The 72,089-nt window shown below is 42.0% G+C and overlaps 1 long non-coding RNA gene across 1 annotated transcript; it reads right to left on the minus strand.

The window, feature by feature from the left end:
* Window positions 1–26,884: 26,884 nt before the first annotated feature.
* Window positions 26,885–32,590, minus strand: LOC136285332 (uncharacterized). The gene is made up of 2 exons (XR_010719424.1): window positions 32,464–32,590; window positions 26,885–30,367 (listed from the first exon to the last, which is right to left on the minus strand). It is a non-coding gene; the product is annotated as an uncharacterized lncRNA (long non-coding RNA).
* Window positions 32,591–72,089: the final 39,499 nt, after the last annotated feature.

The raw sequence follows: 72,089 nt of genomic DNA on the forward strand, positions 1-72,089 counted from the left end.
AGCCTCTTTGCCCAGGGAGGGGTTTTTCTTTGTTTGGATTCATGCCAAAGAAAGAAAAGATTTCTCCCAACAGAGCCCAGGAGCTGTGGAGGCTTTGAGGACAAGCAGTTCTGTCTCACTGAGGACCAGTGATCTCTGTTACAGCACTTGATTTTATGCTGTTTTTTAAATGTTTGCAATGTTTTAGGAATTGTCTGTCTCTACTTAACCAGAATATAAAAGTGTGTAAATAGGAATGAAGAGGAAGAGAGAGTACATCAAAGGCCCTGTACAACTGATGCCAAAGGAGCATCTGTGTGGGGTAATGTGAATTGGTGTATGGGGAGTTGCCTTGTTTTCATCATGGTTTGGGTTTTTGTTGGTTTTGGTTTTTTGGGGATTTTTTTGGTTTTTCTTTTAATGGCTAATACATTTGTTGCTGAAGGTTTATTTTTAGCTAGAAGAGAAATCATTGTTATGCCATGGCAACCAGAATTGGGAGGTAAGCTCCCAAAGTGGTCTGACTAAAATATATCTGAAAGCATCCAAATTGATTAAATATCCTAAAAATAAAGAAGATAGCTGTTAAGATAACACAATGCTGATGTTTGTGATTTAGAAACACAAACAATTTCTGTTATGACTTTTTTTTTTTTTTTTTTCTCCTAGTTACTGGCTGTGAAGGGAGGCTGGAAAATCATTACTGATAGTCATAATTGACAAATACTGCCGAAGGATTTGCAAAATGGGTGGGATGCTCTGCTGCTTATGTGAGGAAATTAGTCTTTCTCTTTTGAGATGCAATAAAACCCTCCTGCAAACCGTGCTTGAGGATCCAGCTCCAGTGCTGAGCCTGATCAGCTGCTGGGAGGGAAAGGACTTTGTGGATAAGTTTTTCCCCTTCCTCGCGGGAGCTTGTTTAATGTGTGCTGAACCAAGTCCTGGCTGCAGACATCCTGGTGCTTTTTGGGATGTTGGGGGTCACCCCTCACATGTACAGCACAACACCTCTGGGTCCAGATGCCCATCATGCCTCGTGGTTTTCCAGCAGTGTCAAAGAGAAGAGCTGCACAGAGCCTGACCAGAGCCCCAGACAGCCCCATCCCTGGCAGCCGCCTTCGGATGCTGAGAAGATGGGAGAGGGCAGTGGTCCTCAAATATCCTCCCAGTGACTGGCTGTTTTAGGCACCACTGGACCATGGATGTGCATTGAGTTCACATGCCAGCATGTGAAGACATTGTCCTTTTGAGCTGAGAAAGATGGAGGGCCTGGAAGACCTGGGCATCATGGGTGACCCCAGCTGATGTCTGCCGTGTGGGCCCCTCCATGCCAATAGATCTTAGGGGGAACCCCAGCAGTGCATGTACTGGACCATGAGAACAAACCAAGGCAAAATGGGGCAGAGTCAGAACCAGAATGAGGGGCCCTGAGCCCAGGAACTGGGTCCTGCATCCAGGGGAGGTAGCTTCCAGAGAGGGGAAGATACCAACACAGCCCTGTCAGCCTCTCCTCTGCTTTTGTCTCTCTCTTGGAGGCTCTCCCTCATCACTGGTGGGAGGGAAATGGTTTCCATGAGCATTCGTTTAGGTTATGGGTCTGACCTAAATGGGTAAGGCCCATTTTAGCCAGGGGAACAGGAGCAATGGAGCACACAGGTCCTACAGATTGGCAGATCATGTTCCTATTTCCATGCACAGATCCTGGCTAGGTGAGGGATGAAGTTTCCTTGCCCTGGTCATGAGCTCTGGGTTGTTCTGAGACAGTCAGACTTGGCAAACTCCAAACAGGCATTGCCGGGTCTTTGGGACTGGAGGTTTTGCTATGAAGCCACTTCACTCTAGGCCATTCACTGTGAAGTGCCAAGTCACTCAGGCAAGAAGGGACATCAGATCTCACGTCCAGCTTATGGCTCAGAACTAAATCAGCACTGGCTTCAGACCATGTTACTTTGTCCTATTGGGTGCTGGAAGCCTCCATATACAGACACTGCACAACTTGTCAGGGCAACCTGTCCCATTGTTTAATCATCCTTGCATTACGTTTTTGTTTCCTACATCTAGTCAGTCCCAGCTCCAGGTTCTTTCATCCAAAACATTCTCCAGTGTCAAATGCATTTAAGCTCCTCCTCTTTATATCCTCTTTCAATCTGTTAATTGAATTCTGAAAGTCCTCTTTTCTTGCTGGCCATGATCCTAGAATGAGAATTCAACAAAAATTACAGTAGAGGCTCTGGAATAAAGACTTCTTTCCCAGCACCTCATAATTTAGTACTGCATAATTTTTGCCACTCAGATGCTACTTGTGTAAAGCAAAAACACTTGGGGAATATTGCCATGGTCCAGAAAACACTTTAGACCATAGTGGGTTTCTTCTACTTGTGGCAAAGTGTCTAGAAAAGTATGAAATTTTGACAATGTCAATTTTTGTGAATAATTTACTATTTTCAAAGAGCATTTGATGTGCTTGTAGTATGTTTTAAATTATTTGCACAACAGAATTCTTATATTTTGATCTGTGAAAATAATTTATCCTTAGTTCTAGTTATCACAGAAACAGTAAGGTCTGTGGGTTTTTTTAATTTAAAATACATACCCAAAATTACATATGAATCTTTTTAAAAAGATACTCCATAATTAGACTCCTCTTGACCTGTTCTTTGCAGATTTTTTTTTCACCTTTTATGCACGGTGGTTGGACTGACCCTCTGTTCTGGCATCTATTTAGAGTTGTTTGACACCATGGGCAATACTCTTAATGAATACACTAGTAATTATGCACACATTTAGAAAATCAAGCCTGAGCACAAAGGTGAACACCAAGTCTGAGCAAACAAAGTTTTCACATGAATGTTTCAGCAGGCTGGCATAATTTCCTCCGTTTGCAAAGGCTGCAGGGATGTGAAGAATTTTAGAAAAATAGACCATCTTTGGTCCAAAGAGGCTACAAAGAAAGGCCTTGATCTTGCAAGTGACTTTGAGCAGATTTCTGAACCTGTGTGCATCCGATCATGGCAGAATGAACTAAGGGCCCAGTCATGGCTCTGTGCCTCAAAATTTGCCTTTTCTGAGGGCTGCAAATGTAGATGTGAATCTTCGCATGTGTTTGAGAGGAGTCATGCTCTTCCTTGTTCCAGGTTGGTGTCCTTTCCCCTCTGATCCCCCCGGACACCCTGGTGTCTACACATTGCTCAGGACAGTCCATGAAATACTGGCAGGTACTGCAAGGGATGATGATGCCTCTCCCTGGCCCAGGCTTCCTCTTCTCACCCTGACCCAGGCTTAGTCATCACCCTGCCCCAAACCCCAGCCAGCAGAAAGGGAGTTTTCTGCCATTTTAGCTCCCTGAAGGGTACAAGGGCATTAGTGGGAGGTGGAGGGAGGAGTGTGAATGGGTTTTTTTGGGTAGAAGTCATTAACTGGGAGTTGCTGTGTGTTACCCCACACTTCTGTCGCACCCAGGATAGGAACCATAGCATGCACTGGACCCAGGCTGGATGTCTATGTGCTGAGAGCATAGGTGTGATTTTAAAAGGTAAATATAGACCCAGATAACAAATTGCCTGAGCTTACAATGAGCCATTGTCTTCAGGGTTTTGCTTGAAATCTCTCAGTCTTTTCATTTCCCCAGGGCTATGAAAAAACAGGATGTTTTTTCAGAGTGGCAAAACCAGGAAGGGAAGCATCTGTGGGGTCTCCTTCCCCCAGAGCTGCTGCTAGGAGGGCCCAGGTCAGCACCCACAACAGGGCAGACATCAAAACCCATAGATTTCAGCATCCCTATTCTACCAAGGTGTTCACCTTGTATTTCCTTCTACTATACATCCCCTCCTTTCCTTGGGATAAAGGTCAGGTATGGTCATGAAGGCACAATCCCTCCCTTGCCCAGGGCATGTTGATGTGGCTGGTTTTGCGCCCTGTTTGTAAAGCTCTCACCAACACCTGGATTCTCAGACACTGTGATAATGAAAATAAGATGAAATAGCACTTGGTTCATTTGGTGAAACTAAAATTGATTTTTAATTTTTAATAGGTTGACTCACCACTCGTGGGCATTGCAGACAGTAGTTAAAAACTACTTTGCACTGGAGTCAGAAAGTCAGAACTAATTAAAGAATATGTCCACAAAAGCACAGCTAATAGACTGAAAGGAAGACCTTAATTAGAAATTTGGGAGGTAGTAACCCTCCTGTTAATAATGCTTAAATGACATTTGGGAGCCACGCAAAATAAGTAAACAGCTTCTCTCTGCATAACTACAGTTGAAGACAGGAGACCAGAAGAACAATGTAAATAGGGTCAGGATGCTGCCACTCCAGAGCTGAAACAACCTCCTCCTCAAAGCAGTCTTCAGGCTTGCTCTCCACCTAGTAACAAGCAGCACTGCAGCACTTAAAAAAGTGTGTAGAGTAAGGCAGCAAGGTGACTCCAAGGACTGCAAGGCATGAGCAATAGTATGCAGAAGCTGGAACACCTCAGCCTACACAAGATGACTTACCTCCGCTCCTAAAGCAGAGCTCCAGGCGCACCCTCAGTTATCTGGCAGACACAGCCAGCCAGGGCTCGGGAGGAACGTAACTGAAACAAGATAAATCTTTCAGGCATGTTGACAGTGATGCAGTGATTTGGTAATGATCCATGCTGAAAAAATAACCAGGCTAGGGAAATAAAATGTTTTACCACATTTTGTTTCTATTCAGAAGAAAAAATAAAATAAGAATCTGATTGTAATGTGCCCCTCAACACAAGCCCGAGAGTCTATGTTAGAAACCTGGACAATATTGTAAATCAAAAGGCATGCTTTCATTTAACCTGCTGTGGCAGACCCCAGTGTAATCTGCTCCGGCAAACCATCCCAAACTCCATCCATCCCCCTACTTCAGCCAGTTCTTGTGGCAGGAGCACTGGGGCTGGCATAGCTTGGGGGGAGCCACAGGGATCTCTGGGTGACCTGAGACCAGCTGCCACAGCACCCTCACCTCCATCAGCACCAGCTCCTCTGGCACCTGGAGCCAGGGTAGGGAGCGTGGGTGCTGAGCATGCTGCAGGAGTTGTCCTTCAACAAGAGCTGTCTTGGAGCTGAGGTATTAAAAATAACAATTGACGAGTTCAGGCACGACAGCTCTCATACAAAAGAAGTTCCACAAATTTCACCATACGTTCTGTGTTGTGGCTGCCAGCCTAGAAATCTACCTAAACTACCACATTGTTTGGGGGTAAAAAATCACACAGATTTAAAGTGTGATAAAATAATGCAAAGGAAAGGTTTCCACTCATTTTTAGCACATTACTGGAGGATCGAGAGCTGTTGTCCCCTTTCTCTTCGGATCCATGAAACAAGAGCAGTCTCAAGTTTGAGGTGTTTCATGATCTCTGGATGTTGTGATCTACATAAGCCAGAAATATCAAAATGTTGAGTTATCTTTTTGTTGATGCCTAGCAGTTTCATAGCACCCTTTCCTAGGCATGCCTTGCAAAAAAGCATAAATATTCTGTACCAGAAATATTTAAAAATGGAAATTTTTATCAAGGTCACAGTTCTCGCATATTTCTGGTTTTCATTAGCGAGCCAATTTTATTTAAATTTTGGAGAACTTTCAACTTTAGTCATTTAAAAAATACTAAATATGGGTAATTACATGGGAGAACACACTAACAGCAGGCTTATCAGAAGCCTCAGCCAGGAGCACCCTTCAGTGCTCTGCATGTTCAGCAACTATTTCTTCCATTCCCACAAAGCAGCCACCACAGCAGGGGGAAGATGGGAGCCTAGTTATAGTCTGGAAGCTGCATCTGAAGGATTTAGGCTGTTCAAACTCTTTCACTTCCAGTCCTTTTTTGTGGAGTCTTGTCTTGGGGGCTGACAGGAGATTGGGTTATGTTCAAGTCATTTTTCTCATTAAACCCTTTATTACACATTTTGATGTCCCTATCTTTAAAGTTAAAAAAAAAAAAGGTAAGGTTAAAAACAGCACAAGCTATTACTGGCCTTGAACAGCCATCAAAAACCTGAAAGCCATGGTATTAAAATAACTTTTTATCGTCTTCCACCTTTATTTTGTAGTGGAGGGTCTCCTGTCACCCTACATTTTCCTACATCTTTTAAAGAATGAGAAACCTCACAGTAGAGCAGTACCTGCGGCATCCCTGTTCTTGAGGAGTGAATGGTCAAAATTTTGCCTAAATCACAGGTAGGAGAGACCATTTTGATCTGCTGCTTGATACAAGTACTTTCAATCTGCATTGTTGTAAAATAAAAGGTTGGTAGTTTCTGTTTAAAAAAGGTTGTTGTGCCCAAACATACCGTAGCAAAAATACAATAGACATCAATGGGGAAGCTGGCATCTCATCACCAAGGAAAACTGAGGATGATCTGTGCGTGTGCCCTCGCTTTGCTTCACAAAGGCCTTCAAGAGAAGAAATGAAAGGCACCGTAGCAGGCTGGTATTAAGCAGCCTCAGCCATTCAGATACTTAGCTGAATTATCAACTTCGTCTGAAAAGAATTCAAACCAGACCATTGATGGTAATTATCAACTGCACTTTGTGGGCTTTCAGTCTAATGAATGCACAAATGAAAAATCAATGGAGGAGGCTTCCAAAACTGAACATGGCAACAATCTTGATCCTAGATTTGGCTCAGAAGACAGCTCCTCCCAAACCAGCTCTAAGGCTATGTTCTTACTGTACATTTCTGTTATTTCATTGCAGGGCTTTCCCTCTGAGGAACTCATTAGTCCTTTTATTCATAAAATAAATGCAAGTTTAATTTTCAAATTAAAAAAGCATTAAAATAATTACATCTCCAAATCCCCAGTTAAAAATGATAAGAGATCAAATCTGTCAAAGGCTGTAAATGATTCCCCAGCTTCTGAGGGCCAATTGAAAAATTTGCTCAGAATGAAGCAGCCACACTGAATAAAACTTTAAATAAAGAGGATTAAGCTCTGCAAACCACCAAACTCGGCTGAACTTGCAATTCAACATTATAAATTGCCAAGTTCATCTCTTTTTAGCTGGAGAAATACAATATACATTTGTCTTTTTTACAAAGAGGTTCTGCAGCTTTGAGATGAATACACTGTAGGACTAACAATGGCTAATCATGTCCAAAGGCTGGGGGAAGGCACGAATCCTGTCCCTCTGGGGTCATTTTGCAGGCTCTATTACCTCTGTATGGCACAGTCAGGCAGACTTCTGCTACGTACCTGGTATCAATTCTGAATTATGTCTTGCCTGGAAAAAGACCTTGGCAGGGAAAAATTCTGTTTCAGTGAGACTTAATTATCTGTGAATTCTGAGGAATACTCGCTGCCTGAGAGAAAAATTGAGAAAATTCGTGCAACCACCAGTCTGAAAACCATGCAGGATGGGGAGGCACTTCCAGGAGTCAGGACATGCTTCTGAGATGTGACGTGACTTAGATTTCCTTCTTTCACCTCTCTTTTGCCCCAGGTCAGAACCTTGGTCTATCTGCATCCTCCTCCTATTTCCGCCATGCTGCTGAATAGAGCATGCCATCACGCCACTGCTGGTATGTGCAAGACCAACCCTTTGCCCAGATGAAAAGAAAGTATTTAAATAACATTAGGGGGTCAAGTAAAATATTTATATTGATTCAGGAAATCCTTTATATTTGTCCAGAATTCATAAATAGTTTGATTTGGGATGGATCCAAAATGAAATGTTGCATTTGCTGTAATCACAATATTGTAAAAGGAGTGATTCCCACAGCTTCTTCCTCCTGTCAGCAACTGAAGCTGATCTCACATGGCACATTTTGTGCTGCTGCTGCCTTCATTGATTAAATTTTTCTTCAACAAAGTAGTTACATCTATATGCAAGTAAGTAAAACTTGGCATGATCTTTTAAGGAACTTTGGGTCAAGTCATAATTTGGCTGCCAATAGCTCAGAGGCAAACACATCTGCTATTATCCACTCAGCAGTAGTTTGTCTGTATCAGCTTTCCAGCCATAGCAAAAAAATTGGTAATTCAGAGGCCTTGGGACAGAGACAAGTGGCTGGATATAGACTCAGACAGGCATTCTTAAAAATACTTGCTGTTAATTCCCAGTATGTAATACCTGCTTTCACCACGCTCAAAAGTGAGCGAAGAGCAGAAGCAGCAAACTTCTCACAGCTCCCTCACGGTGCAGAGCAGCTCCATTTGGACAATTACAGTTTCTTCCTCGTAATTTTAAACCTGCCTTGAGCTCCAGCTTCTAATTTTGTGTAATGTTATCGCTCCAGAAATGTCTTGTGTGGTTAGTTAATCACTGCAGCCAACAGAGGGCTTCTTACGCATTTCCTTGTGTTCTGTCTCTTCTGGTGCTCGCTGGGTTTGTTTCTTGAACCATGGCTTGATCAGCACTGAGACATGTTGAGGAAGCCAAGCTCACTATTTCCCTGGCTGCAGGCCATGAGAGCCTGGGGATGCTTCACCCACATGGGGTATGATGTCCAGATGACTGTGGTAAGACCATAGGGACTGGTTTTCTGCCACTCTGCCTGTCAGGGATGATTATTGGCACTGCTGACTTTTATTTCTGAAGACTGGACCACTTTTTCAGGAGGTCATTAAAAACTGGAAAATCTAGGCACATGGAAGAGCAGAAGCAAAAGAAAGCGAAGTTTCTACAGTCCCTATTTCATTTTGACTTCACTGGTCTGAAGAGTTTGCACCTTTGAAGAGGCAAGCCTGCTGAAAGAGATGCACCTTCTCCACATGGGAAGTAGCTTGTTGGATGCTTGTATTACTCTTAACCCTCACCTGGAGCAGGTAGCTCAGACCAGCCAAATGAGGAGCACATGAAAGCTGGTGAGCCCAGATGGGTGCCTCCCCAACTGGGAGAGCTTCTCAATTCCCTGCTCTATGAAGTGGAGCAGTTAAGTATAGCTTATCCAGATAAAAGGACTTTCCTTCTGAGAACATGAATTAACAAGCAAGTTGTAACTGGTGCCTGATTTTAAGCCTATGTCTCTAGCATATCATTAGCTGGGTTTCTCCTTCTTTTGGGATTTTAAAGCCATGAAACCCACCACCCTGGTGAGAGTTACATGCCAGTCCCAGCTGGAAAGAGTTGTGCCCCCACAGCACCCACCTGCGTCCCAGCATTCAAGCCTCTTTTCAAGCAAAATGTAGAAACAAAACCCACAGAAATGTAACCCTCATCTGTGGGAAAAGATGGGTGGAGAGATATTACAAAAAGTATAAAAGTTCATTATAATAAACCCTTGCTCTTGGAGACACATATAAAAGAAGTTTCATGGTGTCTTGGTCTGAGAAGTGGAGTTGCAGTAGTTAAAGCTTGTTAGACTCGGGAAGTTTCAGAGCAGTTGAAAGATGAGATCACTGTTCTTCAAACAGCCGTGTTTCAGCACGATAAGGTAGGAAGGTGCAACTATTTCGAGCCTTTGGTCAGCTGCCCCTGAGCTCACTAACCCCTCCATGGTGGTACATGCACCAGAGCTAGTTCTTCACTGTTGACAGTAAAGGAAATGTGTTTTTCTCTTTAAGCAGCTGCATGTAAAGTGTAGTAAAAAGTCTTACAGAGAGAAGCTGTAGTTAAGATCATGTCAGACCTAATATTTCTCCAGCAGTTGTACAGCACATTTTGAAACTAAGCTTGATCCTTGCTTGTGTCACAAAGATGCACAGAGTAACTCTAGAGGTGCAGAACTCTACTGCAGCAGCCTTTGTCTACCTTCCATATATCACTGCCAAGAATGCACAGTTCAAAAGTAAAGGGAACAAATCTCTGGGCGAAAGAATAATGCCAATTAAAGGGACCTCTTACAGGGTCACCACAGGGCAATTTGTCTTCTCATGTCTGGTCCCCTGAGCCAGATGAGGTCATCACCTTCTCTGGCATCTTAGAAGGCACCAACACAACTTTGAGGAGAAGACAACTAAGTCTAGAGTTAACATGAAAGTGCAACAAGAGTGACGTGGCAAAGTCCATTGTAAAGCCTGGAGCTGATCCTAGGTATTCGCAGACTGCCTTCAGTGTCTCTGTCATGGAATCAATAAGGATAAATGAGGTCTTTGATTTAGTTTATTTGAAATAATATTTGAGTATCATAAAACAGAATGGTGCACAGGTTATTTCAGCAGTATTCGTTTGAATTGACCCATTCAACTGCATAGAAATTTCCCTTGAAATAATTCACTCCTTGGGAGATTGGTTTTCAAAAAAATGTAGCTGTGGCATGAGTGTTTATGGTTCATATCTATATCTCCAAAAATAAGCTGATAACATCTCGGCCCAAATTCTGTGTGGCTGAACAATAGCCTGGGAAGGTTATGTTGAACACCAAGGTGGGCAGTGCTGAGCATCCAGACCAGCCCCAGCCAAGGTGAGCAGCAGGAAGGGTTGCAGCCATCTGCTGCACAGTTGGTTGACCCGCCTGGGATTAATCTGCTCTCAAGAGGACATGCCAGGAAAAGGTGTCAGTGTCCTCCAGCCTACCACCACTAATTAACTGGCATCATTGCTGATGTTAATTGATACTCTTGCTGCTGCAGGAGAGAAGCCAGAAACCAAGCAAGGATGTCTGCCTCCTCCTCCTGAAAGTGAGCTTCCTGCAACATGGGCTGAGATGTGTTAGCCAAAAGGTGAGAAGAAGCTGTGCCCAGCCACTGCCCAGATGGCACCTGCTGTATGGCAGCATGGAGGCTGCCAGTCCCACACGGGATGCCAGTCTCACGGAGGACACGAGCCACACAGAGAAGCCTTGCCCTCTGGCCACCAAAGCAAGGTAACTATGCCACAATGCCACAGAAAGTGTGCAATAGATGCATGGAAGACTCAGAAAGTTGGTACCTTTTGCAGACAACAGTTGTTATTTCAAAGCCATGTAAAATGAAGACATTTGATCCATCTGATTTTACTGCCACTGTTGAATATCGCTGCACTAGCTGCCTGTCCATCCAAGTACCCCATTTTGTACAAATCAGAGGATGGCTTTGGGACATATTTACTCTGACACTACTTTTCCGATTTTTCAAGAACATCTGAGTAAAAAGGATAGGTGTCTTATCACTTATTAACTTCAAAAGTGATGATGTTGCTAAGGAAGGCTTGGGACAAAAAACTGCTCCGCTTGGGACACTGTGATGGCCGATGCTACACTCTCCAAAACAATCAAGCAACTTTCTCTGTGATAAGATACTAGAGAATGGTGACATTGACTAATGTTTGTCCTGCAGATCTGAGCACCTTTTCTGTGCATGCTCCTGCCTCTTCCTTGGCTTAGGTGAGCTGGGTTGGTGCAACCAGCTGGAGCCAGGCAACCACAGAGCTCTCCTGAAGTCCCTGAAGGTGTGCTTGTCCCACCCCATTTGCCAACAGGAGTGTGAGGGGGAAGTGGTAACTTCCCTTGGAGAAGTCAAGGCACTTAGCTGGAGTCAGCATGGTTTTACATCAGCTGATCAGTTTGAGAAGGGAATGCTTGGCTACAAGCAAGCCACACAGACGGGCCAAAACCAGACGGGGAAATGAGAGACAGAGCTTGGTGGAGGAAGCCTTGCCCATCATGCTGCCTTCCTGGGGTCTGCCTTCCTGGAGACATTCTTTCCCCACAGCCTCCTCCTGTTCCCTGGCTCCGAGAGCCCGCAGAAGTCCAGCCTACATTTGCCACATGCCATGGGAAAATGAGTGAGTCATTAAGGCTTTTAACAATGACGCAAGCACAACTGACACACGTGTATCTAGTGCGTGGGATAGGAGCAGCAGAAAAACGTTGTACCAGTGACTGATGTGCCAAATTTCTTTTTACTTGCCACAAAGAGAAATTGAGTCCATAATCGGTGAGCAGTAGGCTATTTTTAATAGGGTTGGGTTTTTTTTTTCTAGCTACAATTTTATAGTAATCTGTTCCACAAATGAACCAGTCTGTGTTCTTACAGGAGAAAAAATATTATTTTTTAGAAAGACCAAGATAAATGAGGCATGTTTAGCTATTCTGGTTCATGGATTTGATTTTTCTGTCTTTCCTGAAAGATGGACATTTGATAGGAAACTTCTGTAATTGCTTCCCTCAGATTTGTAGGGGATGAATTTGCCTCTTATGTAATTACTCTGATGTGCCAAGGCTAGTGGCTGATGGTCTTGCAATTATAGAATTAAGATAGATGGTCTTAAGTGTGATTTGGGTGAGAAAAGAAAGGCCTGCTCATCTTCCAACCAACTTGATCTAGATGCTGAATTTTGCATGCTGTGGGGTTTGCCTGTATTTTGTTTGTTTTCAAGAAGTTTACAGTGCCCCTGTACCCTGTATTCTCAGTGAAAATCTGGGCCTTTTCTGGTATGTAAGCATTCATGGATTATTATGCTTCAAGGTATGAATAACTCTCATAAATGATAGCTAGACTATCTCAGCCTGAGAGAGACATCTTCTTCCACTCAGTTTGGAGACGCTCTGCTAAGTGCAGGACCCTCAGGCTGACCTTGCAGACCTACCTGCTGTTTCCACCTGTTCGTGTCATCTCCCATTGCTCATTTTAGCAGATAGAGATCCAGTCACAATATATATGGACTGAAAAGTGTGAGAACCAGAGGGAATTGTTTCATGCCAAGCATCTTTCCCCTTGTCCCTGGCTGTGGTTGTGGCTAACCCAGTGATGCATTGAAGGATCTCAACTGACAGCCCTAAAAACAACCACTATAGAGCTGCTTTCTCACTGTGCTGAGAAAGGAAGGCCTGGGGGGTACCCAGGGCATCACCTGCTGCCCTGGTCAGAGCCCTGACTAGAAACTTCTCCCCTTGCTCCTCCCTTACTGCTGATTTTCATAGAAGGAGGTAGCACTGTGAACTGTTCGTGCATAACCTCAAACCCAAGAGAGGCTTTGGGAAGTATATAGCATACAAACCTCTGTAATAGTTCTCTGCCATCTAGGAAAGGATGGTTTCTGGAGTGCTTCCTGGTTGCTTACGGAGAGCAGAGAATTTGTAGCTGGAATTGCTCAGGGTGTACAAAGGATCTGGCAGACTGAAAGCAAAACCTCTCTGCAGAAAGCATTTGGCATCTCTTCTCCCCAGAAGCCCATATACCAGTGCACAAACAGGGCTCTGCAAATATCCCCAGCACATTTACCAGGAGCAGTCTATAGTTGTGTGCATTACAGCTAACTAAGGCATTTTTTTGTCATTCTTCTTTGTCTTGTATCACAGGAAAGCACATAAAGAGTTAAGATATAATAATAGATTCCACAGCCTTTTTTTTTTTTTGGGGGGGGGGGGGGTGGAGAGGGGGATTTTTTTTTTTTTTTTTTTTTGCAAAGACTGGTTTAGATACTTAGATTTGTAACACCGAGCTGGGAACATTTTACGGGACCTCTGTCTTAAAACGTTGGCAACACATCACTGCAGAGGTCTGCCTTTCCTTTTCAAAAAACCTTGGAAATATCAAGCTGGAACAGCTTGATATGGTCAGCCAGCTGTCTGCTATTTGAATCCCATGAAAACTCAAATACAGCTGCAGGTTCAACTTTGTTCTGGTCAAATATGGCAGTCCTGGAATGTGCTCCTTTACATTGGGGCATGAATAGTGTCAAAATTAATGCTATTCTCTTAGCAGTATGGATTAAAAGCTGTTTGACAGTTCCCTAAAGGCATGAGTGAATGAGGAATTATTCAGGAGTGGATTTCTTTCTAAGGATATCCCACAAAGATTAATTACTGACTCTTTTTTTTTTCTGCTGAATATTTTAATCAGTGATTTGGTAAGAGAAACAAACAAAAAAAATCACAACAGAGAAACTTCAAGGTGGCAAAAAAATCATGCACTACTTTGAACAGAAGAAACCCAAGGGCATTTTAACACAGCCAAATATGAAATTGAAAACCTGTAACTGCAGGACATAGGTTGCATTTACGGAACTCTATCTTGCAGGTATATTGAGATATCCTGGAAAAGACCTGAACATCTAAAATATGCCCACTGCTATTCAACAGCCCACACTGCACCAGCAGGTCTGAACAAGCCTTGATCAGAGGCTGTAGAACCAGGACAGGCTCCAGGAGGAGGAGCAGAAGAAGGAGGAGGAGGATGCATCCATCATACTTGCATTAAATATGATTATTGCCACAGTGGACTATCCATTACCTGTACCCTGGTCAAGCAGAGCACTGAGAATATGAGGAGTGTTCAGGAAAAAAGTCAAAAGACAAGGAACGTAATATGAAAAATATGCTAAATTGTTAAATAATCTAGGAACCCCATCAGTTTTACTTAAGCAGAAGGAAGAAATATGATCACAGTCTACAACTACTAATGTAAGGAACAGAAGTTTGAAGGTTCTTTATTTTGCCAAGAAAAGTGTAAACAGGAGGCAGTGCCCAGCTGTTGAAAACAGAAAACTTCAACATGGCAAAAATTATTAAGTATGTGAGTTCTCTGGGTCTGCTCAGCTTGTTGGTTCCTACAGTACTGGAAATTTTAAAATTAATTGAATGTCTTCTGGAAAAGATGCTCTTGCTCCAATTAATTTGAAGAAAGCTTATCATCTGCCATATGCAGACAGTTAAAGAGGTGGTCACTCACAGTTCCCCCTGGACTTCTAATTTCTGAGATTAAACCCCAAATTACTACATATGCTTGATACTTACTTGATGCAGCACAGAGCTCTGTTGCCTATATGTGAGAGCTGATACAGCCATGCCCTTGTGCACGAAGGGCTGGCTTGCTTGTTTACTTGAGCTGAGACACCTGAATTCTGCTTACAGCCTATTTTGGGCACCGGTTACATGACAGTAGCATCCTCAGCAAGGGGACACAGGCCTCTTGTGCTCCCACTCCAGCTGCCTGGGAGCTAGAGCAGGGCAGGCTGGCTGTGGCTGCTCATGTCTGCTTGCCAGGGACCAGGGAGACATCCCACGCTTCATGTGATCCGACCAGGATTTGCGAATAATAAAGGCTCACTTTGTAGCGAATGGCCTCGATGTTCTCCCAAACGCGAGAATTAATTCTAGCACCATCCATGCAGCTTTTAGCAAAGAGAACAAAAGGTCTTGGAAAATCTCCTGAGCTAGTTCAGTGCAAAAAACAACATATAAAGGTACAGGAAAGGATGAGGCAGGAAGATTTTTGTGGTTAAATCAGTTGGTAACATTGACATCCTGCAAGAACAGCATTGTTGGGGGATTTTTTGTGCACCCTTTCTTTTTTGAGAATCCTGTGTCCTTGGTCAGAAGGAAATACCATCCTGGGGTGAGAATATTGGAAGCAGAAAATGGGTTTTAATCATACTGAGAATTCTAAACCATGCCAGTGCTGACAAACTGGGAAAAAAAAGAAATGAGGAAGCTGGTATATGTGTAAGGCACGCTGTGAATGACACACTGCTAATAAAACTAATTCCCTCTCTGAACAACAGCCGATCTCACAAAAGCCTCTCTCCTTTGAACAGGAAAGCCTGAATGAACTAAGAAATTGTGCCTCTCATATAACCTTTGTGTGTGAATGAATCATAGTTCTGGTACAGAAAGTTAAAAAGAGGTCTCTCAAAAAAACCCCTTATGATGAGTTAACCATAAAATTTCCACATAAATCATGCAATAAGTTCCTTTTATTAATCTTTATCTTGCAAATTCCTACTATTCCGTCCTATTTTGGTCTCATTTTATTTCCTGTGTCAAGCCAAAAAGCTGCAATTCGAGGGCTTCGTTAATGTATGCTGCTAGTGTGTTGATATTTGCATAACAGTAGCTTTCAGGGAAGCTCTTGTTTTCCACAAACTGCACAGCTTCCTCACACTATATGAAAATTTTGATTGCATTTATGTCCCCTTAAAAATTCTGTCCCTTAGGCATAAAACCCTGCAGATAGCTCAGCAAACCTTCATTTTGATTAACAGCCCCACTGAGGTAAACACAGCAACCAAAGGGTGTGGGGTGTAAGCACACACAAACCCAGGCTCTCGTGTGTGATTATCCATTCATAGCTCAGAGGAGGGATGGGGGATAGAGCAAGGGGGATGCCCCCTGACAGCTCTCTGCCACAGCCCTCAACTGTGAACCTAGGCTTTGTTTGAGAAATGAGGGGAACTCAATGCAGATAGTGACCTGCTCCATTATTTGACCCTGTGAATGGTCCAGCAATGCTCAAAAAGATCTCCAATGTCATATTTGACTTGCACAGCCTGCAAAACTTGTGTATATTCATTATGGACAAAACAGATGTTTTTCCAAACATTATTATTCTTCACTAGTTAGTTTTGCCAGTAAGTGATAACTAATAGATAGTGCTAATCTATTACTGAGAAATTCTTCTGCTTTTCATGTTGGTTAAATTATAGTACTTTCAGAAATAATTAATATATAAGTTATTAATAGATCCAACTGAGAAAAATCATTAAATCATCACGACACTCTTATCACAGGTCCAAAATACAGACTTCACTGAAATCTAAAAAGAAATTATTATCTACATAAGGAAAATACCAATGAAGGTAGAGCACGGTTCATTGCTTCTGTTAACTGAAGAGTTTAAGGCAGATAATTTATTTCACAATTGGCATATTAGGTTATTCAAGCTAAGACATTGCTCACTGTTGTACCATTTTTGTTCACAGACATCTGCAGAAGAAATGTTTAATCTCCTGAAATTAACAGCAAGACTCTTACTGAAGTACCTGCAAATGAGGTATGGACTTTTCAAACCTATCTGCATTTTGGAACTGGGAAATGGTTGTTTGCATCAAACCCTTTCCCAGTGCAGAGGCACCACCAGCAGTGCTCCAGGCTCATTTGTCACTTTTCCATGAATAAGAAAACTTGCTTTTGTCCCACCAGCAGCTTGTGACAATCAGCATCATCATCTCAAGTGTGGTGTGCAAGGCCCATTTCTCTTCCCCACACCACAGATCAAGTGTGCCGGCCATGCTCTGCAGAAGCCACAGATGCAAACTCTCTGGGAAGAAGGATACCCTGTCACCCTGCCAGCTCTGTGATGCACTAGGTATGTACCACAAACTCTTTGAAGTCTGCCTGCATGCCGACTTTGGCCATTTTCCCTTGGTCTTTTGGTTTGTAATATTCAGTGCAATATCTTGAATCTTCTTCTGTGCCCGTTCCTCATTAGGCAAACCACATATTATCATAGCAAGCAACCCTCCCAGCCATAATTATTCCAGCCATTAGGTCTTTTTCAGCCTTCATTACTCAGTCACACAGATTTGCATTATGACTACATTTGTTACTCTTATTTTGACACATAAAGACATGCAGTATGTGATGATGACTCAGTCGTCTTTATCCCCAAAATTATTGTCTTCAAATATATGGAGTCTTTCAGCATCCACATACAGTCCTCACTCTGCCATTCACTTCCTGCAATAATATTTGCATGCTTGTCTTTCCATTTCACATATATAAATTTCTTATATTAAATCTGAGCAAAGTTAATAATCCTGAAAATGTTCAAAATCAAAAAAGCATTATAGTTTTAAAGCAGTAAAAATGTTAAATAACCCTTTAGAAAGTGTGTATTAATCTCCATTTGCGTAGCCCCTGAACTTCAATATTTTCCTTTACTTTCATTAGAGGAAATTTGGCTCCTGACCATAAACCCAACAATAAGCTGAATACGTAATGTACCTAAAGACTCCTGGCATTCAAATGAGTTGGGCTACCATAGGTTTTTTTCTCACAATTTTTGCAGGTCTGCTTCTATGCCCGTGCCCATCTCATCTCACATTAATGCAGCAGCACCCAGAGGGAAGGAGGAGGTGGGACTGAAATGCAGGTGTCTATCATGTCCCACACCCTGCTCAAACACAGAATCCAGGGGGACCTGCCCCAAAACTTTTCAGGCCAAAAGGGCAGGAGAAGCAGAGTGAAGGAGCAGAGGCTCAGAGCAGCCCCAGCAGCTGCTCTGATATGCTGAGCAGCCCAGTGGTGTGGTCAGGTTTAAGATGCCTTGTTCACCTCTCCTCCAGTACAAACTAGGCTTGATTTCCCAAAGATTCATCCTGTGAAGCTCCTAGTTCAGGGCACAGTGGAAATTATAATATCTATGCCTTAGACTGCTGGGAGGTTTGCTTCTTCATGGTCTTGTCATTCTTGCTCCTCTTTTTCTGTTCTAATGAGAGTGACTGTTCCCCATGAGAGTGACTGTTCTCCCCTTTCCTTTCTCCTTGTTTGCTGTGCATTTCTTTCTCTCTCATTTAACACTGGGAAAAAAAAAAGAAAAAAAAAAAAGAAAAAAAAAGAAAAAAAAAAGACAAGAAGCCATTTTTATTTAAATTGCAAGAAAGGCTTCTGAGCAACAATTTGTACAAGGACGTCAGTCCTCATACTCATCTTCCCATGAGTTTCACCATGTTCCTGGACACCTGATGATGTCCTTTTTTTCATGGTGTTCATTGGCATCCCTCATGAGGCAACCTGCTGCCAGTCTGACTGCTGCTGTCCCTGCCCTTGCAATCATGAGTTTTCCTATCAGGTCTGTTTTCACCCTGTGCTGTTCCAGGACTCAGAAGTCCTTTTCATTTTTTTTTTTTTTTTTAACAGCTCTGACTTCAGTGAGCTACAGTTGGAAAGAGATGGCCCAGTGTCCAGGAGCAGTGTAACAGAGCATTTAAGCAGGAGCTTAGCAAAGGTCCTACTGAGTGAGGTTACTCTCATGTTCTTTCTCAGATGGAGTGCAGAAGGCTGAACATCTCCTGGGCTCATGCCTTCCCACCTACTCGCCTTTACTTAGGGCAGAGCTGCTACCAGGTGTCTCTGAGTTATCCAGAACGTTTTCACTCTGCCTCTGTGTGTGTCCACCTTTCAGAGGTCTGCAGTCTGCTTTTAAGAATCACAAAACTAATGTTTAAATTTGTGTTAACAATGTCTCTTATTACACTTCCAGTGCTAATCCTTCATACCTTACTCTCCCTTACCATCTTCTTTACCCACTGTCCCATACTGAGTAGGCACTGTTCTGATTTTTAGGAGAACAAACTTTTTAAGTATGTGGAGCGCTTTGTCTTTCCTTTATGACATTGCGAACTACCATGGCCACAGATATTCAGATATGAAAAGACTAAATTTATATTAAGCAGATGACACTACTGAACTGTCCTTGCTTTTATTCCTACTAATTTTAGTTCAAAGTATCTTCCAATACAGCACAGATACACCTCTGCGAAATGAAAGTGTTCCACTTGGTGACTGGCACTTAGGGGAGGAAAGAGAAAAATGGCAGCAAACCTAGTCCTTCAGACAGCTTTAAAAGCTGCCACAATTATTTCCATGCCTTTGTACCCTGAAAATGACTATTTAAAGCTAAAACTTAGCAGTTTGAAGAGAGAAATGAAGTGTTTGCCTTGGGGTCCATTCTGGAAGTGGACAAGAGGCATTTCAGATGTTTGTCAGCCCATAGTGCAATAGCACAGCCCAAGGAATGGGAGTCAGTTTTGCCCAGAAAAGATAGAAGTGCCCTTTTATACTGTCTGGCTCCTCTGGGATGGTGTGCTGGCCTGCTGGCACAGGCACTTTAAATGTTGGTACCTCCAAATCCAGTTCTCTTGAAGGAAGGGACCCTTTAGGTACACGCATTGCCACCACTGCTGCAATCAAATCTCCTTTAATGATGGATCTAAACAGGCAGCCAGAGCACTATCCATTCTATGCATTTGATTTAGCCAAAGCTCTTTCTCTTTGACTTTGTGTGCTGAAAGGAAAACGTTGTAAAAAAAAAAAAAAAAAAAAAAAAAAAAAAAATCTGTAATACTTCAAGAAACTCACAGCCCTTAAAATTAGATTTGCCTGAATAGGCAGCAGTCAGAAAAAACCTCCCTTGCCTCCTCTTTTGTCCTTGCATGGCCTCTTCCATCTTCTCTGCTCTTTTTGTCTGGGCCCTTCCTGAAGCTTTTCTGAATCATGTGTTATTGCATTTGACATTTTTGGTCTTGGGCTGCGTCACTGATCACACAGAGAGGAATTCAAGGGCCTGGCTCCCAGGCTAGGCTGCAGTTACCTGAGGTGACTGCTGTACCCTGAATCAAGCACTTGTCTATTTTTTCCTGTGTTTGAGCTACAATCTCAAACAAGAACCTTGAATACATAATTTATCATCATACAACTAGCAGTATACTTCAGCATCTCATCTGAACTTGTATTTCAGCCCTGTAGTCCACTTCTAGGTGCTTTCAAGAGGTTCTTGCATATTTCGGTGGTGTGCAGGAGTGTTTGAAGATTTATGGTTTCTCAGTGGCATTTTCATAAAATGATTGCTAAAAATTGGGTGTTGGCATTTCTACTGCAATAAAAACTTGGACAAGTTTTCCTTGCATGTGGAATGATTTATTTCCCTTTCTCTTTTGAGACCCTGATTTACAATTAAACTGGGGATCGCATCAGAAGTTGGTCAGCCAGAAGCAAGCCTCGTGTAGAAGCTTTTTTTCTTTATTTCTAGCTCTGTTACAGCCACTATTGTCTTTATAAGCAACGTGGGTACAGACAGCTTTAATATTCTGACAGCTCAATATATATCTCAAGCAGCAAGGAGAATGCCCTTTTGTGGTTTTGGTTTTAATGTTTATTTGGGGGTATATCGATTAGAAAATCTATGGTTAAAGTCTGTAGGAATTTCCTGCGATTCGACATTGGAATGTCACCTTAGATTTCCCGAGAAATCTATAGTATTTATTTAGTGGCTTGATGTTATTTATCCTGCAAAGAATTTAGTACAAAGTAACCTAGGAGGGACGACAATTGTCATTCTATTTGACTTGAAGTTTGCAGAGTTACAGTCTGGGAATCATATATTTTCTATAATTTTCTTGCGAGTCTTTTCAACTCAGCATGGATATTTTTTTCTGACATAAAATCTTGAAACTGAGCTTTCAAAGAATGCATGGGTTTAATGCCATTCTTCAACACAGAACGAGTGTTGGAAGGAACAACATCAGAAAAATCGCTGCACTTCTTTCAACATGCTAACAGTCGGGATTTTGCTAACTGCCAGAATTAGACCTTTGTTAGTGTTGTGCATCTACAGGTGTGAAGGATTCACAAAGAAGGGGGAATTGTCAGACCAGTGAATCAATCTGAGTCATACAGAAGAACAATCTTTCAGTGTAGCTGACAGATTCAGCTGCTCACTCCATGAAGCTGAAATCCATGACTTAGTTCATTTTTCAGCTGTTGAGCACATTCACATAATGTAGCTCATTCACTATGTGTTGCCTACTTCACGTATGAATGTGCATTCACTTGAAAAGCCCATGAATACCCTTAGGTTTACAACACAGATATTGTAGTGTGGTACATTCAGCTTATCTGCATAGCTCTAGGACTCGTGTGGCAGCGTGAATTAATCAGAAATAGAATGGTTTCCAACTTGAAAAGATACCAAAATGCTATTAAGAAGATTTAGTCAGTTTTAGTCACACAAAAAGAAAAAAAAAAAGGAATCAGAATTATTGTATGGGATCTCAGTAGCGAATTTCCCCAAGCCAAAGCTGGAGAAAAACGTTCGTTTTCCCCATCTAGAAAATAAACAGATAAGAAATCCTAAAAAAACTGTGTAAACAAATGTATTACTATATTAGCAAAGTTCTTGTAGCAGTGATTTTCTGACAATATGGGTAAGGCAAATCTGGCAGGTAGAGTGAATGCTTATTAAGCATTACTTACGAAGTATACACTGGTATAAAGTATGTCATCTGCCTACAAAAGGTTACCTTGATATTCTTTTCTGCTTTTCTTCATCACCAACTTTAACACATATTTATCTCTAGTGTTAAAAGCTGCATGTCATCTGAAAGGGAATCTTGCCATTTTCTGGTTAGAATGCAAGAACATTGTAATCCTATCCCTGTTTTGCAACTAGATAGGCCTACTGTATTTTCTGATATCTGTCTTCATGCCAAAATAATCCTTAATCAACATACTAAGTGCTGCGAGGGCAGAGCTAGCACTTGGCTGTCCTCACAGTTGGTAGAGAGAAGAAGCCCTTGCATTTTCAGTTACTGAATCCTCTGCATTTATGGCAGTGGTCCTGAACAGATCAGTTTCAGGTATGGAGAAATTATTCTGCTCTGGTCTCTGGTGAGTTCAAGGCCTGTTTGAAAGCCAAAAAACCCAAAAACACTCTGTATGGCACTATAGATCTATAGACTTCAGTATTTTCTCCACATCCCACTATTTCTTCTATAGTCACAAAAACCCTCCCGACTGGCTCTTCTGCCTCCAGCCCCAAAGGAGATGGGCCAATGCAAATGCACATCAACACCCCGTCCAGCAGGCTGAGAGAGACCCTGCTTTCCTAGTGAAGGGAGTAGGATGTGCTATCACAGCTTAACACAACAGTTCTGGTAGAGCAGATCCTCACTCTTTTGACCAGAATACCTATTTGTCAAAACTTGACAGCTTTTTGGTCAGTAGGCTGTAATTTTACTTCTACAAACCCTGATATTGTTCTGATGTGGCTAAAAGGAACAATGCACAGACCTCTGTAGAAACCCAAGACAAAAAAAAATTGCAAAAAAAAAAAAAAAAAAAAAAAAAAGGCAACAACAAACTAAAGAAATTAATTTTAAAATGTGGAAGACAAGGAAGCACAGTTAGGTACATTTCAGGACTTCTATTTTATCATTCCCTTATGCTGTGTGGGTGGGAGGTAAAGTGTGTGTGGCTCTGAGAATTCCAGTGGTAAAACACACAGGGGTCTGGACAGTTGCTTCTCAGTAAGGGAGCACATAAACCTATTGCAGCACAACTGTGTGGAAGCATCACAAACCATCCATATTCCCTGCAACACCCTGAAAGATCCTGAGGGATCTATTACTTGACAGGAATAGTCACTTCAAGGCTTACAAAAAAACCCCACGTTATCTGAAGAACAAAGGTAAAAGTTCGTTTTACTTGTTAGTAGAAAAATATTTTGCTAGTAGAAAAATTCTAATATTTGGACACTTACTCCCTATCTGAACAGAGGTATGGGAGCTTCTGAACAGAGGTATAAACATGGGGAAAACACATGCCTTATCTGAGAAGAGATGAGGCCCATTAAAGATCCTGCCTAGGGCAATCTGACTGACTCTGTGGAGAAATTTGGCTCTTTATCTGTGGGCTGGGGTGTTTCTATCAGAAAAAAAACCACATCGGACTCAGTGGAAGATTATCAAGATATCGAAAGGATGGAAAAACAGGAGTTAGTGACCTCTCCAGGAAAGTGATGGGGAGGGCCAGGAACCCAAGTCCCACAAAGGGAATTGACTGGGGGGATTCTGATGCTATCTGTTCAGCTGGAGGGGGAGGCAATGAGCACGAGTCAAGGACACTGCTGTCACCTTGCGCAGACTCAGTGACCGTTCTTAATGTACCTTAAATAGGAAGGTCAAAAAAAAAACAAGAGGTAGAGGAGCACCACCAATTAAAGTGGGGGTCACAACAAGGATAAGGAAAACAACATTCAGTGCTCAGGTCAAAAAGGGCAGAGCACCTGGGCTAGAGCCCATTGTCCAGAAAGAATATGGATGTGAAACTGCAGGGCCAGTAGCAAGGATCTTCGGTACTTTTTCACATCTCAGAGATGGTGTTATTGGAATAGAGAGTAACAAGTGGGGCCTTTCATGATGTATTTTCCAAGAAAATGGGAAGGTAGACTGTGGACCATCATTCTGGTCTCATCAACTCTGGTGGATAACTGTTGTGATCTCTGACAGATAAGGGCTTTAGAATAGACTTTAAAAATAAGAAATATCAAAATTACAGAGAAGAATGAAAAATACGATTAAAAACCCCATGGGTTTATCAAAGGTATATTATATGTGGTACCTTTTCTTTTGATGGGATTGATTCTTCATACAAAGGACATGCATGTATTGATTCTATAAAGCTTATGGTACTTCATTGCATTGAAAACCATTAGATCAATTAGCACTGGGATAGGAAATGATGTACAGAAGACCAGGCTAGTGAAAAGAGAGCTGTTGCCTGGAGGGAGGTTATGACCAGTTTTTCAAGGTTTTGTCTTGGGGCAGATCTTATTTAATGTTTGCACAAATAAATTTGATGCAAAGTAAGTGTGCTATTGCAATGTGGTAAGATATTTAGCTACAAGGGTTTAAATATCATGAGTGAAAAAAAAAATGATTTTGCAGATTCCCATCATTGAAATGAAATTACATGCAAAAGCTTGAAAAGCAGGAATAATATACATTCAGACAATTAACAAGATTTTCTGCTGTAAACCAGGAAGACTATGGAAAAGGACAAAGGAAGAAGAGCATTAGTTATCATCTTGATTATGATAGGCTACCAGTCTGATGGGGCTGTGAAAAGTGCAAATGCAATCCTTAAACATTACTTTGTTTAGCAGAAATGGAGAAATATTAATACCACTGCATTAGGCAGCAATGAGATATCATCTGTACTACCGTGTACAGTAGGAGTTACAAATTCAAGAAAAATGAATGTGAGCTGAAAGATCAAAAGGCTATTGGGAAAGTTACGTCTAAAGAATAGATTAAGAATATACCAAAAATAAAAGAATATAAGTGGAGTAGTTAGCACCATGTTTTTCTCTGTCTAAAGAAGACAAAGCTGAGGAATATTCTGTCTGTGCATTAGGAAAGAATTGAGTCAGAGAGTGTAGAAAAACAATGTTGCTGCAATAACAGCAACAAATAAAACAGCAATAAGCTGCCACAATAAAGTGGCAAGGAAAAGCATGAGACCTGTGATGATTTTGGAATTCCTTTTGACCTATGCAATGCAGGTTGTATTTACTTTGGTCTATTGTGCCAGTGAATTGCCTGCATTCTGTGTCCTTGTGCTGCTTCTTCTGGTTCATAAGCAATCAAATCTGTTCTTTTACACTAGAAAAAGAAAAAAAAAGGTAGACATCACAAAACCAAGTAAGAACAGCATTGGGGCATGTAGTTCACTAAAATGTCAATTCTAGGGGATAAATGGACAAATGGATGTGACTGCTCTCTGCTGAGGAGCTAAACAAATGATCCCTGTAGGTGAGATGGGGTGAGCTGACATGGGGTTCCAGCCAAGAGATCCTGAGCAGACCTCACAGGATCTTGAGTTTTGATACCACCAGTGACCCAGTACAGAAATAAACAGACCTCCCCCATTAAAGAGCTGTGGAGAAAAAAATTCAGGGGTTGATGCTGCCACAGAGCTTATAAGAGTGGTCTCTGCCGAGTGACGAAAGGCCAGGACAGGCATGGCAAGGCAGGACAAGGCAGGACAAGGCAGGACAAGGCAGGAAAATCCAGCTCTCTTGTGTTCTCTCATCCATGACAGATGATGCTTTCTGTATGTGTCTTGTCTACAGTCTGATGAGTTCAGTGCTAAGAATATATATATATATCTATGGTTCTTAATTTAAAGCATCAGAAAAAGTACCCTTTTATCTTAGTACACGATCATCACAGATATGAGTAATATTTTTCCTCTTAATATGTAAATAACTAGATATAGGAAGAACTTTTTGAATGAATCAAACAAAAGTGGAGGCTGTAGAGGTTTTGTGCAATCACCCTGAAAAGGAAGCTGCCTGTCAGCCCTCCTTCTTCCTCATATCAGCATTTCCCTGCATGTCCTCAAGAGTATTTTGATATATTGCTTTTCCCCTCCATCCTGTATGTGTAAAGCAGATCCCAAAAACTTCACAGAGGTTTAGCTCCCAGGGCTAGAGAGGGCAGAGTGATACCCAAGCTCACTTGGGATCTCACCGGCACTGACAGCTGCCAGGGAAGGAAACCAAAACCCTGTGACTCATGGGATCACACTTTGTTCTGCATCCAAGGCTGTTCTTGACTACTGCTCCTCTTTGGATTGCATCCCAGGTGTGTTTGCATCTTCCTTTCATATTTACATGCTACACACAGAATTAGTGCCTAGAGAGCAATCTTTGTGAGTTCCCCTCTAATAGAACAAGACCATGCTGCTGCCTCCTCTGAGGAGAAGGGAAGGTGTGAGTTGCAGTGCAAAGGCAGAGAATAAAAAATAGTGGGGGAATTTCTGGATGTTTGTAGTGTCTGCCCATCACTAAACAGTTGAAGAAATGGAGAATTATAAGGTACATGCAGCAGGTGTCCTGGGACAAAAGGCAGCCTACAATTTCTGTGTTTTAGGAAACACACAAAAAGAAAAATATGAAAATAAGTCAGAATCACAGCAGAAGGAATGATTCCCTGTTGTTTGATAGATTGCATTTGTCAGCTCTTCCCAACACTGGCCTGATTCTGTACTTTCAGAATTGTTGGGAAAATTCCTGCTGACTTCACAAAACCCAGAGTTTGTCTGGTGCTGAGTACAGCTGAACACTCACACTCTGATTGCTCACCCCATCCTGATACACTGCAGCTTTTCAGCTTATGATATTGCTTTTCCCCAGGTTTACCAGGCAGCTTTCGGTGTGCCGAAAACAGCTAATCTGGCAAGTAAGCAAAATACTGGATCCTTGAACATAAACTATGAGAATCAATCAGCTGGGGAAAAGTCAGGGTGAGTGGGAAGAAAGGGCAGGAAAAAGCATCTGGAGTGTATTTAAAATTTGAAACACTTTAGTGTATATAATCACGGCATGTAATACACACGGGACAAATCTTGTGGCAATCTTTCAGGGGAAGTTCCCATTTACATCACATTCCCTGTTCCTCTAAGTCATGGAGGCTGTTGCCTTCTCAGAGTTCCCAGGTTTTATATGTCTATACTACATATACATGTCTATGTAGGATGATACTTCCCATGGGAGAGCATCTAGAGATGGTGGGAAAGCATATGTATTTCGGTGACCCCAAGAGTTATGCCGGGGGGTGGGGGGAGGTTGACTCTTGGCAGGGCTACTCAAGCCTCATTTAGGGAGCTAAATTACAGAAAGACAGGAAATCAAGCCCTCCTTGAAACCAGCTGATAAGTAGAGAGGGCAGAGAACTCACTCACAGAGCAATACTCAGGCAATTGTACAGGAAAGAACTTCTGTTAGAATTAAAAACACAGAAAAAGAGATAATACGTCACTTTTCTAGATAATGAAGATCAGCACCTTCACCAAACCTGGACCAAATCCTACTTCTGTCTCCATTCATACTGCACAATGAAGACTCTGGAACATCTCACGGCTTCTTTTTTCTTTCCTTCTGGCAATGCCCAATTTTTTAATATACAATGGGTTTAAACCCTCCACACACACATCCATGTACATTGGCTTTCATTTTGTGTGAATTCTTCAGTTATTAATTGCAGAGACATACTGTTATTTGATACATCATTGCATAGCTCTGGGTTTGCAACTTTTCTCTTTACAAACTTACTGCATCATGAGCACGTGCAAAAATACGGAAGATGGATGGATGGATGGATGTGGGTAGTCACCAGGAAAGCTTGATTGATGTCCCTTGAGGATTTTCATATTCAAAAGTGAACAGATGAGTGCATCTTGCCATCATGTCAGTCATTCAGGATGAATTTGCACCCTAAATTAAACTGCAAAGTGTTAAGACAAGAAAGCAGTTTTAGGGTAAAAAGTGTTCTCACTGTATTTTAGAATCACTTCCTAAGTTCTGTATATCCTGACTGTATAAATACACAAACATATGCACAAAAGAATATATATATATATATATATATATATATATATATATATATATATATATATATATATGAAAAATATGTATGTATCTAAATGTGTGTGTGTATATGCACATACACAGTGTGAGGTTGTGAGCAGCCCAGTGGCAGAGGGAGGTCATCAGCCATTCTTTGAACCCTCAGGGCTGACTGTGAAGCCCCTCAGTTTGTCACCCGAGGCCATGGGCATGCTGCCACATGAGCGACTGCCCAGCATGTGCCTTTGAGAGCAGCGGGTGGGACGCCAGTTAAATAAATTGTGTGGGAGTTTACCGCAGTCTTGCTGGGGAACTCCAGGGAGAAGCCCTGACAAAAAGAGCAAAATTGAAAAGTCAGCTGGCAGGGAGAAAAGCTCCCCAGTGTTTTGTATATTTCTGTGGAAGGGTAAGGATTTCAAGACCCAGGAAATCAGGGACAAAATGTGACCAGACTGCCAGGCTGAGCCTTTGAAAGGGCTGACCACAGCAGTCACACACCCAATTTCAGCCAAGTGCTGGGTCTGCCATGCCCCACATGGGATGTCCCTCAGGAAAGGCATCAGGAGCAGGAGATGCCTTCCTCACATGGTTACCCTGCCAGTCCAGGGACAGTGACATCCAGGACAGCTCCTGCAGCCAGTAGCCACCACATCTTTTGGATCACAGTCCAAGCCCCTGCTCTCTTCCACCCACAGAAGCAATTTGATACAAATGTATGTAAATGAAGCATCTATGGATTTGTCTTGGGGATGTGCCAACTTGCTGTGGATTCAGTTGCTGGGACTATCATTATCTCTCTTGCAGATGTCCTCTGGCAGGATGTGGCCAGTAGGGATGTGGGACAGATTGTCTCAATAGGGTCTTCAGGATGTTGCTCCCTGTCAGCATGCCCATATCAGCATCAGTTACTGTCATATCCTCAGGACAACGTGACAAATCCTTTACACTGGCTGAGTCATCCTGAAGCTCTCCAAGGATTCCAGATTCATTTTTAGTCTTCAACATGCAATTCATATTACAACAGTATTGTTTTAAAAAGTGTATGGAAGAACTCTGCATGTTTGTATTATTAATGACCCATGGGAATTCAACCTTTGGAGGTGCATAGCTTTTAATATCATTGTGTTCCTGCATTTAGTGAGGTGGCTAGCACACCAAAGACAAACTGAAGTGTGTTTTCACTCAAGACTGGCAGTCAGCCATCTGGGCAGATAATCTCCTGATGCTCCACACTTTCAGGGGAAATCCTTTAGTGCAAAGGGTCTGGCTGCAAATCCCAGCACTGTCTCAAAATACTTGTGCAACCTCAACTGCCTCAATCTGGCCCCATGAGAGTATATTTCTACTGCCCAGGCTAATTTATCTCTCTGTGCACTTCACGACAATCTCCCATTCCAAGGTCTTAATCAAACTTGGGAAATCAGGTCTTGCAGCAAAATGGAGGGAAAATTTGAATATGAATTTTACAGGTGGGAAAAGGTCATCTGTATCAAAAGTCAAGATTGCTGCAGAGTCTCCTTATCAAATCACAGGCTATAATTTCTTCTCTGCTTTTAAAAACAGAAATTAAATACTATATGAAACACGAGGGGAGACAGTTTAGACAGAGGATAAATAGATGTATTTCAGAAGGCAGTCTTCTAGGTAAATAGTATGAGGTTTCTACTGCCACAATACCAAGAGAAAAGAGATAGAAAAAACAGCTTGCCAAACTTTGAGAAGGACCAGAGCAAACCAAAAGTAAATTTCTTACTAAAAAGCACAAGATACAATAGTACTTCAGACCAAAACATGCAATGCTTTTGGGTACGTGACCACATGTTGATGTGTTTGTATACGTAAAGGTACTTGTGGTGCCTTCTCCATTCAGGAAACATGAGCCATCTGCTTTATGCCTTAAAAAAAATATAAGAGCTCATTCTCCTCCCCCAATGTCATGTAGCTGGTGGAAGTCACTTGGGAGGTCTTTTGAATAACAAATAATGTTGATTATAAGCTAGCTGGTTCTAGCATGTGTTAAACACAGGCAAAGACCAGCTCTGTAAATTCCTGTATGATTTGGCTTGCTTAGCTTCTGCACTGCCTCTATTGTGTAAGATTGTACTACAGTACAAAGCAAGTTCCTGTGGCATATAATAAATGTAGAAAGATGACATCCACTAACAGTCCCCACTCAGACAATGAGATAAAGAAAGAATTGAACCCTGTTTGCAAAAAGAAAGGCACTATTAATAGAAACAGGGTGTATATCAGAACATGTTTACTTGATCACTGTTAATTTGTGGAGCTCTTGAGTGTGGCAAGCCCCTGCTGGGGCCAAGCATGCAGCATTCCCAAACTCATGCACAGTGGTGTGCTACCTTCAAGAACAAGCCATGGATTAAAGTCAGTTCTCCATTCCCACAAAGGCTAAATCTCCAATCAATGTTCCTCTTCCGGGTGAGTCTGGGGCTTCATCGTGCTCCTTATACAGACTCCATGGACTGTCCTACTTCCTTTTCTGTTCATGTGGTAGACATCCATCCATGCAGTTCCGTGGCCATGAGTGTACAGACAGTAAAACACTCATACACTTGTCCTGTTTACAAGCCTCTTTTTCTGGCCATTCCTTCCTATTTAATATTTTCAGTTGCCTGGCATTCCTGGGTTTTGCTACTCATCTGCTTTCCAGGATTACTGCCCATACTGATGTACCTCATGGTGCTGTGGCATCATATCCTGAAGGAAGACTGGTGCAAGCCTGTTTCCGATATGAGTAATCCTGTTGTTCAAGCAGGAAGGATGATTCCCCCTTCTGCCATCCCTAAAGGCTCTTCTCTGGTGACAAACCTAGAGTTTTACAGTATTTGTTACAATGATGAATTTTCAAGCAGAGACCATCAAGTCATGTAAATCAATATGGCTTTGATGGCTTCAGAAGAGCAATGCTGATTTACTTCAACCAATGATGCATCTTTGTCTGTCTGCCACAAGAGAACACTTCTCTCAGAATCAAATTAAATATACTAGGACTTCAGATGGTTGGGTGGCTCCTTGGATTCCACCTTTTATTTCTCTTCCTATCATTTTTGTCATTAACCTTGCATTCCCCGTAAGGTTTTCTGCCTGACAATGCAGTTATGATTTCACTTAGTGAAAAACTGTTTTAGGTTTGACACATAACACATACCATATCTTTGACTTCTGCACTTCTATTAGTCAGGCAGAAATATTAGCTTTGGAGCCGGTGTTTTCCAACTGCCTATCTCTGAGGAGTCTGGAGATAAGACTTCCTCCACAGTTCCACCCACTGGGAAGTCATTAGCACAGCTCCCTTGCAGGCATGAAGTCCCTATAACATGCTGTTCCCAGGCACGCTCTCTCTCTCTCTGGCTTGCCTTAGTATCATGGAAATGTGATTTTTTTTTTTTTTCCATTGGTACTTCATTCTCAAACAAGCTTATAGTTTGCTGCGGTATGCTAGAATAACACATCCTAGAGTCCTGAGCATAATTGGATCCATATCAAGCCTGTGGTTTTTTTAAGGCTCTCTCAACATTTTACACCATACAGTGCCATCATTTCTCCCATCTGGTGACACGACTCTGAGAAATATCAAAGAGCTGAGAGACCTATTTGTCCTTAAGCTGCTGTTTCCTTTTTTGAACACTGGCAAAAAAAGTCCACTCAAGTGCCAGAGCTAGTCTATTGTTAATTTTCAATTCAATTAAGCACATAAGAAAGAGGATTTGTGCTTGGCAGTTGTTGCCTGATGGTCCTGGTTAAAATAACCACACACGGGAGCCATTCAGGTAAGCAAAGGGCAGAAATTTGGCTGTCTAAAATTTCCCTTGTTTTCCCTCCTCCCCTCTCTCTGCTCTTTATTCCTCTAGCTGTCCCCCGGTTCCTTCTGGTAGACATGTTCCCACATTTCCCATCTTTGGTGAGGGTTTCAGCAGCTCCTCCCAGCAAAGTCATCCTCACCCTCTCTGATCTCCTCACTGGAGGGGCCAGTTCAGTCTGAATATTTCATCTTGGGTTAGGTATTCAAAAAGGAGCTGGACAGAAAAACTCCTCAAGCCTTCATAAGAGCCTGAGTTGTGTTTGCAGTCAGGTGCAGGCAGTGACCTGCACCCTGACCCCAAAGGAGCAGTGAGGGTGAAGATTTTGGGGGGGGATGGTACCAGGTCTATGTAGACCAGCTTAAAATTGGAGCCCATCCAAATTTCAGTGCTTAAATATGTTATTCACACATACCTACAGCTCTAAACAGATTAATAATTCATTGGCATTAGATAGGAAATGACAAGCCACAGAAAACTTTGCAGAGATATTTGTACTGAAAAAAAAAAAAGAACTGTTTTCTTCATCTCAGAAAAGATCTCCAGCCTGTAGAAGCAGCTGTGAAGGGACTGCCTTTAAAGATGGTGAAGGTCAAGAAAGACCATGAGGCACTGGAGGAGTGATTCCCACAGGCAGCCTATACATTTCCTGTAACATCTCACACATGTGTCTGTCAGCTCAAACCTGTATCTGCAGATTAAGGGCTACTGCTGCATAGCTCATGCTTTCTGCAGTGCACTCTCCCAGTCTCTTCTCTGCAGCAGGACAGGAATCACTGTGTCCTCTAGACAAATGCTATTGCAGGAGATCTTTCGTTAGGGGTAGAAATGAGCCAAGACATAGACTCTCATTTAACAACTTGAAAAGGGTCCCAGTTGATTCCTTGTTGCAATTCATTTATCCTGACTCCAAACATTCACTGACTCTGAACTACAGCAAGCTCCTACTGTAGGGTCTGAGTGCAGACTCTGACTGCTAGTTATTTCCTGGTGGAATATGACTGCAAGTACTTCCTTGCCATCTCTGACCACAGATTTTTGCCTGGCTTGACTAGGACTGCAGGCTGCAGAAGCAAGCTCTAACTCCATCAGACACAGACTGACCTCACAGTAGATCTTTTACAGCAGCAACTCTCTTCCTTGCTTCATTCTTTTTCATCTTTCTCTTGATAATTCCTTCTTTATCAGGGCTCTTCCAAGTCCTCTGTCAGTATCCCCTTCTTCAAAATGCTCCCCCAACCAGCCAACCCATCCCTTTTATCACATTTATCTCTATTAGTCACAGCTGTGATCCATTAAGGGCAAGGCTGTCCCTATTCTTTGGTAATTAGTACAACTGTGACTTATCAGGGGTAAGGCCACCTGTAATCCCTTCTCCTACACCTACAAAACCCCACTTTTGTGGGAGTTCTGCAGGAATCTCATATCACCGTGTGGGAATTCAAGAGGAAAATTTTACCTTGGAAACACTTAAACAGCAAAAAAACCCTCAACACAAGCAAACAAACACACCCACAAAGAGCCCAAGAGATCAAGAACAAGAAGGACAAAGGGACTTTTACAAGGAATAAACACTTAGGATGCATCTTGCTTCAGACGAAGGGATATAAACTATTTGGAGGCCTCTTGTCTCTTCCCTCTCCTGCCAGATGTAAGGCTCACTCATCTACTTTTGTTTCAAACAAGATTTCCCTATCTGGCATGCAGCTGTGGAAGTACAGACAATGAATTAACATGAGGAAGGCTCCTAGCGGAAGCTTCCACACTTCTCTGGCAGATTTGTACGAACTGGATGACATTACCAGCAGACAGCCACATCTTGCTCCAATAAGCACTGTTATTTATTATTGAGCTAAAGGGGACCAACTCAGCAAGGGCTAGGGGACTGAGCACTGCTGGCAAGTGTGTGAAGTCAAATCTGCAGGTTTTACTCAGATCTGGGCAGTGGCAGTGATAAATTTAAGGCAGAAAAGGACACAAAAAAGAGTTCCACCTTCACCGCAGAAAGCTGCAATTTGGGAAATCCATCTCAAAAGCACAGTGACTCTCATCATCCATCTTACACTTAAACTTAGCCTATAGTTCACTTATGCTCCACGAGCTTTTTCATATTATTCCCCATTTCCTCACAGAGAAACCACCATGCCTGCGCCTGATGTGGAAGTTCAGGCAATGGAGATGGCTCAGAGAAAGGTTTCTCTCATGAGGAAATAGCCTCAAGTTGTGCCAGAGGCGGTTTAGATTAGATATTAGGAAAAACCTTTTCATGGAGAGAGTTATAAAACACTGGAACTGACTGCCCATGCATGTGATGGAGTCATCATCCCTGGAAGTGTTAGAAAAACACTTGTGTGTTTGCCATGGCTTTTGGAGCTGTGGCTAAATGGTGAACATGGTGGTGGAGTGAGGTTGATGGCTGGATGTGATGATCTTAAAGGTCTTTTCCAGCCTTAATGACTCTATGGCTATCTGGAACCTTCTAAGGCAGGACAGTCCCCATGCCCTTGCCAACTGGTGTGTGGTGTGAATTTTCTGGAGCAGCCTTTGTCTAGCTGTATGTTATTCACAAGGTTCTTTTTGCAAGGGAAGGCTTTGAAAATATGCAGTAGCACCATTATTTCCAGTCCTTACCTTCCCTTAGAAATATCATAATCCCTTCCACTTTCTCACCCTTGGCTCTACTAGGCCATGTGATAAGATATTTTTAACTCCATCCCTATGAAATCTCAAGACTATTGTCCAAAGTTTTAACTTACATCTTCTTGTCTGTGCAGTGGATATTAATGTGCCTGACAGGCAGTGGTTTCATCACACAAGCAAGCTCTCTATAAATATTACTTTCAACAGTTGCTGGAGAGAGCATTCAGAGGGGAAGATGTTAGCAAACTGGGAAGCTGTGGCACGTGGCTCTAAATCTTGTTCTGAATTTCAGTTTTCTGTGAATATTGGGAGGGCAGACTTCAATTCTGATGCAGGTAAGCAAATTTAAAACGTAAACTGGCAAAGAAGGCTTGAGCAACTCACATGAACCACAGGGCTCCTCAGATCATGTTTTTAGCTGGGATTCCACTTTCCTTTCACATTCAACCCCCATAGAGCTACATTCCAATAAACTTACCCAATAGAAGCCTTCCCTTCTGACAAATCTTTTATTTTGCCTATCAGCAATATTACCTAATTATCTCCTGCTCATTTTCCAAGAAAAAGTCCAAGTGACTTCGCATATATATATGCAGGGACGGACACACACACACACACACACACACATATGTATATATGGAGACTGAAATGTTCATTCGGACAGTGAAAGAAAGTCTGCAAAGGGAAGGAGGTTCTGAGGTAGTGTTGTTTTTGTAGAGGAGGTAGTTCAGGTGGCCATAAATACCCACTGTCACAGCAAACCATTTGTATCTATTCTTAAAGCAATGCATTTTTGTACATTTCTTCCCTACATTTTTTTTCCAGAACTGAGTTTTCTAGCTTCCATATGGGGATGTCAAGTGTAATAGTTCCACAGAAGTCAAGGAATTGCAGTTACAGATTCTCTCCTATCAGCCAAACCTGTCAGAAAACATTGGATTGTTTTCACATGAATTGTTCTTGCTGATTTTGCCTTCATTATAACTTCCAGGTGCCGAACAACAGCTTTAGTAGTTCTTCCAGTCATTTTTAGGAATTGAGGTTAAGCTGGTTGGTTCCATCTCTTTCTTTTGGAAATTAAGTACAAAATTTTCCTATTTCTGATTTTCTAGGGCCTCAATCTTTTTCTAGAAGCTCTTGACTATGCCACCAACAACCCCTAAATGGCTGGTGGTCTCTAAATACATTATGATGAATTTTATCAGATACCAGGAAATGGAACTATCAGTCTTATGTACACATTCTCTGTCCCCTTGTTATCCTTCCTACTTTCACAAGGGGCAAAAGGAGAACCCAGCAAACTACAGGCCAACAGACATCATCCCCGTCCCTGGTAAGGGGATGGAACAAGTCATGCTGGAAATCATTTCTAGGCATGTGGCGGCACAAGAGATTTTCTGTTATAAGTTCAATGTATTACAGTTGTTTTATGTACTCTGGTTTCACGTACTTCAGTTCACTGTACCCCTGTTCTATTTTTAGTCTCCCTCATGTCACAACCTCCCCCTCTGCTTCCCTCTGCCTCTCCTGGTTTTCCCCAGTTACAGCACCCGATTGGCTACCCTTTCCCGCCTTAGTTGTCTGTCTGTCATTCCTCAGGGGAATTGCCCCTTCCTGCCAGTCACTCAGGGCCTGTCCCCCAAGTCTGGAAGATTCGAAGGGAGCTTCCTAGTGAGTGGCTGGTTGGAAGGTTCTCCCCTCCCTCTCTTTTGTTCCTGGTCACTGTCATTGTCTGTTATGTTAATGAATCCCCTCCTCTCTCTCCCTATTGGATGTGTATGTACCCACCCCAAGAGTCCACCCCTTGGTTAACCCCCTGTCGTCTGAGGTTCAGGGTCTCTCTAAGGCTCTGGGCTAAAGGCGAGGATCCCCTCAATAAAGCCTGAAACCCAGTTAAACCTCCGAGAGTCCCGTCTCTCATTCCCTCCACCATAGCGAAGCGGCAGGACGAGGCTGGCCAAAAAGATCCCACCAAGGTCCTGTGGGGACATGTCCGGGCTAGCCTGGCATGAGGAGACACGCACCGCCACATAGGCACATGAAGGACAAGGAGAAAATGAGCAGTAGTTAGCATGAATTCACAAAGGCAAGTCACACTTGGCAACTAGACAACCATCTATGATGAAATGCCTATCTTGTAGGTGAGTGGAGAGCAGTGAATATTTTCTTCCTTGACTTCAGTAAGGCTCCTGGAACTGTGTCTGATAACCTCCACATAGACAAGTTGAATTATGGGCTGGGCTATCAACTCTAGCTGGCTCTGCTTGAGCAGTGGGATTGGACCAGATGAGCCATGCTATAATTATCTTAATACTTGCTTATATTAACTCACAGCAAAGAAGTCAAGATTTAGCAATGAGCACCTTGGACATGGACTCCTGACAAACAGCACACTTCACAGGACACTCAGTTGGGTCATAAGATTCTCAAAGTGAGGACACCCAACCATTTTTACCATTCATATTCTCCTAAGAGTGCTTGTAGAGCTTGATTGCAAGGGAACAAAACACCCTGAACTGGATCTAGTGGTGCCCATCAGGCAGGGGACTGCTGTGGGGCAGAGGTTTCTCCTCTACTGCTGATGGTGCTGCCGCCCCTAGAAGTAGCTGTCTTTATTTGTCCTTGGATATCTCTCCTGACAAAATCTGATGAACCTGAAAGTTTCTTAGCCTAACCTAGAGCCAGAGGGATGTATCCAGTGCCTTTACTCTTGCACCTTTTTCCCCACCAATTCCATGAGCTCAGGAAGGGAAACCAGCAGTGGTCAGGTGCCACTAACTTTCTAGGCCTCTTTCCTGCCCTTCTGATTGTTTTTTCCTGAAGTATTTCCTGCAAAGAGTCTGATAAACCATTTCTTGCTCATCTCCCAGGAGATTCTCTTAAAATACTCCATCAGTGTTAAGCAGAGTGTCAGATTCTGTTATTATAACAGTTGTCTCATGACTTGAAAACATTTGCATTATTTAGGAAAGAATCTAGAAATATCAACAAACAAAGCTCATAGAGCATATTTTACAAGCTCTTTAATTGTACAGGCATCAAGTATTCCACTGTGCTTTGGAAGATTAGAGTGTTCCTGGGACTTCTTTCATGTGTGCATCAGGACAAGAGTGGGGCATGAATCTGAGGCCAGGCATAAAAATAACCGTAACCTAATTCAGCTCTGAAAACCCTAGAAATTTAATGTTTAAACACAGAAATGCAGAGAGACAGTAACAGTCCAGTCCCATCTAGTTTTTGTTTTTTAGTTTCAGGGACACTCAGCAGGTGAAACTGGTGGTACAACTCCAGATTGTTGAGATGCACAGTCTCGTGCTCTCCATTACTCTCATTTGCAGCCACACACAGTAAAAACATGGAAATGTCCAGCTGTATGCAAATGCACCCTGAAGAGTTTAACACAGACATATCATTTTAAATGACGCCTACTTGGCAATATGGCTATCTTTGAATGAAGGGAAGGAGAGGATCCACTGACTGGAAGCAGTGCTCAAATGCCCAGCACCAGCCTGTCTCGTTCATATGTTTTATTTCAGTAGCCAGGAGTATAGCCAGGAGCTTCAGCAGACAGGAGATCACCAAGTCTTTGCTGAGACATATGTTGAAAAGTGACTCTCCAAAAATATGAGGGTGAGAAACATTAAGTGGAACAGCAGATTCTTGTAAAATTGCAGTCAGCTCCTACCCCTCTAGAAATATTCAAAATTTGCGAGTGCCCCAGTCAGATTTTTACTGCAAGAGCTTTTCTCTCTTACTTCTCCTTTCCTGCCTAAATATCCTCGGGCTCTTGAGTGATTGAAACCCACTACGAAAGACAGATGGCCTTTTGATAATATCTAATGGAATGTGTAATCTGGAATTCCCTCCCATGCTGAACTCTGTGACCCAGAATGAATATGTGCAAATTTAAGGATTCTAGTTGAATAATTAAATGGAAATATAATACAGTAATTAAGCTGTTCCATCACAAACTTACACAGAAAGAGACTAGTATTGGAGTAAAACTGAGGATTTTACATGGGCAATCAGTTCAGTACAGAATCATGCATAGAGTACATGAAAAATATATTCTAATTTTTAAGACAAAACTACATGTAAGGTAGTCTCCTCTCCAAAATAGTTAACTAATTGCATAGATTAGCAGGGTCATTGCAATACTCAAATGCATTATGGTCTATTCTTTCAAATGCAATTAGGAGCATTCAATTTAAGGACCAGCCTAAATGGGCTCATCTTACTCCATTATTTCAATCTAGCTAAGAGTAAATCACTGAATAAATCAACATTTCACCATTATCTGATTGTTATGGGATTAACAGGAAGCTGATATTACCAAGCAGTTCTTTATAGACTGGCACTCCACTGTAATAAGCCATGTTCTGATTAAGCTCCTAGAGTGCTTCTGCACTATTTTATATTTCTGCATGTTGTTATGTGTTTCTAAAAAGTGACAGTGACTGAAGAGGTTATTGTATTGATGCCTTAAGTTTTAGCTTTCGTGTTTTTCAGATTCTGTGCTGCCTAGGGGTATAGATCTGAACTTCATATTAAGTGCTAGTAACCTCTCTTCACAGAGTAGGGAGGCAAAACAAATCCTTTTCCTGCTGAAGACCAAGGACAAATTTCAGGCCCAAAAGCATAAACAATGGTGGACTGAAGGGAGAAACAAGAAGGATGAGACCTCACAACCTGAAGCTGTAATTGGACAATTAAACCCCAAAATGCAAATAGACCAAAACTTATAAAAGTGTAAGATCTCATGACTGGTCATCCATTTTGCGCCCATTCTAAGTGCACCTTGGGTGTAGCCCTGGTCAGGCTCTTGTCCTGCCCAAGGTGTATCCTAAAGGCCTTTCAATAAATAACTAGTTTGTTGTCTAGCTCTGTCCAGTCTCTGTTTCAGGTTAGCCTTCACAAGGCATCAGTACATAGCCCAGATAAAGTCTATAACGCTTTGGCTGTTCCACAGAGTGTATTTGTTGTTTTCTTCAAGCTCCTCTTCTCAGTGCTTCTCCTCTGCATGACAAATCAGGTTTACTGGCTGTATTTGCAAGCCTTACAAGCCTTTCAGTCCTCAAAATATGACTAGGAAGAATTAATGACAACAAAAGCTTATAGCCCCAAACACTGACTTCCTGAGCTAGAAAAATGACTGCTCTGTCTGCTAGGAATAAAAATGCTTTTCCCTTTAGGTAGATCTGCTCATGGAGGGAGACACAAAACAATTACCCAGCACGTTCCCCAGCTGTAAGCATCTGACAGTGTGCTGTAGGCAGGCTACAACCTGTCACATACAATACTGCAAGGATTCAAGTACAGTCACCAGAATTTTTATGGAGGTCTTAATACCTATACAATAATGTCAAAGTGTTTGCCATTTCAGCAAAGAGGTCTCTTGCACAGGCATCAATGAAGTTAACAAGAATTAGGGGAGCAGAGACCATATTATTTGGGTTTCTGTGGCACATTTCCCCCCAACTTCCTTACAAAAGTTACTGCCCCCATATAAGGTGTTTCCATCAAAATGATACCAGGTTATGTAAGAAGGCAAAGGGAAAATTCAAGTGAAACTACAAGATGAGCTGCCGAAAATTATTTCAGTCCACAGCTGATGGACAACAAGACATAGTGAATAGGTTACTAACTGTTAACATGTGCCTGAAGTTTCAGTCAGAGATGGCCACATTTACCCCACAAACAGACTAGAAGAGAGCTGGAACTTTTTTACAATATTATTCTGTGTCTGCTGTATTAGCAAGGCAAAGGACAAATGGACTTAAATTTTCTGGATGGAGCAATGTCAGGCCAGTGCAGTAAATGTAAACTCCTCCAACATGATGTCAGAAAAACCAGTAAATAAAGGTCCTTTCATGTGTGCATCTCAGAACAAAAACTTTTGTCACCTAATGTCCCTGAGAACCATGTCAGTGAAAACAGCCAAGCCCCTTAACACAGACTGAATTCACATACACAAGAACAGCACTATCTAGTTGCCAATAGCAGTGTTTCACAAAACAGTCTTCCCATCTTCAACCCCTCCATCTTTACTAGTAAGGACTATCTTCAAAACCATATCAAAAATCAGCTCCAGAAACTACTATTCCTGACTGGATATTAAAAGTCATAAATTCAAGTAGAATACTTGTTTTGCAACACATCAGACTCTGGATAATCCTTCCACAGTAGTTTGCTGACAGGATTTCTAATTTACACTGAAGTATTGTTGGATGCAGATGGCCATCACACCATGGTTCCTGATCCAAACAGAGAGCAACCACCTGAACTGTATTTTCTGCAGACCTGAATTCCAGAGTGAGCAACTGGGCTGGGAGCATGACATCTGTGGATTGACAAGGAAAGCTGAATTATGGACCTCTTTCAGGCTCAGAAGTGAGACAGGTATCAGGTAGATGAGCTCTTTCTAAAGGTGGGCAGAAGCAGACACAGAGGCAAGCCTGGGAGGCCTTGGGGACTTCAGAAGAAAAAACCCCAAAGTTCTCATGGGGTTTAGTCATCTTCAAGGCTTACTGATGACCAGCTCCAACAGTGAAGGCCTAGTTACACTCACACCCAAGGCATGGAGACAGTTACTGGGCTGTGTCCAGAACTGCCCAGCCTTGTGGATGCTCTGTGTGAAAGCTGACCACAACAGTACCACAAAAGTCCTGACAAATAACGTAGACAGATCCTAGAGGAAGATCTTACCCACATGGGGTGGTCCAAGCCTCAGACAATGTCTGAAAATCCTCCACATCTATCTTCTTCACAAGGTGACTGTTTCATGTAGTTCTTTGCCTCCTGCATTATGCTGTGTTGTATCACTTTAGGATGCAAGGACATTGAATTGTCAGTTTTTATCCAAGTTTCTATGTTGTACAATGGGGAGAAAATGGAGACGGCTCTTTCAACAAGATAACAAAGTGTTCTAAAAGTGGATACTTTCAGAATAGAAACAATTTTGAGGAAAGGTTTGCAAAATCTAGTTTAGAAAACATTTAGAATATTTATGTTGACAGTGAAAAAAGATCAATAAATAGCACAGTAATATAAAATAGAAATTAAATAACACAAATCATATAAAGCACTGAAATAATAGAAATGACAATATGCTGATAGATAAGTATTCCTCTTACAGATGGAGCAGAGTACTAGTTCTCCCAGATCATAACCTAATTCTTTCCTTCTTGAAACAATATAAAGAAATAAATCATAACAGCCTACAAACAGCTACTATTTTAAAAGATGCAGGAAGAAGAATACTAATTCAGAGGTCAAACCTTTTGGGCTTTCTGTTAACAAAAATTAGAAAAAGTAAATGATGCTGTGACTGAAACGTACTGGGGGGATTTGTTGGAGCCAAACTGACGAAGTGCACTGCCTTGCCTGCTCTGTTCTGCATAATTAACTATCTTATTAACTAGACAATTGATTCACTGCTTTATTGATTGATTGTTGCATTCATTCTCTCTTTCTGCTTTTTGTTTTGCTGCCAACTTTATCAGTTTAATTGCACACTTTAACTTTCTCTCTAAGTGATTCATTCCGTAATCAACTCTCTCATTCACTGCTGAGCCTGTTTCTCACCCAGTTCACTGCCCAGCTGAATCCCAAGCCTTCACCTGCCTGATGTTCTTGGCATTTGTGACAAGTTGTGGGGCCCCTCGGGGCTCCGACGGCGGGTTCTGTTTGATGCTTTGGACATTGGGAGATTTGATATTTATTCTACATGTGCCGGAAGAAAAACTGCTTTGTACCTCGACAGTGATCGGTTTGGGGTGTTCTGATAGAGAACTAGAGCTATGAAAAGTCATGCTAAAGGGTCTGTAAAAAGCCAATGTTTCTTTGTTTACATGGATGCCTCTTTTAGACAGCACACTTGTCTACATGACAACTGACTGCTATCATACTGCCTGAGGTAAAAATGCTTTTCAAATCTTAATTACAGAAGACAGGCAAATCTGCTTATTGCAAATCTCGGGGAGGATTTGCAACTCTGACCTCCTGACTCACCTGGCCAGCTGACCAGCTGGAAAGGGAAACAATAGCCACTTAAAAGTTAAATCAGGTTCCTAAGGACCTAGGCCTTTTCAAGTACTGAATACCTCTATGGAGAGAGGATCCACCACTGCTCTGTAGAGCCTGTTTCATGCTCAACTATCCTTTTTGGAAGATTTTTTTCCTCTGTCTCCAGCCAGCATTTTCTCTGGTGCAGCTCATTACTGTTTCCTGTTCATGCTTTGCTGTGCACCTCTCAGAGAAGGCAGGTTCCCTCTTCTCCATAGTCCCCCTTCCAGTAGCAGATTGCAGCATTTACATCCCACTCCTGAATACCACAGGCTCCAGCAATATGGCACTATGACAGCAAAATGAGAACCTGCCAGCTTCTGAGAGCAATGAAAGGAAGGAAAAAAATTGGCTGGACAACTCCAACCTGGGGTTAAACTAATAAAACCACCCTGAGAGATATCACACATGGGGAAAGGGATATCACACATGGGGAAAGGGACATGTTGGGAAATCTTCTTGGATGAAGAATGCCAAGGGACAGTGGGAATAAAGATTCCCAGACTTACCAAGGTTACTCATAAAGACCAGAATTACTAAAATCACCAAACCCAGGGATGGTGGGGAAAGAGTAAACAGGAATGTGTTGTTTATTTTGGAGGAGAAGAGGGGAGAAATGTAAGCCAAGTGATATGACTGGGAAGCTCATGGGCATCCACAAAGCAGCCTTGCCCAGAGGATGACAACTACCTTGTTTCTCTGCCTATATCACATGCACAACTTGCCTCTGTGTTCAGGGAGACCTGGAGGGTTTCTTTGCATCTCAACAAGAGGAAGCCTCAGAGGGAAAGGAGGATTGACCAAGCCTCTCCAACATACTCCTCTTAAAGTACAGGACCTTTTCCCTTCCCCTTTACTATTTTGTTATCAACAACACTGAACCCTTTCAGCTGCCCCTACTCCATTCCACCATATATTCAGTCCTTCAATTTTACTTGATTTTCCACCTATCACCCCACACTTTTCCTCCTCTTTTTAGTTAAATTCAATGACAACACAAGCTATAACGTGTGACCCTTTTCCATCCTCTTGTCTACTATAGTTAATACTCCCTGTAAGCTTCCTTTTTTAAGAAAGTGAGTTTTAGACAGTCACATTATATGTCTGCCAATTTTTCCTAACACTTCTTGAATCAATTTGGCTTTCCATCTGAAAGTGCAGCAGCTGAGGACAGCCAAGTTCCTACAGGTTCTGAGAATACTCATGGCCAGGCAACAAAGGAACCTAACTTAGTGATCCCACTGTCAGAAAAGCAGACCAAATTCACACATTATTTATCACTTGGCAGCTGCTGGAAACCCAAGCCACAGGAACACTGCTCCTGGCTGGTGACAGTGTTTGCTTGCGCTTACCAAGCAGAAGCACCGTAGGAGACATGAGGGACAGCTGGAATATGGCAGAGGGATAGCTTAAACAAGATGGGACACAAATCTGTTGGAAATTCTGCTCAGGGAAATACATGCCTTTTAAATCTGTAAGAAGCTGCCCAAAATAAAAATCACATGAAAGATTTCCACTCAGGGTTTGACAAACGACCGCCTGGAACCATTTACTTAAAATCAGACCTGTGATTAAAATCAATCTTATGCTTTCTAAAATTCATAATAGAGATTTTTTTATATAATTAAAAACTAGATCTAAAATAATTTAAAACAGCACTATTGTTAATTAGTTTTTTTTGTCTAAATATGAGAAAATAGCTACAGGTAATAGCACATTTTGTAAAATATGCGTCCCTTTACCTGGAGAACATGGTCTCTGAGTTTAGTGAAACTGTAATTGGAATTAAACATGTGAAATTATTTAGAAAACAGAGATTGTTTTATTTTGGAACAACTTTTAGTGACAAAAACTCATCAAGAATACAGTTCCATTGTAAAATGCCAGGAAACAAAACCTGCTTACACTGATATCAATGTACCTAATGAATGCAGATCACCTTATTTCAAAAATGTAGCCAAGATCCAAACCAAGCTGGTGTCCTACACTCATATCTAAGCATCCTAAGGAAGGAGTGACAAAGGTATCTCAGTGATTTCAGTGCTCAAGCCCCACAGACCCAGCCACAGACACTAGAGTAGCCCCAGCAGCACTGGCCTTAATTCCTCGGCTTTCTGAATGAAGGAGATGCAGCACTCTTACAACTCACCCTTTTTGCAAGCCCTTGCCTTCCAGTGTTTTGCACAAATGCGTGACTTTCTAATGGCAAGAATGTCAGTGAAACCCTGACAGGGACCCATGCTCTCCCTTTCCACAGCACATGTAAACTTTTCAAATCAGAGATTTCTGAGAGAAGAGTAATTTCTCTGAGAAATGTGAAATTTTAGGAGGTGTTAGGAAATAGACTGAAAAGGCAGCTATAGGTCTGACACTTCTGAAGTTTAAGATGATACAGTGTGAACATTTATAAACATTTCAACTTACAAATGGCTTAATCAGCAAATCAAATTTAAGCCTTTTACATATCTTTCTTAGTCTTTTTCACTATAATCACACCTTAACCTTCCAGGCTTTTCTGAGTTCTCTGCCACCACCTCCCTGCCTACCATCAGCAAAACACTCCACACCATCTCCGCCAGCCTCTCTCTGAGCATGCTGCTTCATTTTTACCAACTTCAATTTTAGAAATTCAGTAAATTAAGTCTTTTTAAAATAAAATATAGAAGACCACATCTCTGCAACAGCATCTGTGTAGTGTCTGTGACACTTGCTGTTCACCACCTCCTCCTCTGTTCTCTGGGTACACACAGGTCTCCCTCTGGATATGTGTTGTGTGCAAAAATATAAATATATATATAATTTTCATAATTACAAGACTAAGGAAGTTCAGCACTGAAATCAATCAGCAAACAACATGAAACACATGATCAAAGCCTGAGAAGAAACACAACTGATCTTGTCTTCTGCACAATAATGACTAAGCCTCAGTCATCCTTTTAGTAGTCTTCACTGTTATATGTGGAATATTTTCAGAGCCTAGAAAAGAAACTAAGGTCCATTAATTCCTCCCAGTGGGGATTTGCCAAAATTCCCCCTGTGCAGGAGAAGCACATCCACCCACAGACCTGCCACAGGAGGATCTTCCCAGCCTAGAAGGTCCCAGCCCTCCTGCATCTATGGCCCTCAGCCAGGGCAGCATATAGAAAATAAAAGTGGGTCCCAGATTTTGGTTGTTAGTAGAAAAAGAAGTAAGTAGCCAGTTGCTTTAAAGACCTTTCTCTCTTGCTTCCCTATGCCTTTTGTGAAAAACAGATCACCCGCTGGACAAGATGTTTATAAGCAACCCTTGCTCAGTCTGTGCAACCATTGTGGAAAAACTGAGCAAATACATATGTTACTAATCCTTTGTCTTCTATGGGATTTGCTGATTGCTGAAACAAGTCGGGGGGGAATTAAAAAAAAAGGGAATTATAATTTCAGGGCCAAGCAGTTTTATTTGGTATGTGTTGTTTTCCAAACAGAAAAAGTATTGTTTCTCTAGAATTAAGGACAGATTGAATGTTGTGTGAGGTCTAAACCAGGATGCATGTTTGATCATTTGAGGTTAGGGAAAAAGAGCAATGGGCCTTCTCTGATTAAGGTGCACCAGGCTTTTTCTTTTTTTCCCTTTTTTTTTTAAGCTCCAGCTCTTCAAAAAGCGCACTTGTGTTCAAAACGAGATGCTTTCATAAGCAAGCTTTTGTGTACAGCAGAGCTTCAGCTGTATTTCAGAAATTAAGAGTCATCCATCTGAGATACACTTTAATGACTAATTTCCCTACCATAGAGTTTAAAGTACAAAGAACAGCCACTGACTGGCAGAGCCAAGCTTTCAGTTGCCATGCAACACCCCTGCTGCAGGTTTCCCTTCATCTTCTAGTGCTTTTACTCCAGCTCTGTTCCTCATGGATGAAAGTTACGCAATGCTTTCTAGATATTTAACAGCAGATGTATTAAATTTCTAATCTGATATAAACCAGACTGCAATTTTCTACTGAAAAAGTCACATCAATGAATTTAATAATGTTTTAAATTATAGTCTTTGATAGCAGAGTATCTAGTTCTCAAATTTACATTATGCGGATTTTCCTGCCATGTGAATCAGCGACAGCTCCCTTTTGTCTGTGTCTTCTATTAAGTGCCTGTGGGATTTGGACAATATTTTGTGGGGAGAAAGAACCCATCCAAAGCTTTGCAAAGCCACGTGTCCACATGCTAGCTGGTGGCAAACACAGAGCACCTGGGGAGGCAGAGATGAATGCTGTGGCTCCTGTGATGCTAACTAGCTAGTCACCTCATCCCCTTCGTGCTGACCAGACTGGAGACAGAGGCTGAAACCTCTCCATCTGTGTTTCCATTGTAATCAGGGTCAAGGGGTTTTGCTATCAACTTCAATCAGATTTGAAGCAAAGAAGTAGACATAAATGACTCAATATTTTCCAATGAGACTCTGAGTCAGAGTGGTCCATGCTGCTGACTGTTCAGAGAATATCTTGCTATTTTGCAAAAGAGCAATTTAGTATTATCAGTGGACTGTAACCAAAATTTAGAGCAATCTAGACATATTAATAGAACTATGCATGCATGCAGGGCTCCAGAGTAGCTCTGAATTGGCATAGGCAACCATTTCTAAGCACAACAGGCACCAGCCATCCAGAAAACAGCGCTGTCACATACATAAAGATGATTTTCCTTTCTCTTTCCTACATGGATGAATGCACAAGTTCTCTTGTGATGTTTCTGAAATCCGTTTTGAAAACGTAAGAGCCTAATTCTATAAATTAGTGGAACAGTTTAAATTTCATATGGGTTAAAGCTGGTTGTAAATTTTGTCTTTTTGCCATGATGATGAACATTTATAACTTTTGTTCTGCTATTTGAGTAATAGAATTATATACTAGTGGGTTTTACAATAAAATGCATTTTTGAAAATAGACTACTTATACTATCTAAATTATGTTCAAAAATAGTCTAGAAAGATGCTGCCTGTCCACTTATTTTCTTCAGTTTTTGACCTGAGATTTTTACAAGCATTACCATGTGATGCATTTGTATGGACACAATGATTCTTTCAATACAAACATTAGGCTTTGTAAGGCATAAAGCTTAATAGGTGAAAGCCTTTTCTAAGGGCAATAGTGCTTTAAAATGGTTGTCATTTTATAAATTGGGGTTTGCTTTTTCTCACTGAAAGCTTCACTCTGCTGTAGAGGAAAGTGCAGATGAGTTAAGAAAACAAGATAATTTTCATTGCATTCAGTTTTTGAGTGAAACATAACGTGTTCCCTGGTTCTGAGAAACTTCATGTAAATCTTCTCCTGTATAGACTTTCCTATGAGTCGTTCTGGTTTTAAACAAGCAGCTTCTCCTCCTTCTCCCTGATGTTTGCTGGCCCAGGCTGGGTCAGTCCCAACAGTTTTGATGGGAGCTTCTTATGGCCATCAGTCTCACACATTTTCCCTGCTTGTCCTTAGGTTCCTGTGGAGAAGAAATGCCTGGGGGTCAGAAGAGGGCCCTGCTCATACCTCGCATCCCTGTATATCCAGCTCCGACTTCAGACCTGGCCTTTCCTGATTAAAAAACAAGTGGACTACCTTCAAAGCAATCCAAATCAAGGTGGTTCTCTTAGCATTTTATGTCCTTTCATCTTCTTTACTTACAGCTATTTCAGGGGGGGATTTTTTTTTTGGTGTCCTTGTCATAGCAAAAATTCTTATGTTAGAAGACGGTGGTCTTTATCCAGGGTGCAGAAGAGTTTTTCCCTTTGTTGATATGCCATCAATGTCCTGCCTGATTGTTCACAACCTCCATGAACCATATAATCTTTATGTAAGTTTGGGGAATCCTAAAATTAGTGAATGGCTTGGTTTGGAAGGCATATTAAAGATCACCTAGTTCCAAACCTCCTTCCATGGACAGGGACACCATTTACTAGGCCAGGTTGCCCAAAACTCCATCCAGCCTGGCCTTGAATACTTCCAGGGATGGGGCATCCACAATTTTTCAGGGCAGTCGGTTCCAGTGCCTCACCACCCTCCCAGCAAATAATTTCTTCTTAATATCTAATTTAAACCTACTCTCATTTAGTTGAAAGCCAGTCCCTCTTGTTCTGCCACCACATGCCTTTGTAAAAGTCCCTCTTCAGCCTTCTTTCAGGCCCCCTTTACTTACTGAAAGGCTGCTTTAAAGTCTTCCCGTAGCCTTCTCTTCTCCAGGTTGAGCAATCCCAACTCCCTCATCCTGTCTGCACAGGAGAGGTGCCCCAGACCCCAGGTAGTCTTTGTGAGCCTCCTCTTTACTCACTGCAACAGGTCCACATCTTTCTTGTGTTGGGGACCCCAGTGCTGGATGCAGCACTGCAGGTGGGGTCTCATGAGAGAGGAGAAGAAGGGCAGAATCACATCCTCCAACCTGGTCACACACTGCTCTTCATGCAGCCCAGGATATGTTTAGCTTTCTCGGCTGCAAGCTCACAATGCCAAGACACTGAACTTCTCATCAAGCATGAGTCCCAACTCTGTCTTCAGGGCTGCTCTTGGTCTGGATTCCCCAGCCTGTGTGCTTGGGATTGCCCCAACCCAGGTGCAGGACCTTACACTTGGCCTTGTGGAACTTCATGAAGTTCCCACAAACGCACCTCCCAAGCCTATGAAGGTCCCTCTGGATGGTGTTCCTTACCTCCAGGGTGTCAACTGCACCATACAGCTTGATGGTGTTGACAAACCTGCACTTGTACAATCAGTGTTCAGCTAATAGAGGCAGTAAGGCTGAACATAAAAGTTTTGGGAACCCTTCCTCCAGTCTGGGCTGACAAAACTGAACAGTTAAGTGCATTTGATAAGACAGGCTGATTATTTTGCACAGGAGAGAGTGTAATACATAGGCTTTTCCTAAGGCTCATGTAATTTGACAAGGATCACTTATCTGCAGATATTTTTTTCTTGCTCTAAATAAAACCACTACTTAAAATCTTTGCTTTCAGCAGTTTCCCAAACTTAGGATTCACTTTTACAACCGACAGCCTACTAGGTAGTTCTTATCGCTCTGAGGGTCATACCAGGGATGTTAATCCAATGCCATACAAAACAGAGCTTTTCACTTCTGCCATTTCCAGCATTTGTTTAACCTGTGGCCTCCCAGACTTGGGAAACAGGGATACCGCTGCAGAAACCAGGTCTGCATCCCTCCTGCACAAAAAGAATCAGGGCAGATGTTTCCATCACAGCATTCACCCCCATCACAGACCAGGTGGATGATCCCATTCAGGAACAGGGAGGGGATGTACACGCTGCATTCATGTCCTGTCGCAGATGGGCCCTGGTCTGCCTTGTTCAGTGGTGTCAGCAGAGCCTGAGAGCATACTGCCAGCTTTGCACAGAGCTACTGTGCTCAGAAGTACGCAGCTGCCAATGTTCCTGTTTCCAGGATGCTAATCTTGACTTGAGAGCTGGCTGCATTCCAGCAATGCACAACATCTTTCCTTTCTGTGTAACAATGGGATGAACCATTCGGCTTTACTGTGTAAAATGTGCCACTGCACACTGTCATGTCTGTGTGAGTTGCCCCACAGCACCATGACCCCCTCAAAAACAGCAGCAAAACAAAGCAAACCGCAGAAGGTCGATATGCCAAAAATACATTCACCAACCTGGCAGTCACAGTGTGCTTCCCATTTGTTTGTGATGCAGAAGTTGTATTGCAGCAGGCTGTGTGAGGGAGAATTGGGCATCAGCATCTATGTGCATGGAAACATCCACCTGTGTACATGCCCATGTGCCCAAGGACAGATGATTTTGGTGGGCACTATTGCTCACAGTCTTACAACTCCTTCCTCTGTCATACAAATAACACACCATTTAAAAATCTTGTGGTTTAGCCTTCTTTATGCCCCTTCTTTCTCAGGGAACCTTAGCAAGAAATAAAATTTTTTGCTCTCTGCTTAACCTCTATATAAGACTGGTAAACAATCATTAACTGAAAATCCTGGAAAGGAGAATCCCCTAAGTGTCATTTAAAATAACTACAGCAATTTAAACAATTGTAGTAAGAAATAAGTTCACAGATGTCTCTTACAACGGTGAAACAAACATTTAACATTGGTTAATCTCCTATCAGTCAGGTGAGAATTGATTCTGAATGGACAAGAAAGTCCATACTTGCAGTGAATGAGAAACCAATCACATGAAGAGAATTAAATATGTAGTTAGTGAGACACTCTAGTGTACATGATGAAGGACAAAACAGGAAAGATATGAGGACATAATGAAGAAGAATATACAATACTTGACAGTACAGAGACACATATAAATTACACGGTTTTATAAATGAAGATGCGTAAATTAGGAAATTATTTTCTTAGTTTGCAGTTATGAGAGCAGATGCATAGGTAAAAATATTGTGGGTACCTGGTTGGAACACTATCAACAGTATCCCCAAACCATAGGAGGTTGAAAAATGTATCTCCTTGAAATCTTGTTCAAAGCATCAATTTTCAATTTTATTCCAATTAATAGCAAAGGCTGAGAAGAAACCAAGATTGAAGTGGCTAGAATTCTACTTTTCTAAATATAGAACAGCAAGATTAAATTTCCTACCTTGGGCTCCAAGCTAACACTTCAATTAAGCTGTGGTAATGGTGGTAATTCTTTTACACAGACTTTTTAAATTTTTGCAGGTGATGCTTTTATATGGACTACCTTAATGGTGACACTGTAGCTGAGACACAATAAATATTTTAGTCATATATTTAATACAGGCAGTAATAAGGGAGAGAATAAATTTTTACTGTTCTAGAATGGCTAATGGTACAAGAAACCCAGGTCTAAACAGACTTTGCTTTTATTTAAGGATAAGCACTTCTCTTTTTCAGTGACTGGCCTTAACCTGCAAACATCAAGTTCCAAAATACCCTATGTGTCAGTCAAACTATTGCTTCCATAAGATGAATAAATAAATGTAGCAATTTGTTGTTAAAATTATACATACTTATATATCTTAGTGTAAGAGTAACATTTGGAATGATGGCAGGAACCCAAACCACATCAAAGACAGTAGAGAAACTGGGCATGGGACTGCAGAACTGCAGCAGAGGGGGTTGATTTGCACATGCAGTGATGTTTCCCTTTTTGAGAAGAGGCTGCTGTTCATGTTCCCAGCAATGCTGCACTGCACTGGGGAAAACGCAGTACCAGGAGTTTCCTGAAAAACTGCAGAAATTTCAAAAATCCACAAATATGATTGGGATGGTTTTCCCTAGCATGTGTTTTTTTCTACAGATAAGACACTAACAACACTCTGGATGGAGTGTTCCATCCTTTTAATATTAGGCTAAAACTTGCTGTTCAAAAAATCTTGGCAGCAGAGAGCTTTTACCTTGCTAAGTTCAGTCCCTGAAGGTCCTGTTTGCCTGAAACACCTATAGTAGTGATTTGCCTTCATTTCTGTGGGTCCAAATATGAATTGTGCATTGGTGGATAAACTTCATCTCTTTACGAATGTTACTTTGAAGTAGGAAGTCACAAAAACTATTTATTATGATTGATTTCTTATTTAAAATGTATCAAAAGCAAAGTCTTGGTTATCTCATGTTTTAGACTGAAAAGTCTTTTCCAAAAATAGGATCAGATCCTTCACTGCATTTAATCACAGTGACAGCCAGGCTGTCCTGGTTTGGGTCATAGATACCGTGTTGGTTTTTCGGACTTCTCTGGCGTCAGAACTGAAAAATTAAAATGTTGCCTGGGGTGTTCAAAATGATGAAGCAGCAAGTGTCTCCTCAGCATCAGCAAGATCCATTAAAGATTTGCACTGTGAACTTAAGGTGAGAACAGTTCCTCCCACTGCAGGAAAATGTGCATAGAATCAGAGAATATTTTAGGTTGAAAAAGACCTCTAAGATCGTAAACCATAAACCCAGCACTGCCAAGTCCACCAATAAACCATGTCCCTAAGTGACACATCTGCACGTCATTTAAATACCTTCAGGAACTGGGCCTCAACCACTTACTTCCCTGGGAAGCCTATGCCAGTGCTTAACCACCCATTCCATGAACGAATTTTTCCTAATAGCCAGTTCCAACCTCCCCTGGCACAACTTGAAGCCATTTCTTCTCATCCTATCACTTGCTGCTTGTGGGAAGAAGTTGACCCCTGCCTCACCCAGAACCTCCTGTCAGGCAGTTGTGTGGAGGTCTTGGATCCAGCAGGAGTGGCTGCTTCTGACACTCTTTTCCCAGAAATGAATAAAGCTCTGTTGCAGGCCCAGCTGAGGGGACATCCTTTGGAGGGGCGGAGGCACAGGAGCTGGGCTCAGCCCTCCCGTGCAATGCGGCCATCTAGCCAAAAGTGCTGCGTTAGCACGTCCTGACATAGCAACTGACACTGCTTATCAGCACAATGTGGGCTTGACTCTTTCTGCCACAGGAGTAGCCAAGGACCCTAATTTCCTGGATATCAAGGCCAGTTTCAGACAAAGACAATTTGAACCCAACCATTCATCCTGGGACAGTAATGTGTTCTCCATAGGGGTTGTATTCATGCTGACTGTTCCAGAAGCATACAAAAAGTCAGTGTCTCCTCAGTAAATAGCACTGTGGGTAGAAACCACATCAGGCTGTTGTTAGTGCTGTGTGGTCCAAATGCCAGTAAATTCCTGGATTGTTTTATAGGTGTCAGTCACCTACAAAAGAGAATCACTCTAGGAGTTTTTAAATGTGCTCAACTTTCTGTAACACCACTTGCAAAGAAAGAAACCCAAAGTGGGTCTCTAAAGGAGGTCAGCTGGTCTAGCCGTCTGCACAGAGATTACTCAGGGGCTTTACCCTCACATTTTGTCTACCTTGGCATCCCCCTGGCCCTTGGTGCATTTGGACCTCCTGGGATTTCTGAGAACTATATTTGTTTTTATTTAAAAAGCATTTTATGATGGTGGGGTTCATAAGAACTGCTGGTTGGATAATTCTGTGTGCTTATGTCACATCTGCACCAGTGTTTACCACTCCCTGAATAGAGGAAGTAAGAAATTGGACGAGGGAGATGGAATTGTTGGAGTTGTGAGGCCACCTGGACTATCCAAGGACGTGATAGGCAGGGACTTTCAAGTGTGGGTGGTATTTTGCTTGGTAAATAGCTTTTAAGACCATAGCAAAGCACCCATGAATAGAACATGTTTCAAGACCTCTCTGTCCTCCAAGGCATAGTATATTTCAAAACCCATGTCCCCACTTGCTTAGGGGCTCACAGTGGAAAATCTTCAAGAATTACCAGCCTAAACCTGGGGCCAAGAATGCCCCTCTCTACCACTTTGTTTATTCAGAGGTGTTTTTTCTGTCTGACCAAAAGTAAATTTTTTTCACCCTACTTATAGCCTAAAAATAGCAGACTAAGACATTTAAAAGAAGATGCTCTGATTAGCACTCAGTGGCATGGTCTGATGATAAGCAGCCTCAAGGGTTTTTTGCAATGCAATCCAGACTTATCCTTGCTCCCCAAATATGTGTTAAGAATGATAAATTTCCAGCAACTGCAGGTCTTGTCCACCATGGTCTTACCAGCATGTAAGGAGGCAACCAGCCCCTGGCTGCAGCTTCTTCATGGCCTCCCTGAGAGTCACCCTGAGCAGCTCCTGCATGGCCTCCACTGGCTTTGATTCGGTGCAATAGGAGGGCAGTCACAAACTTTTTGGGCTGCAGCTGTGCCCCAAACACTGCCCAACAGTGATTTTTATCAAGTCTTCCAGACATTTTTGCTGACAACAAATGGGCCAAAATGCCCTTATCTGCAAGTACATGACTGCGGACCCGATATTTTCTGACCCTGAGAATTGCTAGCTCTTCCCAAGGAAAACTTTTCAACAGTTTTCTTTTCCCAAAACAACCTTGTGTAAACAATATTCCTTTCCCATAACGACAGGTGTTGTTTGCTATTTCTGTTACTTCGCCAGTGGGAGAGGTGTCAGCCCCATGGACCAATAACATGCCCTCTTAGCACAGCATGTTATAAAAAGGCTGAATGAACTGTAAATAAAGCCTTCTGATTTCTGCTGCCTTCTGACTGGAGTCAAGCATCTTTATTTCGTGTCCTATTGCAACACATCACTTCAGAAAAATGTGGGAGCAAAGGAAGAGATGAAGAAACGGATAAGTGCACACTATTCCAGAACACTGGTCCTCCTTGGCTACACTGCATCTCTGCTAGTCCAGGTGAGTTCAGGAATGTATTTGTCAGGTTTCCCAGATGCTTAAGCATGTCTGCTCAGACAAGCTGCTTGATGACAGTGCAAAAACTGTCCCTATTAGCCTATGTCTACTCTCTGGAAGCAGTTACCCTTGGGCTTTCAGCTTTTGTCACCAGTTCATTGCACTAGGAAAGACATAGGCATTCTCTGACAGAACACTAGCAACAGCTCTAGGGGTACATGGGCTGAGGTGTTGGTGGGATTTATTAAGACCAATAGCTGGCATTGAAATCAGAACATAAAACTGTTGCTGATCCATTCTTGGACTTTGCTCCCCCAAGGCACAGGTAACTGATCTGTTGATGCACAGCTACTGAGCTGCCATAATTTCAGTCTACAGATAAGTTTAGCTGCATTTTTTTTTCCAGTCTTCTCTCCAGAGTAGTGGTGCTCCCCAACCAGCATTTTCCTTCCTCCTCATACTTCAACAATTGGTGGTTTCTAAGTTAAAAAATTTTCTTGACAAAATTATTTGGGAGAATCAACCAAGACTGTTGGTTGTCTGTCCTCCTATACTTAATCTTTTACCAGTTCCCAAGTCATTGGAAAGTGTAAGTGAAGTGTAAATTAGCTTTAGTACTTCCGCACTCTATGACTATACCGGCCACGTATCCTGACCAGCTAGTTCAGAAGCACCTTATCTGAGCAAGAAGCTCAAGACTGGATTGATTTTCGGAAATGGTGATTCCCAGAGCAAGCTTCTTCTCTTCCCTTTGCAATGAAGTGGTGTTTTGCTCCAAATGGCTGAGCAGCCCTCTCAGATTAGGTGCTATATTGAGTACTTCTCTTGTTCCTATTTAGTCTTATTTATAACAAATTTAAGAGGCTGCATCACTATATTTCTAAATTCCCCCAAAAATCTGCAGTACTAATTAGAGGATAGTTATCCCAGCTGGTAACCTTTTATCTTTGCTGGATACTTCCATTTACCAGCAAGGCAAAAAAATAGATTACTGCCGTCACTACCATTACAGCAATCAAATGTTGCAGACTGCCAAACACAACTCCTCCCCCCTGCCCCCAATAAAAATCTTTTCTTTCAATCGAAGTAAATCTTTCCAAAGCACCTTTTCTTTCTGATGTGAATAAGTGGTTTGAAACAGAAGCATACACATGCCTATGTGACGTCCTTTTTAACATCAGATTTCTGGGCTCCAAGGAAACCAAGCATGCATACAATACACAGAGTGACAGAGGACAAGGTGGGGTTTTTTATTGCACTACAGTGACACTCTTTTATCTATTCTGGGCTCATGGATACCTTTTTGCCTACTGATGGCAATATCTTCACATTCTAATTCTAGGAAAATCAATATACTGCTCTCTGAGGTACCTCACAGGAGGCATGTCCTGTTTGCCACAGGCCGTCATAGGAGGAGGTTCAGAGAGGAAAAGCAGTGTGGACCTTAGGACTTTAGGAAGAATGGTGAGCACTGCAGCAGTCAGCACCCTCATCTTCAACAAAGAAATTTGTGCTGCTCAAACACACAGAAAAAAAATGCAATTATAAATCCTGTTTCCAAAATTCTTCCTGACCAGGCCTGCTGCCATGTCACAGTCCCAGGACTAGCTGACAGAGGGGATCCCATGGCACAAGGCTCATAGTGCAGATGGCTGGGGGATCCTCTCTTCCCCAGGACCCAGTGGAAGACCCCCCTCTCCAGAGTCACATCAGCTGCATTCAGTAAGTGCACTGTAAGTGCATTTCATTTGAGCAAGAACAATATGATGGCTGTGTCCGGGCACAGAGGAGTACAGTATTCACATCTGAGAAAGCTTTTCTGTTGTTGTGTGTCTCTATTTTCTGATTGGGGTGAAGAACAATTCTGAACTCCTTGAAGATGCTTTCAGAGCCAAAGTTGTTTTCCGTGTAGTTCCACCCATATGAAAATGGAGGAGTTTTTTAACCAAGCAATGAGCACAGGCAGGTCAGCTGCTCAAAACTCCTCCTGCCAGGAGGCAGCTGCCCAGGCTCCAACAAAAGCCTCCTTGCAACTAACACTCCGACCGATAGAGAAGAACAGAATGAGAATGTAAAACAGGGGTATTAAAATGAGGAGCCACACTCGAGCTTGGCCCTACAGTACTCCTGCTAAAGGACAGAAATTCGTTAATGTGCAGTGCATATATCTACCCAGAGGTTACCTTTAACCATAAGCTTGAAGGAAAAAGTTGTAGTGGAAATGGAGAGGGGGGGAAAAACAACAGATCTAGAATGTGCAGCATCGGTTCTAAGTATGCCAGGGTAAAAAAAGATAAAAAAAGGTTTAGGTTAGCTCTGTCCAAAAGAATGAAGGGAAATAAAAAGGGCATTTATAAGTATCAAGCATAAATAGACTGCGTGAGGATTCTGAAATGCAAATATCAATTTATACATTGGGTTTGCTTTCATCAAAAAAAAGAGATAGTTTACATGTCTTGGCTTACATGATTTATGATGTGTAAATGAATATACAATCCATGTACAATCATTCATTCATTCATTCATTTGAAAGAATGAAAAAAAATATTGATGAAGGGAAAAAACAGTCTGATCTCAAATAATATAGCCTGTTTATCTAGGCCATTCACTTGTGGCCTGAGGTGTCCAACTCCTAGATGTCTCCCAATGCACATTTGGAGAAAGCCCTGTCCCTTTCTTGGGACCTAGTAGCTAGGAACAGACTAAACAAAGCTTTTTCTACATTTTCCCAAGAAATCTGGCCTGGAGAGTGCTTGCTTTGTGAATCACATTGTTTTCTGAATCAAAAAAACTGTTTGTACAACCCCTGTAATTCAGTACTTGTTCAAAAGGTTGGTTCAAAAGCAGGATGGTGTCCTCTAGTCTCAAGAAATTTTCAGAAGCTCCCTGGGACTCTTCCCCATGTTCAAAGGAGGATGGCAGGAGCTGGGCGAGAGAACATCTCCCTTTACCACACACACCTATTTCAGAAATAGATAAACTTGTGTAATCCCAAAGAACAACAAATCTCCACAAGGCTCCAGTCCTTTGACACCAATCAATACCAGAATGGACACAACACTCAGACACTGCTGGTGTGTTTTGCTGTGTTTGGCATCTGCATTTCTAACTACTTTTCCTCTTGGTTTTAGGTACTTTCACACTAATAGAGTTTTGAGACTACAGTTCTGAAAAGAGGCACATGCAGATTTGCTTTCATAACATGGTGAGGTACAAAGGACAAACATTAATTTATTTAACATGGACAGTAATGCCTGTCTGAGGCTTACTTCTGTGAATTGCTTATTGTAGGCAAAATGCTAATTAATTGGGTATTTCAAGGAAATAGGCAGGCCTCAAGGAAGCCCTCATATTTGTCTGACACTAGAAGCCAACATTTGTCATGAGCAGCAATCACAAATACTATTTTATAGTGGAGTTTCTTGTGTGTACTAAGTGGATTGTGTTTAATCCCTTGATGACAGGCAAAATGACATTAGTCACTATCACTAATATAATGAATCACAAACAGATCACTATAGAGTCAGCCTCCATGAACACAGACTCTGGCTAGAGAGAGCATGTTCTTTCAAATAAAGGGACACTGACTGCTCTGATGGGTGTGATGGAGAAGATAGAAGAGTTTTGCCTTCTATTTTATTATCCCACTCATAGAAGAGTTTTACCAAGACTAATAGCAGTCCCCAAGAGCTTCTGCCCTTAAAACCTACTGAAAAAGTTTTATTTAAAAGCAGATTGTGCCTGTAACCTGCTACATGTGTCCTCTCCACCTCACAATGGTTCTGCTGGTGGCATACAGCACAAAGAAGCAAGAGGTGCAAAGTACTGCTTTGGAAATAATAGTCATTAAATCATAGAAAGGCTTGATTTGGAAAGGGCCTTAAACATCCTCTAGCTTCAGGCCCCCTGCCTGGGAAGGGACACCTTCCACTAGAGCAGGCTGCTCACAGCCCCAGCCAAGCTGCCCTTGAACACTTCCAGGAACAGGGCATCCACCACATCTCTGGGGAAATTCAGTGTCTCACCACTGAAGCTCTGTTGGCATTGGCATGGAGTGTTAAGACTAGTTAAGACACTGGTTTGGAGGAGCTCAGAAGGGCTCATTGGTGTCTCTTAGTGGCCCACCTGTGTCAGCGACCCTTCATTTCACATGTACCTATCTCTCCGGAGTCCTGCAGGAGTACACCTGTAACTAACTTCCTCACAGCTCCTCAAAAGTATGCGGTTTAAGAGCTCTAGCTTTTTTGTTTTAAAGAGTTCCTGCCCCAGTGTCCCCCACTGACTTTATCCTTGTCTCTGAGAAAATGAAAGAAAATAAACTTTAAAGAAACAGGCACATCCACTGTCTGATTACCAGCAGCACAACTGCCTCAATCTCACAAACACAGATGAACATAGACAACTCCCACGTTCTTGCCCAGTGCTCATTACCTTCCTGACTCACCAGAACAACTCAGAAATAATTTAGTGATTCAATAAACTCGTTAGGTACTTCCATTTATAATTTAGGATGCTATAATCTGGTCCTGATTATTTGCATAAATTAAATCCTTCTGACTCATATCATACCTGTTTCTTTCAATGTGGGTCTTTACTTAGAGGATTTATGATACTTTCTAACTGTACATACTCAAATTTTCTTATTCAAGACCAGTTTTTGTTAAAGTACCACAATAATTTTAAAGATATGATTAATGGCTTGCCCTTTCACATTATTTGGTCAATGTCTCATTCTTTTCTATTTCTAAGACAATTTTTAAGCAGGATGAAAAGTGCTTTCTTTGCCTTCAGTTAAAGCGATTGCTGCTGTTGCATTTGCACTGTTGTGCACCTTTAGTAGCTCTGTGCAAGGCACTTTCAAGAGAACATGATCTCTACTCTGAAAGGTTCAAACCTAAGGGCAGACAAAGAAATAATCTGAAGTTTAAATGAGCGAGACAAAAATACAGTCAACACACAAAGCAATTTGTTTCTCTGCAGCTGGAGGCTGTTTCTGAAAAAGTGTTACTTTCAAAATTTCTTCATATCCAACAAAATTCTCAAACACAAGATGTAGTCTACGGTAGAGCAGGACTTTTATTGAATAAGAGTGAACTTGAACTCATGAGTGTCCTATTTGCTGAGTTGAGGGTTTGTACCATTCAGATTGAAGTCAGTGGGAGAACTTAAATTAAATGTGCAGGATACAGTACCTGGGGACTTTAAATACAGAATATTCAAGTCATAAAACTTGAGATTTGAGGTCTCCATGAGACAGGTGAACACTCATTACCTTTAAAAAAAATGGACCAATGAACTGTCTTGTGATGATGGATAAAAGCAGAAAACTTGCTGTCTAAGGCAAGCAGGAACATGACTGCAGCAGGCTTATATGAGCTAAGAGTACAGACATTGCCTATAACACTTGAAAACCAACAAGTAAGCAACCTAAATATATTCTTTCAAGGTTCTTTGGATTTTTAAGTTGCTCTCAAGATTTGGAAGGTTTGAATCAAGAAGAGACCTTGTCTGTGATGGATTGTCCAGAAGGATGGAGTAGACATAGGCATGACAGATGTACCTCAGAAGATCAAGCTCTTCTGCCAGTCCTGGGGACAGTCATTTCCAGGCCACATCATGATGGACCCTCTCAGGCTGCTTTCTCAGTCATATTCCAGGTTATAAATTCCCAGCAAAGATATTCCCCCAGGAAAAGCAGGCTGCAGGCCACAGGGGCTTTTTCCTTGTCTCTCTCAGCTCTAGGGAGAGGGTGTGCTCCAAACCTGCCTTGAGTCAGGAACTCCTTCTTCTTCGTGCTGTACCCTTTGAGACAGCTCAAGGGTCATCACATGTCTCCACAACCTTTCCAGTTCTTGGCTGAATGAGACCATTTCATGTTTTCTGAAACCCTGGCCACGCCTCTTTGTCTCCTTTGCATTACCTACACTAGGTCCTTGTGAGGGATATCCTTCTAGCTGTGTTGTTCCCAGAGATCCCATATATCTCTATGGACTTTCCAGTCCTGACGAGAGGATTATTTCACACATCTTGCAGATTATGCTCCTGTTTAGATGCTTGGGTGGGATATTCACTGTTTAGCAGTAGCACATTGTCACCAGATGTCCAGCTGTTACCTCCAGCAGACCCAAAGCTTTTCCTCTTGGGCTGTTAACCTCTATTACCTGCTCACTTGAACCTTCACTGCTGAAATTCTGATGATAAATTATACATGGAGCACCCTCTCTTATCTGGCTTTATTTCCTCATTCTATTAAAATATAATCTTATATAATATTTGAGGCTTCAAGAAATAATTTCATGTTTTCTTGCGTAATCTTTCTTTTTATGTTCTATTTCATCCTTCTGAATTTGAATTCAGAAGTATAAATTTGGTCTATAAAAAGCCGTTTCTGCCATAAAGAACAAACATAGCCCCCATAAAGGAAATAGAAAGGAGCTACTGGATTTATTATTTACTTTTCAGTTTGAATTATTTTTCCCATGCCAAAAAACCAGCAAATTATCATAAGGATGGACTTACTGGTACAATGAACCCAGAAAGCAAAACCATGTTTTGCTACCAGAACTACTTGATGTATTTTGTCTTCTCTCATCATTTTTCATGCTGAATTTCTCCACTTGCACTCAGGGTGGTACCAAGTTATTAAATGGAGCCTTACTTACATAAGAAGCACATGACAGAGCATTTTAGCAGCTCCAGCAAGGTCATTAAAAAGGATGAGTCTCTATATGAGTAAAACAATCTGACTGGAAGACCAAATAGAAAGACAAAGATGAGATTTCAGATGCTTCCTCCTTTGAATGCTGATAATTCTTTGAAATGGGGGTTACCCATTTCAGCCACACACAAAGACTGAGGGCAGATCAGTTGCAGTGAAAGAGATTAGCATAGTTTTTCTGAGGTTGGTGTGTTCAACCAAAACTAAAATGAAAAAAGCAACAAGAATTTGAAGTGTGTCATGAATATATCTTTTGTACTCTCTAGTCCTTAAGCAAATAATTGAAAAGCAACTCTAGTTATGAGTCATGATATTTCTTTAACAATGAGAAGTTATTCTTGATGCCTGCAATGACATTATTTAGTTAGATATTGTGGACTCCTTGACTCCTTATCTACATCTTTTCTTGTAAAGTTATAGAAATGCACCAAAGGGTGTTTAATTCCTTTGCCATCCATCCATAAGCCCACTTAAGGTACACTGCATTAGGTATTTTAACAAAAAGAGTTTTCAGGTGCAGTATCAAGTTGTGAGTGCAGTGTTGCTTTGTATACAGATTCTTAGCTAAGCTGAGAGACTGAAGCTCAGTAAAGCTGAGTGGCTCACTCTTGATTACATGGCACCTTGAAATCCATGGCTCAGCTGGTTTTAATTTTTTTCCCAGCACCAGTTGCAATAACATCAAGGTGCTTTAAGGCAGAACATGGAAACTCTTGATGGCTCTGCACAATATCACTGAAGAAGGATGAAACAGTACATGTACATCTGACCCCTGGACAGCCCTTGGCAGTTCTGGGTGAGCTGGTTCACAGCTCATTCTTCACAGCAGATTAATAGGGAGGACTCCAACTGAGTCTTCATTGTGAACAAGTAGATAGTGGAAGAGCTGAAATGTGTTTGAAAAAAATAAGAAAAAGTTTTGTTGTGGGTGGAGGGCACCTTAATATCTGTGACATCTCTTATGTTGATCTAAGGCGGATGCTTCTTGCCTACACTGCCCAACATTTGGTAGGCAGATAACTGGCCAAGCAGTTCACACTGTTTATTACCTTTGAACCTGAAAGAAAACCCCTTTGGTAGAAAGAAGTTCACTCTGGGCTAGAATATAAAGGAATGGAATGGAATGGAATCTTTCAGTTGGAAGGGACCTACAATGATCATCTTGTCCAACTGTCTGACCAGGTAAGGGCTGAACAAGAGTTAAAGCATGTTGTTAAGGCCTTATCCAGATGTTTGTTATGGCTGTGCCATAACAATCCCAAATCAGCTGTTTGCTTATCACAGTACTTGTGAGTCCCCAAGTAACAAGGACTTTGAAACACTTGCACTTGGTGAAAGCGTATCTGTTGAGAGTTCTCATGTCATTGGAGCTTTTAGGATCTTAGGATTTTGCTGCTGGCAGTAGTATGGCTCTGTGTACCCTACTATATGGTAGTCTCTTCAGAAACATCCCCAGGATTACATTTGCCTGCAACTTTACTAATTTTTCTCTGATTGAGAAAGAAAAAAATTGCATGGTGGCAGTTTTGATCAAGCTAGGTTATAGCAGACAAGAACTATAGGCACAACGGCCTGAAGCTCTTGCAATGTGGTGCAGTAGTTAATGCTCCGACAGTCCTTGTGTGTTCTGCCAGGGCAGGATAAGGTTTCTTTTTTTGACTTGTAGGTACGGGGTGCCACCTGTGGGAATGGTGACTGCCTGTAAGACTGGCTGGCCCTGAGCAGAGGTATGCAGTCACATAAGACAGAAGAGTGCCATGTGTAAAACCAGATAGAGCCGGCTGTCTACACAGTATAAAAAAACTTCTATAGCGTCCTGGATAGCCAGTCTGCCTTACAACCTCTTTCAGGGAGACTGGGATGGGATGAGGACCCCCTTTTGCAAACCTACAATGTCTATCACCTCCATCTCCCCTATACCACTTCCAGGAGTGACCATGGCAAGTCAGTCTGTCTGTTACAGTTACAGTCTGTCTGTCTTCTCATTGCCTTTGTTTTCCAGAAAAAATAAAACTGCAGGCTGATGTCAGCTCCTTAGTTCAGGGGAAATAAGACTCACGTATTGCTATGCAGCCAATAAACTCTGAGTTGACAGTGCTACAGGTTTAGAATTGGGGAGCCACTCACAGCAGAGTGGTTATTTTTCTATATAAACCTCCATGCGCATCCTTGTATGGTCTTAAAGAAGGCTTCTCAGTGTCTCTTATAACTTCTGTAGATGGTAGATACTTTTTTGAACAGGCAGCAAACTGGCTGTAAAAGGCCCTATTCACATGTGGTTTGGACCACCTTTATTTCAGCTTTTATCACCCAGGAGAATGTGCTGGTCTGTCTGTTTTGTGATCCTCAGCTACTCCTGTCAACTGCTCTTATCATTTAACTGAAGTGTAATCAGTTGTCATGTAGTTATGTGTTTATGGCATATACATTATACCTCCTTGGAGATAAGAAATGATTACTGACACACACACACCTTCATTAACTCACTGACAGAGAAGTAATACTGAATACAGCTGTCAAGGTAAAATGACAGAATATATCAGCATTAGGGTGATCAAACAATGCAGGCAAATACTGTCTATAAACATAAACCTGTTACAACAGCAGTACTTTATGACTTTTGGCAGCCACAAAGTCATCAATAAGATCCTAAAAGCTCCAGTGACATGTGAACTCACTCTCAATAGATACATTGTCAGAGCAATTTAATTTGTTTTGTGGTGTTGTCACTCTTTGTTGGAGAAGGACCTTTCTCACCCTCAGAGTTCATTAATGGCAGTGTCAAAAACAGTCTTATTGCCATGACAACATTGAAGAAAGTTGAATGGAGGCTACTGGATAGCAGAAAACAGATATTGCACGTGGCTGTACTTGGCATGCATGTTCATATCAAGCAAAATGCTGTTCTTTCCAAAATGTATTAAGGTGAGTTCAATGTGCACAAACAGCTTCTGAATCTTTGGAGTGTGTCTTTCTGGGATTATATTTTTTTAACAGACACTAATTTCTTAACCATTTTCTTACCAGAAAAATAAGAAAAACTGCTCCATGATTTATATCTTAAAATCTGCTCAGCTTTATGACTTATATAGGAAAGTACCTCTTGGACCATTTTCATCCATCTCATGTTTTCTTTCATAGGAACAATGACCTTATTTATATCATTGGGCAGTGGTTATGGATGCTCTTTTACTCTGCAGTTTAGTCACACAATCAACATTTGATAGAGTATTAATGGTAAACACAACTCTGGGTTAATGATTTTTACGGTCTAATTATTTTTTCTGCAGCAATGAGATTCCCTTCTACCACTGTGTAATTTTCTCTCTGCGAGACTCAGTGACTGAAAAAGTGGGTAAGCCCAGATATTTGGTGTCCCAGGCTGGAGCAGTAAAACCCAGATACATACTGAATTATCCAAATTAGAATTGAACTGATTCCAATTAACTGCATTTCCTTTGTCTAAGCCATTGATTTTCCCTTATTCTTGAGTTCCCAGACTCACCTCTCCAGATCGTCTGCCGTTTTAAATGTTGCTATCATACTCTCACTTTTCCTTGTGTCAAAGGCAGATGATCTCAATCTTTTAAAACATGGTTTCTGCTGAATATTTTAACACACTCCAAATCATTCCCATCACCCTGTGCTGAAGCTGACATATATCTGCTTCATAGATTGTCTCTTGAGACTTTGAGTACCCAGTCCTGCACTTTGTTCCCCACAGAGTCACGCTGCTGACCACATAAAAGCACTGCCTTCTTTTTCCCTGCCTTCACTATCTATGAACTTGCTTCATTCTTTGGACTGTGGCTATAAACATCTGTCCACCATCACATCCAAGTCCCCTTCCTAACCTGACACAGGCAGAATGGTGTAAGGTTAATGAGCAAATCATGTTTCCCTCTCCAACTAATAGTATTTTGCATTTGTTTGACACTGAGCTCCACCTGTCATTTTGCTCCCTATTGTTCAGTTCTCTGGTGCTCCAAACAACCTTCCCCCCTCATGACAGAATATTCCCCTTCAAGAACATTATTCAAGAGATCAGTACTTGAGTACTGTACTCTAAATCTTTTGCTTTGTTGGAAATGGTTTAATCTGATTCTTTATTTTCTATTTCTTGGCTTTTGCTCCCAGAAAATACCTTGTTTCTCCCAACAGAAACAAGACATGTTTTTACACCTTCTAAGGAATCGTTTTATTCACATTTTGAAAATTAAAATTAATTTATTTAAAATTTTTATACTGCTTTGCAGTTTTACATTGCATTACTTACAGATTCAAAAATTCTAATAGGTTAGCGAGACACAATTTACCATTGCTGAAATTGGCGAATTGCCTTTTTCCATTAATACCTCCCTTTTAATAACTTTTTCTTAATGTTTCCCCTTTTAGAGGTATGAGACATGATTACAAAAGCTACTATTATAATTTTCAACAGCAGAAGCCTGAGAGTATTAGGAAAAGAAAAAGCAATTCCAGTTGATTAATCAAATTCTTAGAATATTAAACTGCAATGCAACCCAATTCTGCTAATTTGTCATCTACTCGAAACACAGATTTTAATTCCTCACACAGGTACGACATAATTTCAACATAAAATGCAACATGAGAAGCAAGAGGAGAAATAGGGAACTGAAGAGATACATCACCATTGAAAGCAGGGTCACGAGAAAGCTCACAGAACCCAAAGATCAGACTGAACACTGCAGATACATTCTCATCCACGATCTTCCTTCTCAGGTGTAAATTCTCTACTCATGTTTCTTTATTCTTATTTCATCATTCTCTATACCAAAGAGAAGGGAAACGGGTGTGTACGACACAGCACCTTGTATTGTTGGAGATAGACATCCTATTCATACCACCTTTACTGATCCTGCAGCTCACCTTGGGTCTTGGTCTCTCAGACTGGAGGCCCACCAAGGTGTGCCACAGGAGTCTGCACTTAAGGGATTCTCTTAAAATCTCCCACAAGCAACTTCTCATCCATGCAAGTCCCAAGAATGACCAGCCTTTTCCTGCTGACTTGTTGTTTAAGCACCTGTAAGCGATGTGTGGTCCTTGTTGGCCACAGGCATTCATTCCGTGACAATACTCTGTCTTTCAAGCTCAGGAGTGTGATTTTCACTAAATATTAATTGGCCTGGGTAGTGAGGTCTTGACAGCACAATGAATTATTTACCAAGCTTTTCAGCCACATTTACTTACTATGGAGATGATGCCAAGTGAGCTGTGCATCAAGCACTTTGGTTCAAGTGGCTGAGGAATCAAGGGCTGGCTCAGTGTGTCGGCAGAGCAGAGCAGGTGGGGGGGGGTTGTGGCCAAGGGATGTTTCTGCCTGGTGCAAAAACCACATCCTGGGCAGCATCCAAAGCACCATGACTGGCAGATTGAGGGAGGCAATTCTCCCCCTCTACTCTGCTCTCATGAGACCTGCTCTAGAGTCTTACACCCAGATCTGGGGCCTCCAACAAGAGAAGGATGTGAATCTGTCAGAATGAGTCCACAGGACGGTCACAAAAACGATCACATGCCTGGAGAATATCTCCTGTGAAGGCAGGCTGAGAGAGTTGGGGTTGTTTTACTTGGAGAAAAGAAGGCTTCAGGGAGACCTTATAGCAGCTTTCAGTGCCTAACAGAGGTTAACAAGGGAGCTGGAGAGGGACCTTTGAAAGATCATGTAGTGACAGGACAGGAGGTGATGGCTTCAAGTTCAAAGAGGGCAGATTTAGATTAGGTATTAGGAAGAAATTCTTTGCTGTGACGAGTTACTGGAACAGGTTGCCCAGAGAAATTGTAGATGCCCATGGAATTGTTCAAGGCCAGGCTGGATAGTGCTGGTAGTTTATAGCTCATTGTACAACCTTTTTTCCCTGAAAAATACCATCTTATTCAATAAAGGTAATGTAGTAGATTTATTTTATTTATATTTAATGCATGTCAGGTGGAGACTGTAGGGGTGACTAGAGGAATTGCAAGGGCTCTAAAAGGAGACTGAAAGGATAATTTTTGACAAAGCAAATTTGATTTTTTTTTCACTGTATCTAATTAAATCCTTGTTTCAGATTTTCTACTTCCAGATTTTCTACTTGTTTGCAGTGGTCAGGAAGGTGATTTTTTCTCTTGTTAGTATATAACTTGACTTAGTATTTTTCCTCCTCCCTTGAAAGTATGAGACATGATCTAGCTCCAGAAATAGGATGACAGGCAGAGTATATTGACAGTGTTGAAAATCTCTGCGTTTACATGTCTTGATGACTGGCTGAGGCTTGGACAGATACACTGGGTTTGCATGACCAAACTCTATGCACATGGTGGGGGCGAGGGGTGGCTTCTGTAAGAAGTTGCCAGAAACTTCCCCCATGTCCAGCAGAGTCAGCCCTTGGCAGCTCCAAAGACTGACATGCCGCTGGTCAAGGCTGGCCAATTAGAAATGGTGTTAATGCTTCTGTGATAACATATTTAAGACGGGGGAATAAAAGTTATTGTGCAGATGTAATTGTGGCCAGAGAAGAGTGGGGTGAGAACATGTGGGAGGAACAGCCCTGCAAACACTCAGGTCAGTGCAGAAGGAGGGGCAGGAGGTGCTCCAGGTGTCAGAGCTGAGATTCCCCTGCAGCCTTGGTGCAGACCATGATAGCTGTGTCCCTGCAGCCCATGGAGGTCCATGGGGATACAGAAATCCATCCTCAGTCCATGGAGGACACCCACACCAGAGCAGCTGGGTGCCTGAGAGGAGGCTGTGACCCCGTGGGAGGCCTGTGCTGGAGCAGGGTCCTGGCAGGGACCTGCAGACCCATGGAGAGAGGAGCCCACTCTGGAGCTAGTTTTCTGGTAGGACTCGTGACCGTGTGAAGGGATCCACGTTGGAGAAGACTGTGCCTGAAGGACTGCACCCTGTGGAACAGTGACCCATGCTGCAGCAGTTTGTGGAGAACAGATGCCCTTGGGATAGGCTAATGCTGGAGAAGTTCACAAAGAGCTCCCATGGGAACAACCCCACCCTGAAGCAGGGGAAGGACTCCTTTTACTGAACAGTGGGAGAAACAATGCATGATGAACTGACCATAACCCCCATTCCCTGTCTCCCTGCATTGCTGGGAGAGTAGGTAGATCTGGGAAGGAAGGAGGGGTAGGGGTGAAATGTTTTTAAGGTTTTATTTTACTTTTCATTATCCTGCTCTGACTTTGTTAGCAATCAATTCAATTAATATCTCTAATTTGAGTCTGTTTTGTCCCAAAAGGTTTTCATGAGTGATCTTTCCCGGTCCCTATCACAACTCACAGACCCTTTGCTATATTTTCTCACCCCTCTCCAGCTGTAGAGATAAGTGATAGAGAGTATTTGGAAGGTTCCTGACATTCAGCCAGCTTCAACCCACTATGACAGGTCACCAAATCCAGGGGTAGAATGGAATTTCCTTCCAAGTTAAAGTGACTGGACCAGTGGGAGATATGGTCACTGCTTTTCTCTGTAACACTGACATAGTCCAATCCCCAGCACCCTCTGGGCTTTTATCCCTTACAAATCAGCTCCTGCTCTAACAGGCCAGGTCACTGGCTCTAGCCCTAGATTTTTTCTTGCTCTTTTCTGAGACCTTTCATTTAATTTCTCATGTTTCCAGTTTTGTATTAAAGGTAAGGTTTATTTGCAATGGACAAAGAAGATGTTTTATGGCTTTGTGGTATCTGGTCTGTGGGGAACGACGATTCTGCCAATCTTTGTGGATTAAACATTGATCAGAGGAGAGGAGGGTTTTTGATGTCAGGGCACTAGACTGACGATTTAGGCAGACCTAATGGTCTGTGCCTGGGATGTCTTGCAAAACAGCTCAGTTGTGATCCCCCTTCTTGTGGGTGATGAGAATGAGGGGTGTGCCATGATAAACAGACCAGAAATTGCACAATTAGCTCAGGGCAGAGTTTTCCCAAACTATTCAGTGGAATTCTTTCTTAAAGATACATGCCTGTAGAAACTTGTTAAGGAGAACAGTCAGATTTCTCACCTCTGAATTAAGAAAAAATTAGCTTTGTCATGGACTAAATTTTCTTCCTACGAGGGTGCCATTGCAGTGTTACATTTATGTTCATTCATGTCACTGGCAAATGCACAGGTGATCACTGGCTAGTTCCTCATGACCCCTTGATGGAATCCTCAGCATATACATAAAATCCATTCCTTGTAGGAGCAGCAGTTGGACTTTATTTGGGATCCTTTACGGCACCCTGGATGACACCAGATGTCTGATGAAGCAGTTACAGACTCATATGTCCATAGATTCCGCATTCACACTGGTATCACTTATGCCCCATGGGCCTAAGTCACACCCCTAGCTGCCTGCATGATGTCCAGCTTTCCTGAAAATCCTTTCCTTATAATGCATCATGAAAACAACCATTCGCAGCCCACCCTTTAACTAAATTGGGTGTTTCATTGCCCACCATCTACAGCCCAAAGATGATATGAAAAGAAGAAACAAGGTAGTTAATAGGTACTCTGTCCCCCCTGTTTTTCTGGATGTGGAGCACCAGGATATTTCTGTTTCCTTTGTCAGCAAGGATCCATATGGATGCACCAGTTGCTTCAAAAATAATTGTCAGCTTTCACCAGCATTCACATGGGCCCTATTTCTGGCCCCATGCACGTAGCAAACAGAAGGTGCCATCTAGTGTCTCCGAGCAGTACCCAAAATTGAAAGGAGAAATTGATCAAATGTACATTTAATGTCTACTTTGTCACTAATTGACACAAAAGTGGTCTTCAAAATGCACAAACGTTTTATTTCAGTCTTAAGCAAGACAGCACTTGTGTTTTCTCTCTGCTTTTATTTCTCCACAGTTTTCATCCAAGGTCTGAGCCTGAACTCAGTTCAAGACTAGGGTGTTAAGCAGTTGGATCCATTGGTTCCATTTTATTAAACAATTTGAAGTCATTCTAAGCAATAATGACTAATTTTTTCAACAAGCTGGGGCATGAAATATAGTTCTGTGTATTACTTATAAACTTTTGTCCCACAGGGCTTAGTCCCATTTAAAGTGGAAAGCAATTTAGTCATTTGATATCCCACAAAGAGAAAAGAGACAGTCTCAAAAGTAGTAAAATAGACAGCAGAGCTGTATCTATAAAAATACTTAAATCCAGCTTAACTGCTTCTGCAGCTGCCTTTGACAAAAAATCAGAGCTAGAAGTCCACTCTGTACCCGACTGCACCTTGTAGGTGTATTTGCAGCCAACACCTTAAAGGCCAAGTGGTGTAGAGGGGCCGCTCGTATCCTGTTCAGCCTTCAGCCCTCACCCCTCAAAAAGCTGATGGGCTACACCCATCCAGTGCCACTCTTGGCCCCAGGGCTCCTCAGAGGGGCAGAGCGATGCTTCTGTCATGGCACAAGTAAGAACGGGCTGAGACTGTGTTGCTTTTGTCTCCAAGTATCTCGGATAACAGGCGGACAGTGTGAGACCCTCCAGACTGGAATTTTCATAGCATGGAATTGAGGAGTGCTGCAAACCCTGGGGTATGGCAGAGAGGCATGTGGGAGAGCCTGGCATTGGTAGGCAAAACTTGAGAATGGTGCTGAGAGATGCCATCCAACAGAAGTGCCCAGATCTGGGATGGGCAGGTCCACACTGCCAAAAGGTCAGCCTGAACCAATCCCTCTCAGATCTTGTTTTGAAGACTGATTTCTTGGCAGTGACCTAGGAAGCTGGTATTTGAGAAAGTAGAACCTTCTATCTGCATCAAAAAGTGCCTCAGCTATATCCAGCTATAAAAGACCAACCTGAAGCACCTGGAAATTTACTCACAAAATATGAAGAAAAGTCTAGCAGCTGTTACCAGCTTTAACTCTGGTTCCTCTGCAAGGGAGCCTTGCACTTTCTTCAGCAAAACCATTTCAGCAAAATGTTCAGAAAACATTTTATCACCTCGGTGGAACTCTTTGAAAGAGCAGCCATACATTTTAGCTGTCCCTGACCGGCAGGGATGGTGCTGCCTGCTAGGCTGAGATGAGGCCACAGAGGATGGGCCTCCCATCTGAACACTCATGTTGCTCCCCACTCTTGCAGAGCTTTAGTTAAACAACAACTGCATGAAACAACAATCAAACGAAAATGAAAGAAATCTTTCACAAATTGATTTCTGCCTTTCCTCCTTGCAGGATTAACCCTATTGTAAAATGCCTGTCTGCTTTATGATGTTTTTAACATAGGTTATATTCTTAAAGTATTCAAGGATTTTTCTGTGAGAACAAATGCCACGAACCATTCTGCTATGCCCCCCCCCAATTGTTAATCTTTTCACTTAAAAGAAAATCTGAAATACTGAATGAGGTTACGTAATAGTTACAACTCTTCTTCCAAAAGTAAATTGTATATAGGGTATTTTATAACACCTTTTACTCTGCAAATCTTTTCCTTGATTATTGGGATATCTGTGTATATAAATAGATCCTGCTTGTTTTGCATGCCTGATTCATTCTACAATGCCACCATCCAGTGTTCATGATGCTTCACTAACATTGAAAGGATTATAAACCCCTAGATATTCAACTGGAACATCAGGAAAGGGGTAAGATAAAATAAAGCTTTGGAAAAGAACATACCAAGAAGCACGTTAAAATAGAGATGAGTTTGCACACTACTGTGAGACAAGTTCACTTGCCTTTTTCACACGATACAGCAGGACTTCCGTGGGCTTAAAGCACTCAGTTGTCTTCTCTTGAGAAGCAAATATCATGCATCTGTAAGATTACCAGAAGGGTCTTTCTATACCTTTGAGCCACGTCTCCTGAAATCAAAAGAAAACATGCACCATACCTTCCAAAACTGATTGTATTCCTGCTCAGAGCCACTTAGATTTGCATTTCATTTGGAAAACTGACCCTGAATGGTTATAAGTTTTCTTCTAATTTCCCAAATAATTGATATGTAGCCAGAATTCACAGACTTTTTTATCAATTATGTTCCTTAATGTAAATAATTCTTCTTTCCTTTGTGTTCACAGAGATCAAACATGGAGTCTTAGAATACTAAAGCTGGAAAAAAAATCAAGAAATCATGTAAGCCATTTCCATGCCCTGAGGTGGGATCATCACTATACATCCATATCATCCCTGAAACTTACCAGCAACTG

Source organism: Chamaea fasciata, unplaced genomic scaffold (assembly GCF_029207755.1).
Source record: "Chamaea fasciata isolate MVZ Bird 193981 ecotype frontalis unplaced genomic scaffold, bChaFas1.0.hap1 SCAF_2, whole genome shotgun sequence".
Classification (NCBI taxonomy): domain Eukaryota; kingdom Metazoa; phylum Chordata; class Aves; order Passeriformes; family Sylviidae; genus Chamaea; species Chamaea fasciata.